This window comes from Ammospiza nelsoni, chromosome 24 (genome assembly GCF_027579445.1).
Source record: "Ammospiza nelsoni isolate bAmmNel1 chromosome 24, bAmmNel1.pri, whole genome shotgun sequence".
In the NCBI taxonomy this organism is placed as follows: Eukaryota; Metazoa; Chordata; class Aves; order Passeriformes; family Passerellidae; genus Ammospiza; species Ammospiza nelsoni.
The window spans coordinates 3,751,837-3,822,157 of NC_080656.1; the positions used below are offsets into that span (position 1 = coordinate 3,751,837).

Genomic DNA, 70,321 nt, shown 5'->3' on the forward strand with positions numbered 1-70,321 from the left:
CCAGCAGGCAAGCCCCGTTGTGTGTGGTTTTGGGGTGCAGAGTTGTGTGTTCATGCTCAGCACCAGTGTGATCCATCCTTTCCTGCAGCTCACATCATTCTGGGCTGTGGGGTGAGAAAATTCCCTGTTTGTGTTCAGCCTCTCCCTGCTGTGATCCCTGGTGTCACCCCAGAGGGTTCTTTGGGGGTTTGGGGCTCTCAAAGATGCTTCCCTCCCTGTCACAGTGCAAGGATAACATCCAGCACAGGGTTCATTCCCCCCAGGCTGCCCTGGCTGCAGAATTCCTCCTTTTGGGGTCTGGAACACTCCCACACCCACCACAGAGTGATGCTGGGGCAGCCCCAGGTCTGGAAGGGCTGGAGAAGGAGGCACAGCTCAGCTGCAAGGAGAATTCTCTTGGGGAATAAATCCCTGCCCAGCCCTGGCCAAGCACAGACCCCTCCAGCTCTGCATCCACCCATTTCCAAACTTTCAAGGCAGCATTTAATCTCGCCTCACAAGAACCATGTTTCTGAGAATAAACCCCAGCCAGAACCCAAGAATCTTCTCCAAAGTGAAGGATAAAACCCAACTCACCCATGGCTGGGCATCTCCTTGTGGGGGCAGAGCTGCAGAGCCCCTCTCACAGCAGGGTTACTGTTATTTTGCTGAAGAAATCCTTTTTTTTATATATTTTTTCACTGCTCCCCTCACTCTGGATTGTCACAGACATCTTCTATGAAAAATCCTTTCCTAGGATTTTTCCTCCTGAGAAGCTGGGAGGCCTCAGGAACAAAATGCAAACAATGGTTATCTGCTGCTGTGGAATGCAACAAGTAGATCTTTGATTAGCCCATGTCGGTTGTTTCTAATTAATGGCCAACCAAAGTGAGCTGGCTTGGACAGAGAGCCCGAGACACAAGTCTTTGTTATCATTCCTTCTTTTTCTATTCTTAGCCAGCCTTCTGATGAAATCCTTTCTTCTATTCTTTTAGTATAGTTTTAACGTAATATATATCATAAAATAATAAATATAGCCCTCTGAAACATGGAGTCAGACCCTCATCTCCTCTCTCATCCTCAGACCCCTGTGAACACGGTCACACTGGATCACTGACCAAAGATTTCCCCAGGTCCTTCACATCCATGCAACCAAAAGGATTTGTGCCACATCAGGGATGAGACATTCCCGCTGTCCCATGGAACCCATCTCCTGTCCACAGCCCCCCCTGGATGGGTTTGATCTGAGGATCCAGGTCTTTCAAAAGGAAAATTTCACAGGCATTTCCTTCCCATCCTTCTGACAAACACAACAGCGAAGGAAAGAACCCAGCTAAGACCTTGATGCAGCAGAAGGGCAAGAAAACCTACGTGCTTTTATGAGGGATTAGGGCCAACTTAGTTGTGTCTTAAGCTACTAAAGGCTTATAAAAGCCCTGAAGAATAGGCTGCGCTCCTCGGAAAAACCTCCCAGGGCTCCACTAAAAATGTCAATTTAAAGTTAGAGTGCAGCCTGCTTCAGTGCAGAGCCCTGCTCTACAAACAGCAAGCCTTGAGAGGGGAGTTTGAGGGGGGAAAAATGGGATTTGGGTGCCCTGCACGGATGGCACAGAGCTGAGGGGCAGCTGGGTCTCAGGTTTTGGTTGTTCATTGCTGCCCCGAGATGTGCAGGGTGTCTCTGCTTCGGCTCACATAACTGAAGAACGAGTCTGGACTCTTTACTTTTCGGTCTTGAGGTTGTTTATTAATTCTTATCTATAAAATTTTCTTTCTGCCCAGCCGAGATCTGCTCAGCAGGGCAGCCACAGGCACTCTGGTCCTTTTATATTACAAACTACGTATAACATATTTACACTTAATTCCCAATACCTATCACCTATGTTAGACAGTGCACTTCTGCTCTAAACCAATCCCAAAGTGCCACCATCACAGCAGAAAATGGAGAACAAGAAGAAGGAGGAGAAAGGCTGGCCATGCTCAAGTTCCTCCATCTTGTCCCCATAACCCCCATACCAAAAATCCTAAAATCTAAAATCACATTTTCACGCTGTGATCATTTTGTTATTACACCATTCAAACCTGTGTGACTTTCAGGTCCTCATACAAAGCTGGTAATTTGCTCCAGGGGTCAAAATCAAATCCCCAGGTGCTCTGGGCTGCGTGCCAGGGTCTCTGAGCCCCCTGGCGGGGTCCTCGGCAACTCTGGACACCCAGAGGGATGCACTGACAGCTGGGAATAAACAGTGTTCATCAGTATGGGTGAGAATGGTGGGTGTTATAGAACTGAGCACCAAATTCTCAGCTAGAAAAGCAGTTTTTTGGTGATTTTAGCACTGCAGCATCCTCAGGGACTCATTTCAGGCAGCACTTGCAAGACCAGGATCTGACCTAGGGATGGGCTGGGTCCTGGCAGGGAATGCTGGGGATGAAACCCACCTTGGTCAGGTTCTCCCTTTCCAGGAGCAGCCCACAGCCTTGTGCTGCTTTCCCCAGCTCTGTGCTCCTTCCTCCTCCACCCTGCCAGCTCAGCTCACCAGGAGTGGCTGCTTTTCCCAGATAAATGGCTTAATTAGCTTCCTATTGACTCAAGGAGCACATTCCTCTGGCAGGGCTGGGAAAGGAGAGCACATCCTGCATCCCAGCAGCACCACAGGCTGCCAGCATGGAAAGCTCTTTGCCCCATGGGATCACAGCTGAGAAAGGAGATCCAGCCCCAGGAGGGGTTTCTGGTCTCTGCATGAGCATCCCTGGAGCAAATTACATCCTGTGTTCCCTGGGAGAAGAGGAAAACATAAAGGGTGAAACCATGGCAGGAGGAGAAATCCAATAAATAAAATTATTTATTTATTTTTGGGGAGGTGGGGTAATTAAATTAAATGAAATTAAATTAAATTAAAAAATAAAATACACTACTATAAAAATTAAAAATAAAAATAAAAAATTAAAATTAAAATTAAAATTAAATAAAAATAAAAATAAAAATAAAAACAAAAATAAAAATAAATTAAATATTATAATAATAGTAATATAGTAATACTATATTACTATAATACTATATACAATAATAATACTACATTACTGTAAAACTATATATAATAATACTATATTGCTATAATAGTAATATAGTAATACTATAGTAATAATAGTAATGGCTATTATTAATAATAATAATAATAATAATAATAATAATAATAATCTGCAGCTGTTGGACAGTAAGTCTGGAAATCCAAGCACGAACACCAAATACGTCTGCAAGACACAGGGAAAAATTTTAATTTTGGAAACTGGCAAAAGATTTGAGATAGCTGGAGAACAATCAGCGCTTCCCTCCGTGCCTGGAGGGACTGACAAACTTTGCATAAACAATTTTCTTTCCCTCTGATGTGGAAAAGCTGCCATGGAGCAGTGGGAGAGGCTGATGCTGGTCCCCACTGACTTGGGGAAAGCCAAGCCCAGAAGGATTCCTTGGAAAATGACATTAATGGCCCAGAGCAGCAGGGTGGGGGGAATGCAATGGGAGAGGGGGAAGCAGCAGCTCTGATTTCTGACCCAGGGATCCTGTTCTGCTTCCTAATCATGAACTCTCAACCCTGACCTCATAGGAAAAGGTATTTCCCTGCTAAATTAATTGCCATCCACAGAAAACAGGGTGTGAAAGGGTAGAAACAATCCCTTTTCCAGGCAAACCCCCCAGACTGCACCATCCCAAGACGAGCACCAGCACTAGAATATTAATGTGCTGGAGGATGCTGTCCACCTCAGCCAGGCACCAGCTCCAGCACAGCACAGAGATACCAGGAGCTCAATTTGTGTTTGCCTGAGCCAAGGAGAAAATCTAATTAAACATGGCGTGGGGGCTTGGAGGAGCTGGGGATGGGGCAGGAATATAAAGCGTGGCTGCTGCCTGCAGATCAGAGGGCAATATTAATAAACCCACCGAGGGGGACTGTGGGATCAGCTGGTAATATTGATAAATGTAAAGCAAAGACAAAGCAGCCTGGGAATATTGGATGGTAAAGCTGATAAAAAGACAAGCAGGGGATGCAGGGAACGCTGTGGTCCTGCTGGAATGAGCAGTGCAGCTTGCCAGTGGGATGGCACTGAGCATCCCAACAGCCCCACAGCTGGGTGTGGGGGAATTCTGGCCTCAGGACCTGCTATACCTATTGCTGTGCCCCAAAATGTGCAGCCCCAGAGCAGCACAGCTGCCCTGCACACCCCAGAGCCAGGTCAGGGTGGGAAGAAGCTGTGGAGACACAGGGGATTCATCTGGGATTCAGCATGGGAGCTGGGGAAGCCCTGGGGATGGGGAGCAGGGACACAGCAATGGGAGAGCACAGTGGGGTGGGGTGGGCTGGGGAAGCACTGGGGATGGGGAGCACTGGGGATGGGGAAGCACTTGGGATGGGGAGCAGGGACACAGCATGGGAGAGCACAGTGGGGTGAGCTGGGGGCACAGAGCCCTGGAGGAGCTCCCAGATTGCTCCACCAGCCCCAGGGATTCATATGGATGGGGCTGAAGAGGGGGCAGAGGGCATTGCACAGCTCCTTGCAGCTCCCCATTAGCTGCAGCCTTCACCTGGAGCATGAGGTGAGAGTTTCTTTCAGAGTGACCTTGAGTGTCCCCAAAGCCCCTGGTGTGGGACTGTGCTCCCCCAGCTGAGCACTCCCCAGCCCTGCCAGCAGCACATGGAGCCAGGGCATCAAAAAGAAGCACTGAGTGCATTTTAAATAAAAGATCTCATCTTTCAGAGCTATTGGAGTGATGATTTAAACATGAAGTCAAAGGCAGTAATGGTGTTGTCAGAGCCGTGGCGGTAAATCCAATCAATAATTCACTGATAGCAGAGACTCCAGCCAGACCTACCTGTGGAGGGCACAGAGCATCCCCTGCATCCCTGCCAGCTCCTGCCAGTGCCACCCATGCTGGCAGCAGAGGTTTGGCCCCCAGTGGGGCTGGGAGAGAGCCAGGAGCCAGGTCTGGGGCTCCATAGCAGGGGAATGCTGCCTGGGAGGGGAAATAAATTTCTTACCTGGGGACAGGTGTTCAAAATGCTGTGAGCACCTCGGCTCTGATTGCAGCTCAAGGCATTTTCTCAGCCCCTGCACCCTTGGACACAGTCCAGACTGCCCTCAGGAAATGTCAGCTGTCCTTGAGAGGCTTGAAAGCACGGCCAGGGACCAGCCCCAGGCCACCAGCACGGCTGGGCTGCCCACCTGTACTTGGGGAACTGGGGATACTGGGGGTCACAGCTGCCAGGCACACCAGTGCTGTCCTCCCCCAGCCCAGGGAGCATCTCTGTGACCCACACAGCCTGGGTGAGCTCCAGCAGCATCATTCTGATGCCTTAGGATTTTAAATTTTTAATCTATTTACAACCCTGCAGTTCTTTAGTGCAGAACTCCAAACTCCACACACAGTGGGAGCTGCTGCTTCCCCATTCGGGGCAGACACAACAATTCCTCTCCAGGCCTGGCAACCAAGGACACCTCACTGCCTCAGGGCCCAGAGATGGAAACAAAAGGGAGTTGGGGGCAGCAAACTTCACTCCTGGAGTGGGGTTTAACTGGGAAGCCCCAGAGCTGGCACCCCAAAGATGCTGCAGTGCCCTGAGCTGCATCCCTGCTCACTGGGAGGGTTCAGCTGGGACCGGGTTTAACCCTGGAACCGACCCTAAGGATGCTGCAGGGGCTGAGCCCTGTCCCCAGCCTGCTGAGGGGTGTGAGGGTACCACATATTCCCCTAAAATCCTTGCAGGGACTTGGTGCAGACCCCAGCGCTGGGGGACAGCTCAAGGGCAAGCAGAAGGATGGACAGACAGACAGACAGACAGACAGCAGCATCCCCTCCATGCCAGCCCTGTGGGAGACACACGGAGCGCAGCGATGCTGGAGGTGATCGAGGCATCCTCCTCTTCCTCGGAGCGCATCGCCAGCGCCGGGAGCTGCCGAGCCGGCACTGCCACCTCGTGGCACGGCCACCAGCGAGCCTGGGGACAGCGGGGCACGGTCATCAGCGAGTCTGGGGACAGAGGGCATTGCCACCAGCGAGCCTGGGGACAGCGGAGAATGCCACCAGCGAGCCTGGGGACAGTGGGGCACTGCCATCAGCGAGCCTGGGGACAGTGTGGCACTGCCACCAATGAGCCTGGGGACAGCGGGGCACGGTCACCAGTGAGCTTGGGGACAGCAGGGCACTGCACAGTCCACCTCGTGGCCCGGTCACCAGCAAGCCTGGGGACAGCGGGGCATGGCCACCAGCGAGGCTGGGGACAGAGGGCACTGCCACCAATGAGCCTGGGGACAGCATGGCACGGTCACCAGCGAACCTGGGGACAGGTGGCACCACACAGTCCTGGACACGCTCCATGGCTGCACACAGATTTCATTATCTTGGGGCTCCTGCGGGATGAATCAGTGAAAAAGATGTGAAAAAACTCCAAAGGCAGCAGGTAAAGGGGAGGGGGATGAGAAAGAGAAGCTGTGGGAGGGGACAGTAAGGGACAGGGCTCACTGTCCATCATCACCCTGCCAGATCAGGTTAGGGCTGTCTCCCCTCCTATTCCTTGCCCAAAATCAGGACCTGAGCATCAGTGCCCATCCCAGAATCCAGCTCAGCCTGGAGCACCAGCTGGGACATGCTGCAAATCCCATGAGGACAACACAACTTGGGATGCTTAGGGCAAAGAACAGCCCAGCATCCCCCACAAACACCTGTGGGGCTGCCCACCCCCTCCCCACAGCCCCTCCGAGCAAATCAATGGCACCAACCGAGCCTTTTTATAGATTTTTTTTTTTTTAGCAAATGTTTATTTATATCAAAATACAAAACATTTCTGAAGCAGGGTAATGTTACATGAGGAGCAAGTTAATCGATTCCAAAACCCATCATTCTCCTACAGCATGGCTAGTTGTACGTAACATTGCAACACTGCCAGAATTTCTTATAGTGGGTACATTAAAAGAAGAAAAAAAAATCAACTCAAGAAGTCAATCTATGAACATGCAATGTTACCGGCGATAAATTAAATACTCAGCAGGCCTTAAAATTCCAACAGGCAGAGACCGAGGGGCCAGCCACTCCCAGTAAGGCAGGGCTTCAAACTCTCATTTCTTCCCCTTTTTTGTTGGCTTTATGAGCATTTACTCATTAAACTGACAACAGTCCAAGAGCCAAAAGGACCCAACTTTCTTGGCAGAGTGGGATTATTGCTTCGAGCTCTCAAAGCAGCCCCAGCTCCCCAGGGGAAGGGCTGGGAGAGGGCTCGCAGGGCAGAGCCAGGGGTCTGCCTTGGCTGAGCGCTGCGGAGGAGGTCGGGCTGGGCTGGAAGATGGGGAATCCCCCGGAGCAGGGGGCTCGGTGGATAAAACGCCCTGGAGGTCTCAGATCCCTGCCCAGGGCAGGATAGCACCCAGTCGGAAGGAGAGTTTGGGGTGAGGGACTTGTGCCCCTCATTGCGCGCCTGGGGAGTGATGCTGAAATTTGGCTTTCCCTCCCCGCGGGCCAGGAATTCCGGGGAATGAAGGAATGAATGACGATTCCCATCCCGGGGAATTCCAGGGATACGATTCCCATCCCGGGGAATTCCAGGGATGCCGATGGCGAGCGCGGGCCATCGGTCCCTCCTGCTGGCATTTCCTGGCCTTGGTGGAGGCCGAGAGCAACAATACAGATACAGAGAGATTATAGAGAGAGCGGAATAAGTTTCGTATAAGGCTTTGGTACAGCACCATCATGTCAGATTTATTTGTAAATCGTTTACAGAAAAAAAAAGCTTACTGAAAAAATAGTGTTTTGTTTCTATTATCTTTTTTTTTTTTTTTTTTTTTAATTATTATTATTTTCTTCTGAGGAACATACCTGAAAGTTCAAAAATTAACCCTCTAGTTGCCGTCTGGGCTCCCATCAAATGCTCGTTTTGCTGTGTGCAGTTCCAAAATGAAGCTACTTGATCCCAAATCCCACTAAATTTTGACGCAGCCCACCAAGCTCACAGCATCCACCAGTCACTAAAATCATCACCACAGAAACCCGGCAGCTGATCGCTACTCACTGTTTAGTAAAAATTAAAAAAGAATTAAAAGAAAAAAAGAAAACAAAGCCCTAACAAAACTTCCAAAAAAAGAGAAGAAAAAAAAAAAAAGTCACGACAACGAACGAACGTTATGGAACCAGCGGCACTAAAGTTTCTTTTATTGTTATTGTTATTTTAAAAAGTCAGTTCCACTGGTTACCATTGAAACAGCACCAAAGAGCACCCTAACGTGTGTTATACATTGTAATACTCGACATTCAAGAGATGGAAACGAGGTTGGAGGTCTAGTCTTTATATCCAGAGGCAAGAAATTCTTCTTAAAAGGAGGAAAAAGTTGTCCCACGCAACCAGAGATGCATTGGGTGGGTCCGGAAGAAAATCCTGCCTTAGGGGAAAACACTATGGGGTTAGGAGGGGATTAAATCAAGAGCTACCTATGGAGGTCTACGAGGGTTCAGAGAGTCTACAAACCTATTAAAAGGGGATTAAAAAGTCTGGGCTCCCCCAGAAAGCCAGGGATGCTCCCATGGGAGAGCTGGAGATGCTCCCAGGGCTGCTCCCCGAGGAGCTGCAGTGCAGCTGTGATCCCCTAATGCCCAAAGGATGAACCTTATGGCAACGTGGGCATTCCCAGGATTCCCAAAGGGCAATGCCAAGGGACCAGAGCCTGCACAGATGTGTGGAAGGTCCTGCACCCCCTGGGGCCACGGGAGCATCCCCTGCCTGCTCTGTGCCAGCCCCAGAGAAGGAAAACAAAGGGAAGTTTGGCCTTAAAGTGCATCTGGGAGGGCAAGGAGTGAGTGCCAGCATCTCCCACCGAGCCAGAACCTCCCGAGCAGAGACAGGCACTTCCCACAGCTCCCAGGTGAGTGGGAAGATCCTGGGAGGGGGCAGAAGCAAATCCCACTCTGGACAGCTTCCCACAGCTCCCAGGTGAGCAGGAAGATCCTGGGAGGGGGCAGAAGCAAATCCCACTCTGGACAGCTTCCCACAGCTCCCAGGTGAGCAGGAAGGTCCTGGGAGGAGGCAGAAGCAAACCCCCCACCCCTGGACAGCTCCCAGGTGAGCAGGAAGAGCCTGGGAAGGGGCAGAAGCAAACCCCCCACCCCTGGACAGCAAGCTCCAGGCAGGTGCACGCAGATGGAGGCAGCGGGGATGGCGTCCAAAAAAACCAAACCAAAGAAACCAAGGGAAGCAGGACGATGCTGTGGGAGCCACCAGCCCTGAGCGCAGGGAGAGGCAGCTCCTGATGTGTCTGTTTGGCATCCAGAGGGTTAACGGTACTGCGGGAAGTGTGCTTTGTAAACATTTCGAGCTTTCCTTTGCCTGTTTTTTTTCTGTAAGTGATTCCAGGGGGACATGGGGAAAGGAGAAAGCTGCCCGCCCCCCTGCCCACCCCCAGCAATACCCAAAGCCCCACCGGGGGGGGGCAAGGCAGCCCCCCAGCCCGGACACTGAATGATGAGAAATCTCATCCCTTCTCTTTCTCCTGACATCCTTTTTTTTTTTTTTTTTTTTTTTTCTCCGTTTGTTTTGTTTTTTTTAACATATAAAATACTCACTTATGTATTTACCGCTAATAAATGCAAGTTAGTTCCACCAAACATGCTTTGCTTCGAATATCAAGAATTGGTGCTGAACAAATCTCGGCTGGATATTAGAAATATCCCCCACCCCAGCCCCCCCCCCCAGACCCGACGAAGAAGAGAGAGAAATATCATGGAAAATACAGGTGACACCTACGGAGGACACGGGGCTGCTGCGAGGGGGCAGCTCCTGCGAGTGGGCACCACGCTGAGGGAGCTCTGCGGGAGTGTCAGCACTCCAGCGCTGTGCCACCATCCCCTTGGGGACATCTGAGCCCAAACAACAGCACCTGTATGCCCCCAGAGCCCAGGATTGAGGGACACAGACCAAAGGGAGCGAAGCCCCGGTCGCCACTGCCCAAAGACAATCCCCAAATCGTGCCCCAGAGAAGGCAGAGGGGTGTTTGCAGCTCCCTGGCATTGCTCAGTCCCAAACTGGCTCCTTCTCCTGCCACGGCCCAGGGGGAAGGGGACAGGGATGCGGCGGGTCCGTTCTGCCCTGCAGGAAAAGCCCCAAATATCCTCAGCACATCCCAGGGCTCGATGCCACCTCAGCCACTGGGACAGGGAGAGCCCCAGATCCCATCCAGAGGGACAGGGAGAGCCCCATATTCCATCCAGAGGGACAGGGAGAGCCCCAGATCCCATTCAGAGGGACAGGGAGAGCCCCAGATCCCATCCAGAGGGACAGGGAGAGCCCCAGATCCCATCCAGAGGGACAGGGAGAGCCCCAGATCCCATTCAGAGGGACAGGGAGAGCCTCACATCCCATCCATCCAGGCAGGGAGAGCCCCAGATCTCATCCATAGGGACAGGGAGAGCCCCCATCCCATCCAGAGAGACAGGGAGAGCTTCAAATCCCACCCATAGGGACAGGGAGAGCCCCTCAACCCATCCATCCAGGCAGGGAGAGCCCCTCACCCTATGCAGGCAGGGAGAGACCCAGATCCCACCCATCCAGGCATGGAGAGCCCCTCATCCTGCCCCAGTGCACCCCAGCAGCCCCACAGCATCAGTAAGCCCCGGGCCTCTCCTGGACAGGTCCTGACATTCCCTACAGAGCAGGTTCCCCGCTCCAGCCGGGTGCAGGGACCTGGAGAATCCCCCTGTGGCCACCTGGGTGGCTCTGAGGGGTTCAGAAGCCCTCGAGGTTTATCAGGGCAGCAGGGACAGGTGACAGGGAGGCAGCAGCGTGGGGACCCTGTCCCCACAGCGTGTCCCCACCCTGTGCCACCCCCCAGGCTGCAGCTGCCTGATGCTCCTGTGAGCTGAAATTTGTCTTTTTTTCTCTGAGAAAAAAAAGCCCAAGACAGCCCTCAGTGGAAACACCACCTCACCACAGCCCTGGGCAAGCTGGCAGCAAGCCCAGGCTTCCTCATCCCAGGATTTTGTCCCTTTTTAGTGTTTTTTCCCTATTGAAACAGCAAACAGTGGTGATGCTGGGTCTGGAGAGGGCAGATCCCCCAGAGCACTGCAAGCCCCCCAGCCTGGCCCAGCCCTCCTCTCCCTCGCCACTGTATTGCTCAAACAGCACTAGGCATGGATACAAAAATAAAACAGCTATGTGACTTAGATATATATAATTTTTATATATATATATATATATTTGTATATATATTTTTGTCTATTTATAGGTGGATGGAGAAGCAGAGAAGCTGAAGCGCAATATAATGTAAAAATACTCGCTCTGCTCCTGCTGTTGAGACTCTCCCCACCTCTGACAGCCTCTCTCATGCTGCACAGAAGTTTCTGACACCTATTACTAACGAATTATTTTAAATATTTATTCTCCCCCCCTTCTAAAATAGAGAGTAAATATATATTTGTTTAATTTTATATACAATGCGGTTTCGATACACCAATATCATTTCTTTAGATAGAGATACTGGGGCTCATTTCTCAAGTCTTTTTTTTTTGTGTGTTTTATTTTAATCTAAGTACTGGGGGGGGAGTGGGTGGAAATCTGAAGAGCTTTCAGACCCGGGAAGATGGGCACCCTCTTTTGCAGCCCTGCAACCTCAGGAGAACAAGAATAAAAGCCCTCCTGGGAGAGAAAGTGTCATTTCGATGGTAAATATAAAATCTGGGCAAAAATCTGTCCTCCATGGGGGATGCCAGCCCCTCCATCCTGCATTTCCCACCCCACTGCAACCTGTACAAAAATCCTTATCTACCTCTACAGCACATGCTTGCCTCATCCAACACCCCCGAGCGTGGACCAGCCCCTCTGCCCACCCCCTCCCCAGGTCCCTCCTCCATCCATGCACGTATCAAAAGTCAGCCAGAGCCCCAGGACTGGGGATGCTCATCCTGCTGCCACACAATGCCGAGGAAAAGAGCTCAGCCAGCTGTGCCAAAACACCTGAAATTAGGGAAAATGGGCAAACACGGCTCCCTCTCATCCCAGTCACCCAGGCAGGGGAACAGGCTCCCATCTGTCCACACTGGTCCTCCCTGCTTGGGGATGTGCCAGCGGATGGAAATTGAGTGCAGTGTTAAGTTTCTTCTTTTGCTGGCACCAGAGTTGCCAAATGTGGTCGCTGCTTGCCAGCCCTCAGTTCCTGGATCAAGCGTTCCCTGACAGATCTCTAACAGGAACAACTGCACTTCCCACCTCTCCTTCCCACAAACACAGGCAGAGAGGAGTCAAGATACTCAGAAACAGAAAAAAAAACCCAAAAAATTAAGCTGAAAGGGCAAAATGGGAGTAAATATCCTGCTTTCTGTAAGGACTACCCTGTACCCAGACAGCACAGGGATGGCTCTGGGAGAAGAGTGGGGATCCAGCCTGAATCCAGCTGCCCCCATCAGTACCAGCTCTGGCATCACTGGTGACCACATCCCCTCTCTGCCTCAGATCTTCAAAGTCCTGCTGATGAGGTTTAAAATAAAAAGACACTGTCAAGAACATCCTGTCCCTCCCGGGAGGCACTGCTGGGGCTGGCTGGCACAGCCAGTGCTGCATTCCTCAGCTCAGGGGACAAATTTAGCTGTATCCCTCTCTCATCCCTTCTGACTCACACTTCTCTGGGAAGAACAGACGCAAAGCAAAATGCTTTCACACGAGTAACCAGAGAGCAGCATCTAGAGGGACTTGAGGGAAGGGTTTTTGCGTGGTGCAGCTCTTTCTTTGAGCGATGGCACCGAGGATGAGGCAACGTGACATCCCCCTCCTGTGTCGTGTCCCATGTCATGCCCCACGTGCCTCGGACACGCAGAGCGCAGGACCTGTCCCTCCTGCTCCTCCATCTCAGGGCCCAGGGGTGAGTCACAGACAATGAACAAAGCAAAGCTAAAAACTGGGGATGAAATAATGGAACAGAGTGATCTGTTGTGTACAGCAGGGCCGCAGCGCATCGCGCGCCGGTGCCTCTCCATCCCCAAATTCCCCTCAGGCTGCAGCTGCTCCCAGCCCCTTCCCAGCTTGGCCCATCCTGATCCCCTGCCCCAGCACAGCTCTAAACTCTCCCCATGACACACACATACCCCAACATGCAAATCTACTGAATTCTGCAAACCTAGCTACCTTTGTCCTACGCTTCTCTAGCTATTTATATCTCATATGTACAGTGGGTTTTACTCCGGTTCCTTGAGAAGATTTCCTTCCAAAAAAGCCCTGACTTCAGTCTGGGGCTGCAGCAAGCCCATGTGGGACGTGTGGAAATCCCTGAAGGTCCAGCCTCATGGAAAAATACCTCCAGACAAGAGCTATAGCTGAAACCAACCCAAAACTCCAAGAACTCCCAAATCTACGTCACTGCCTGAAGCAGGAAGAGAAACCAAAATGCCAGGCGGATTTTGTCCTAATACAGACAGCAAGGTGGGAGCAGCAATGAGTCTGGAATGTGTGTCATGTCTGGATGCCACCAGACATGACTAAGCCCTGCCAGGACCGTGCCTGGGCTGCTGATCGCATACCCAGTGTCCTCAACACTCCCAGAGGTAGGTACAGCAAGCTGTTATTCCCTTTACATCTATATATCCAAACAGCATCACCTCCAGCCTTCCTCCAGTGGCACTGAGCCAGCTGACAAGGTGACAAACACCAGATGAACAGCCTGGAGTCCCCCAGTGCCCCAAAGCAGCCTCCAAGTCACAGGGGAGCAGGAATGAGAATCCCCCCAGGAAAAGCATGCCCTGCTCACACAGACAGCATGAGGGCTCATGGAGACTCAGGGGGCAGATTGCAAACCATGCTGAGGTTCAGACTAGGAAGGGGCCCGGGGACCTGGCAGCTCCCCCATCCCACAAACTCATCACTCCCTGTGCCTGTGGGTGCTGTTAGTGGCAAGCACAGAAACGGGGCCCCACAAATGAGCCCTGAACGCTCCCTCTCCCCCCCTTACACCAACTTTCATTTTCCTTCATGTCAACACCGCGGAGCCAAAACGCTGCTGGGGCTGCACAGCAAAGTCACCTTAGAAACACGTGGATGAGAGCTCAGCAAGCCCTGCTGGAAAAGCAGGCAAAGCACTTTTCCTGCCCTTTTTCCCTGCCTGCTCCAGGACTCATTGTTGGACTGCAAAGGACAGCACCCCAGGAGCACCCCTTTTCCACAGGATCCCAATGGCATCCTGTACCCACCTCTCCATGTCACCTTCCCCAGCTCAGGGTGTCCCAGTCTTGCAACCCCCAAGGCGGCATGAAACCAGTGCTGGAGCATCCCCACCATGGCCACCTTGCAGGGAGAAGCACCAGCAAGGACCCCCCCAAAACTGGGCTGGTATCCCTACACTGACACCCCAGCAGAGCCCAGGGACAATATCCTTGTGATTCAGAGGAATTTTTTCACCGTGGGCCAGGATTTGCCAAGGGACCTAATGGAACATCATGTTCACAACGTGAAAGGAGGAATTGTACAGTTACTGATACAGAAAGAGCCATCTACCTCAGACCAGCTTAGAAAATAAGAGAGTTTGGCCCAGGAAGATAAAAATCAAGATATATTTTGCAGCATGAAAGGAAAAAAAAAAAAAATAATGAAGAAGCAGCAGCAGCAGCGACAGCAGCTGTGTTTGCAAACCACCAAAGCGACACGGAGTTCAAACGGGGGTGAAATGGGGGAAGTGTTTGGCATCGTCTGACACGGCTTCGATGTTTCCAGGTCCACGGAAGGAGAGAGGAGCAACCCTGAAGGGCATGGAAACCAGAGGGCTGGGAGAAGCGAGGAGGAGGTTGCCAAAGCAAGAGGCGAGCCAGTCAGCCAAAGCACGGCCCGAGTCTATCGGAAGGTAACTCGGTCTAGCAGGGAAAGGAGTTAAGGATGGTTTTAGGGAGGAGCTGCTTCCACGAGGCGCCCGGGCGGGATTTCCCACTCCAGCAGCGTGGCAGGTACACGGCTGAAAGAGAGAGGGCTGCAGCTCCAGCCTCTAAAGGTCGAAGACCATGAAAAGCCCAGTGGCTCAAAACACCTGCAAAAGGAAAACAAATCTCAAAAGACTGACCCAGCAAGCCGGCATGCTCCGTCAACCTGCCCTGCACTCCAAGTCCTCTAGAGCTCCTTAAGATGGGATGGGGCATAGTCCTGAGGTAGAAACCTCAAGAGCCTGAAGACAGCGCCTGGCCCATCCGAACGGGTGTCGTAAATCGTTTGGAAAGCACTCAAATGGAAAAGCAACCCTCTGTTCCAGAGGCTGAGGCAATGAGAGCAAAAGGAAGAGCAAGTTGGCCATGGCACGGGCAGCACAGAGCCTCCACGCCTCCCCCAGCCCCGAGGGTCACCTGTCCATCAGGAGCAGCCTGGCTGGAGTGACCGGCGAGCTGGAGTTGGACAAGCCAGGCAGAGTTTTCCCCGCTGCCGAGCGGGAGAATGGCATTAAATCAATTCAGATCCGAGCGGGTTCTAGGGTAAAACCCTAAAAACACACCCAAAGAAAAGAAATTCGCAGTCATACTGGTTAGCAAAGTTGAGTTCTCACTCTGAGAGTTGAGGTTCTTACGTCAGGTCACTCGTCACGTCAATAAAAAGCCCTGGTGCAGGCTGGAAAGAGAGGGGCATTTCTGCCAGACCCTCCCTCCTTCCCAAGACAAACCTGGTAATGGTTTGAGAAAGTTGTTAAAGCTCAGAAATATCTGGTTATCGATATAGAGGATTCATTGTCCAGCGGTTCAAACCTTACTTAGGGCCTGGAGATTGGAAAAGACACAGTGCTCTGCTTTTGGTGGCCACAGGTTCCCGAGCATCCTGCTGGGAAAGGAAGCACAACCTCTAAAACCAGGTATATGGAGGCAGAGCAATCAACAGGCTCCGACCTAAAAGCGTGGCGTGGTCAGAGAGCCAGATCACAACCGAGAGCTCACGTCTTCCTCCAAACATCTCAGCCCTTGGAGGTTCAACCAGCAGCAAGAGCAAAAACCAAGGCAAAGCAGAATTAAAGGCGAGATTGCAGAGAATCTCTTGGCAATTCTACCTGGGAATAAACAAAAGTTTCATATGCAAATAGAGAGCCTGGGGCTAAAAACATGCCTGCAGGCTCTCCAGCTCTCCTGACACTTTTTCTACAGCCTGAATCCACTCAAAGCAAGAATATCTACATGAAACACTCGGTGTTTTATTCCCAGGCAGGCTGGAGGGTTTAGCACTTTACCGCAGAGGAAGAACTGTGCAAACCTGGATGCAGTGGTTGATTTTACCACTTCAAACATAAAAAAAAAAAGAACCAACTCTAAATATTTTAAAGGTAGGGATTGCTTGGTATTAGCACTAAGCATTTACATAGCACTTGCAGTCTGTAGGCCACCAAGTGCTTGTCCAAAGTGCTCAAATATGACTTATCCCCATTTTACAGATGGGAGAACTGAGGCACAGAGAGGTCAAGTGACTTGCCCAAGGCCACGCAGTCAGAGAGTGGAGGCAGAGCAGGAAAAGTGAGCCCAGCTGTTCCCGGGTTACACCTTGCCTGCTAAAAACAAACCAAAAAAAAGGCCTATGCAATCCAGAAAACCACCAGCCACCAAACCTACCCTATTCTGAAGAGGAAATACATTCTGGTGAAGAGTTAGAACAGCATTACTGAGGGGAACAGGGAGCAAAGGGAGGGACACAACCCTGGCAGGTGTCACAGCCGACACAACCGGGCTGGAGCAGGAAGGAAAAAGGGAAAAACGGTGAAACCAGCAGCAACATATTTTAAGCTGGCGCGAAACGCTGGGCTTAGCTTTGCACAGAGCCGTCCACGTCCATCCGCAGAGCTGGGCACTTCCAGATGCTCTCCCTGGGGCTCAGCACCTGCCGACGGAGGCTTTGCGGACCAGGCAGCCAAACCCCGCTCGCTCGCACGCCCGCGTCTCCCCCTTTGCGGTTATGGGCAGGGATTAAACATCACACAGTAAGAAATCACATCACCACGCGGCGCTGAAGAACATTTGCCTGAGATACACAGAGCAGTCGGGCAGAATTAATCAAACCCACCCTCATCAAAGCTGGCACACGCCACACCTGGAGGGGGAAACACCCTCAGATCGCGTCAGCCCCGCACCTGCGCGCTCGCTCGGCATCAAGCACACGTCACCGAGGCTCGAGTGCGTTTGCACACAGACAAATGGTGATTTCTCACATTGATTCCAAGGCTGGGGGTCTTTCTGGCTTTTCCCTTTCAGAGATAGGTAAGGAAAGATGTCACGGATGGTTTTGCTGCTGTTACCTTTACGTCAAAGGAGGCTGGGAAGGGGGAGGCAGGGAGATTTTCACAATTACATCTTTCCTGGGATTATTTGGTCATGTTTTTATCATAATCAGATTCATGGGATTACCAGTTCCCGCCTGGGTTGTTAGGCTCTTGTCACTTAATTACACCCTGTGTCATTCAACTTCTTCTGGCGATTGAGGGCCAGCTGCTCAATCCCATACTTTCCCCCTAAACGCGCGCTGCCGACGCAGATGTCAAAAGCTCCATCCATGCCTTTGAAGCCTAGAGATCTTTTCCAACACCGAGGTGCAACACCCCCCTTCCCACCCCACCCAAACTGTTTGGGGTGGGGGAGAAGTGGATTTGAGGAACACCCAGCCCAAAGCATCCTCCCCTAAGCATCCCCCGGGTCCCCCCAGCTCGTCCCCGCCGTGAGCCACCGAACCCCTCAGAGAGGTGACAGCTTAGGGGTGTCCCCTCCTCTTTCCCATCACCTCCATCCCCCCGTGGTGTGACACCAGCTCCCTCCACCGCTCCTGTTCAACCTCCTGGCACCGGCGCTAGGCTAGAGCAGGGTGGCGTGTCCACTGGTGTCATCGTGGTCCACGCTGTTGAGAATGGCTGTCTGGTCTTCAGGGAGCTGCCGGTGGCAGAGGTCGTCCTTGAGCGCTGAGAGCCGGGCGAAGGGGTCCTGACGAGGGTGTCTCTTCTTCTTGCGGAGGCAGACAGCTTCGTCAGGTGACAGTACCTGAGAGCTGGGAGGGTGCTGAACCTGGGAGGCAGAGCCATCTGGGAAGGGGGGAGAGAAGGCAGATGGGACTGGAGCCAGCAGCAGGCAGAGCAGAGCGCTTTGCTTGCTGAAAAAGGGAGGTGACACAGCAAGCCTGGCCCTCAACAGGCAGCATGGCAAGAAGGGAAAACGCTGGGCATCAGGGAAAATGAAATTAACACTCAAAATCCAAACAAATTACTAAATATGGGAGATGCATGGAAAGGACTCGGTTTGGAGGAGCAAAGGAGGGACAACCTGCAGGCAAGCAGCCAGGGGAGACATCCCTTTGGGAGGCAGGGAACAAGGGCAGCATCCAGGAACAGGCTTGGAGAACCCCAGCGCTGGAGCCGGCAGGGATCTGCCCAAGCTCTGCTCACAGCAGGACACAGGGAATGCCGTTGGGGACCATGGGGTCCTCGCACTCACTGGGTTGTTTTCTGGATTTCGAGGAGCCCTTGGATGACTTTTTGGGCTTCTTTATCCGCTGGTATTTCAGAGCTTCGAGCCTCTCAGGTGCAGCAGCGTCCCCGGGCGGAGATGGACGTTTTCTAGGAAGGAAAAGCAGACACGCGCCATCAGCGGCTCCCGGCCATGCTCGGGCCTCTGGGCGTCCCCGGTGGGGGATCGGCCGATCCCAGCTGGCTCTGCCATGGAAAAGGAAGAGGTGAGAAACCCAGGGCCGAGGGAGCAGGGCCAGCCAGGTGTGCCAGAGCACGGGATGGAGGAAGTGAGGCGTCCCCGCTGTGCCCCTATGTCTCCTCCAGGTTTTGCAGCAGCACCGCGACCTAGCCGGTGCCACATCCAACGTGGGCATCCCCAGCTCACCTGCCTGCCATGCCAACACTGCTAGACAAAACAGGACGGGGCAGATCCTATGTCCGATAAGGCATTTCTGGGAAGTGATAGGAAACCCCTTGGGATGGAAAGAGAAGAGAAAGAGATAGGCAGAAGCGGCACGGCAGCATTGAGACGGGCACCACGAGCCACCCGGGGCGGACAACACCTGCGCCACAAACAGCAGGGAGGCAGGATCCTGCTGGCCCTGCTCCCACAGCCAGAAAAACCAGGGGCCACACGACAGACAGGGACACCAAGGGCACACACCGACAGAGCTGGGAGAGGTACCTCGCTCCCAGGTCCCTGTGAGAAGCGACAACAGAAACGCAACAGCACAGGAGCATCTGCTCCTGGAACAACGAGAGGCTGGGAGCTGGAAATGGAAACACTGACAGGGTTTTATTGCAAGGACAAGGAGGATGTTTGCAAAGGGGTGCTTCCTGCAGGAGAGCCAGCAGGTGCAAGGAATAGTTTATCAGCTGTACCCCCTGGGGAACTCTTCTACAGGAACCAGCTCAAGGTGCAGTATCCTCCCCTTTGCAAAGAGATTTTTTGTTTTATTTCCTTCACTGTACCTGTTTTTCCCATCCAAGGCCTGGAAAGCATGACTGCTGTAGAGAGCAGAGCATTAGAGGAAAACCTTTTCCTTAGGAGAGCAGACAGTCCAGCTCTTATCTATTGCACATCACAGCATCCCCCCCTTCTTGCTGCTTTCCCATCTCCTTCCTCCTCTCCATTTTACTTCCACGACCCTCCAAGAGTCACCAGCTTCTAATGCCACAGAAGAAGTCTGAGGCCATCTGGGATAAACCCAAGCCACTTGCAGACAAGGTGTCCAGAGAAGACTGGAAGCTTCCAGAAAGCACCTTTCACTGTGATAAAGCCAACACTTTAAGCCAGGCTCCAGTGAAGAAAGGAGATTTAAACCAGCCTGCCGGCACCATTCAGAGGAGGAGATGATGCTCTTCTGCTCTGACAACTTGGTCACCAGGGGTCAGCAAACAAACCTTGTCACAGGAGCCACACAGAGGACAGTGCTGATGGCAGCTCCTGCATCCATCTGTGACCAGGGCAGTGATCAGCAAATCCCACAAGCCACGGGCAGCAGGAGGGCAGGAGAAGCCACCTCAGCTGGCTGCAAGAGGCAACATCAGTGCCTTCAGACTCCTGCTGGGGCACAGAATCACTGAGGAGGATGTCCCCCTGTCTGTCAGCAAAGTGGGCCCCATCCAGCATTGCAAAAACGCCGTGACTGCTGGCAGGAGCAGCAGGGAAAGGGCAAGGACATGGGCTGGAGCACAGACCCTGCACTCCCGGGTTATGGTACCAGAGTACGCCCACCCACGGAGAGTCTGGAGCTCCTCATCTCCCCTGGGGTCCAGGCAGAGCCTGGCTGGCATTGAAGACACCCCGCAGGCTTTCCCCTGTGGGTCCCCATGTGTGCAGAGCACAGTGTGACAGCAGCGCTTCCCATCCGACATCCCAAGGGCCTCCAGAGCGTTGAAATTTCAGCTGGAGTGCATAGGCAAGGAGCTCCCAGGAGCTTTTTCCCCTTGGGGAGCAGAAGGGTTTTTGGGTTTTTTTGAAGATGAGTGTGATTGCGAAGCTTCTCAGTTTTGCTGGCAGCACTGGAGAGCACCCAGGGAAGTGCAGCGTGAGGTGAAGAAGCAGCTGAGGCGCAGCAGACGCAACAGAAACCCAAACACTGGGCACAAAAAAAGCTCATTTTCATGTTTTTACTGGGCACAGAAAAGCTCCTTTTCATGTTTTCCAACGCAACAGAGACGTCAGGGTGCGGAGAGTTCCTGGAGAGCCTCTGTTCCAGCTCCCAGCAGAGCATCACATCAGCCAAAGATGAAGCAGCTCATTAGACATGCCGGGAGTCCCGCTGGCTGGATCCAAGCTTTTCCTCATCCAGAAGACAACGTTTACATTTGCAGAGCTCAAACGCCTTCCCAAGTGCAATCAGCCTCTTGTGAGAGATGCTGCCAGCAGCAGCTCTGCCCTCAGAGCTGAACCAACTGAGCTTCAACCCTGCTGGCTGAAGGCAGGACCACAGTGACCCACAGGTCACAGCATGGCATTCCCTGCAGCAATTCCTGCTTGAATGGCCTATGTCAGGCTTGTTCCACTTATAGCCAACATTCTGTGGGGTGTAGATGAGTTGCATTCCTGCAGGTACTTGGCTAACGTGACTTCAGCTGCTCCAGCTCCATCACCCAGAGAGTTCAGGTGTGCCAAGCCCTGGACAGCACCGAGCTTGGTGATCCTGCCATCAGCCTGCCCACCAGCACCTGCCTTCTACCACCTCTTCCCACCACCCAGACAGCTTTTGCCACTGTTATTAAAGCTCAGCCTGTAAAAGTCTCTTTCTCTTTTCACTCTGTTTTCTTTCTAAGAAGAAGCTGTCGTGGCATGCTGACAAAATTAAACAGATTTACATGAGGGATTATGAGGAAATTGCCTGAAGCTCATTTCCACTAGTTCTCCGTAATTGAACTCGTATTTATACACACAAACATAAACAGTGAGTGCACTGAACCCATGTGTCACCATAAATACTGTCTGACCTCTGGCAAGGAAGGGATACAGAGGACAAAATTATGCTACTCAGCAGCCAAATTTTATCTGCTCTGCCCACCCTTTATCTCTTCAAAGGGCGCCGATTCTTCCCAATTAATTTTCATTTTAAGCTCAGCCAAAAGCCTCTTCCTGCCCCCAGAGTTCACATATTGGGCAGCTGCCCACGCATGAAGGAGCTCTTGAATACCAACAGATGAGATGTTTAGGGAGGTGGGCGAACTTCTTCTGGAAACTTCAGTGCAGAGCCAAGCAAAGGAGGTTTGAGAAGCCCACGTGAACTCCTGACACCAACCTTCTGCGAGGCACCACCAACACCTGGAGCAGCAGCTTTCCTTGAGTCTTCAAAGGAAAACCCTTCTGCATGAGCACATGTCTGGACTGCATGGGAGATAATGGAGAGGCCACAAAGGTACTGAAGGACCTCCAAGAGCCCCAGGACATGAAAAGGAAGTAAAGGAGAAGGATCCAGCCCAACACACATCACAGCTGCTATTCTTCAAATGTCCTTCTGTGTACAAAGCAAAGATATAAGGGAGAAGACCCCTGAAATCATCCACTCTGAAAGGGAACCCATATAAAGGAAGGGTCCAGGAGATTCAAGGATACTATAGATATATTTACATATATTTAACCTGATGGAGGTCTCAACACATCCTCCCTGTCTCCTCCTCTCCTTGAGCCAAGACATTGACATCCAGTTTGGGCATGTTAGAGCATCCACTTGTATAGAGTATCCACTTGAAAGGAGTCCACTGTGTCCTTCAACCCTTCATCCTCCTCACATGAAGAGTTCAGTTCTCCTACACGAGGTTCCTGCAAGTCAGAATTCCCACTCTGCTCCGAGGCTGCTGCCTCCATCCCGGAACGCTTGGGATCCTTCAGCACAAGAGGTGCCAGAGAAACACAGTGGTGACAGCCCCAGGCCAGGGCTGCTGCTGCTGCCAAGGCACCGCCAGGAGGGAGGGAGGAAAGGGCTGGTCACAGTGGACCAGAGAAGGGGTGCCCTTCTACAGGTCTGCAGACACCACAACTCATCTACACAACAGACTTCACCACCATGCTGACGGAGAGGAGAGAAGGCGAGGGAAACGGGGCAGGGCTGGACAGGAAGAGGGGGATACAGTCATGGGGAAGGGGAGGGGAGAGAGGAAGATAAATGAAAAACAGGAGTGAGAAAATATATAAGGAAATTAAAGAGACTGAAAAGAAAAATAAAGTAACGATAATAATAATGATAATAATAATAATAATAATAATAATAATTAAGAAAGAAAAGAAAAAACGCACTCAGACAAGCGGACTCACAACTTCTCCAAGCGGAAGGAGGCATGGAACACATGCAGAGGATCAGCACATGGACAGTCTTTAAAGGGGAACCTGTTTTCTTTCAAGCGGGGAGCGAGGGCTGCTGCTCCTCCCGCACGCCTGGCGCCGACGTCCCTTGGTCACTCAACGCTACGCCACTGCCAAGCCCCCCAGCTCCCTGCACTGGCAGGGCTGCCCTGGCAAGGGGGGCCTGGGGAGGCCTCCCAGGGCAGGCTGCCGTGCCGAGGGGCAGGGGAGCTTGGTGCCTTGTCTGTGGTTTTTGGGTTTCCCTCTGCAGGGAGACGACAGCCCCCTTTTCCCTGTTCCAAGATGCGCACTGCATCCTAGGAGAAGAAGATGGGAGAACTCCTCGTGCTGGCTCAGTAACTGCATCATTTATCTCTGCCCATCCATAAAAAATACCTGAGCTTCACCTAGCAAAAGCCACCATGCTGCAGCAAGGAGCTCACATGCTGCCTCTCCTTCTCTCAGCTTCTAATGCTGCAATAGAGAAATCTGGTTGGTCTGGTACAAAATCCCTGTGCTCTGCATGCACTGACAATTTTATGACCCCAAATTATCAAGAAATTACTCGGCTGGGCTCTCTGCGGGATTCCTCTGCTGCAGCTCCCAGCAGCATCCTGGCGTAGGACACACGGCTGCTCCCACCCTGCTGGGCAGTGTCACCCTGCTCCTCAAAATCCATCAGCCCACACCAGCCAGCACTGGAGCCAGCCAGGACCTGGGCAAGAGCCACACCAAACTCAGACACGAGCCTGGAGTCACCTCTGCTGTGCTAAAGCCATGTCTGCTCGTGTCCCTAATGCTGCCAGAGCAAGGAAGTGCCACAGAGCAAGAACAAACAGCCACATCCTCTCTGAGGGCTTCCCCATCATCCTCTCTGAGGGCTTCCCCATTTCCCAAAAAGGCTGGCACAGCCCAGATCTCACCAAGGCTTGGTGCCAGCTTTGCTCCTCACGGGATGCCCTGCTCTGGGATCAGCAAAGAAAAATAGAAGGAGAAGGCAGCCAAGTGCTCAAGAGATTTGGAGGCTAGAACAGGATGGGTTTTGTCATGCCAAGAGGATGGCTCTTCCATGGAGCACACACGTCCAACACCCCCTCCTCGCCAATCCTGCTCTCCCCATCCCAGGACAACCCTCCAGGTCAGCTGGAGGAATTCCCCTCTCCTGGAAACATCTCCCTGATTTCTGTAGGCATCCAACCTCTCTCTCATGAGGCTCTTTCCCAGTCCAACAAGCCTCCTCAGGCTGTTGGAGAGAAGCAGCCAGGACCTTGACTCTTCCCAACCAAGGCAGCAAAGCTTAACCTTTTGTAAGACCTGTCCTAAGGAAGTTTGGGCATGGCCACGCCTTTAGAAACAGCCCCATCTACAATCCCATTTCTGCTTTCACAGCCAGCCTGGCTGATGGCCAAACAGGCCAGTGCTGCCAATCCTCTGGGTCACAAATTACTATTATCCCATCTGCATTTGGCAGTTCTAGTGATATTCTTCTGCTTCTAAGGTCTGAAAACCATCTCCAGATTACTCCATCCCAGTTCCAGAAATGCCCATGGCTATCCAGGAAACCAGCCCCATGAAGGCAGCCCAGGAGGAATTTTCTTGGAAGAGTCTTTCAAGACCTGCTTAGGGCAGTTCAATTACAGCTGGGTCAGAAGAAACCAAAGATTTCTCCAAGGAGAATTTCAGGTATGGAAGGATTTTCCCAAGACTACACCTGTGATAGGAAGGAAAAAATACCTTTCTGGCAGCCTGAGACTATGGTTCTGCTGCTGCCAAGCATACAATCCATCTTGGGAGAAAGAGTTTTCCCATTTTCTGTGATTGAGGAGACTTGGGAGAAAGAAAACAAATCCAGACACTGCTGGAAACAAAATTCTCCATGTGCTGGACTGCAGCTGGAGACTGATTTTTGGAGCCCGCTCTGAGCATGCTGTCTGCAGCTGGCAGCTCCAGAGGTGGCTGTTTTTCCTGGCTCCAGGGGATGGCTGTGGGCTCCTCCTGGTTTGGATCATCTGGGACAACCCCACCTCAACACACACCTCCCTAGCACCACACAGCCCTCGTGCACCCTGCCAGGGCCAAAAGTGCCACGTGTGTCACCAGCCCCTAAGAAAGGAAGGGTGGCCCAGAGAGACAGAAGCTCGGCTCATCCCAAACCCCAGCCCCGAAGGCAGGGGGGCAGCATGTGCTGCTGGGAGGGGAAACCCAAAAGCCACAGAGACTGTGCGTCCAGAGGTGTTTCCTGGTGTTTTCACATTCCTTATTCCCCTTTAAAGGAAGAGATGGTATTGGAAAAGCCCCTTCCGTGTCCCCTGTCATGCCCCGCTCCCGGCCACCCTCCACAGCACCCACACCATCCTTTCGGACATGGATCACCCTTACCTATTGAGCTGAGGAGAAGCTTGTCTCGACAACACTGCCCAGATAGCTGAGATTAATCAAAAACAAAGCAGTTATCAACACCCGCAAGGAGCCGAGCTCCGCAACACATCAGCACGTCAACAACTCCAAAGGAAAAAGGAGGGAAAGAAACCAAACTGAAACACAAACAAAACGAGGCTGGAGAAGAAAGGGGGAAAGAAACAGAAGAGAAAGGAAAAGAAGAAACAAAAACGATAATCAACGAAGCGAATGGATACACTGCATAAAAGCACGGACAACAGTGCTGCTCTAACACGGCTCTGTCCTGGAGCTGGCTCTCCTTGGCATGCTCTGCTAGACACATGGACCTGTGACTACATCCCTGACTGCATCGCTCCGTAGCTGGGTTTTCCAGAGGCACACAGAAGTCATTTCAGGCTCATCCAGCTGCTCTCCCTCCCCATCCTCTCTCCCCTGAGCCCTCCTTCCTTCCGTTCAGTGCCGGAGGGATTTGCTAAGGCCATAACGCTTCCAGGTACCAGAGGGCGGGAGTGAAATGCGGAGGGCACTGCGGGGTGAAACGCTGCCTCCCCCCTCCCCAGAACACAGCCTCTCCTCCGAACGCCTCCGACCGCGCCGGCTCCGCGGGGCCGGCAGCCCCGGCCCCCGACTCCTCTCCGCCACAAGCCGGAGGAGGGGGCTCGACCCCGCCAGACAAGAAGCCAGAATGAAGCGAGACGAAAGGATGGGACGAAAGCACGGCTACGGGGTCTAAGGTGCTGTGAAAGACGGAAGAAAAGAGGAGAAATAGAGAGAGAGAGAGAGAGAGAGAGAGAGAGACGCTTTTGCCTGGAGCAACCCTGGTACCTGGAAAACCAGCCGCTACTGTCTAGTGCAGCCACATCCCTCTTTAGGGCAGGATCTGAGCGTGCCGGCAGCCTCCCGATCTCCGCAGGGCTTAGTTTATTTTTATTTTTGCTCCTCTCCTGACATGCTGCTGGTGTGGCTAAGTCCTTGATCTCTCCCTGCCCGCGTCCTGGGGCTGCAGCATCCCTTTTGCAGGTGGGGCGGTGACCGTGATAGCTGTTTCTGTCATGCATTAAAGCTCTCTAGACTCCGCGGGAAGGAAGAGGAGGAGGAAGACAGAGGCGCGGCGGCGGCGGCCCTAACGTTCGAAGAAAGCCAAGAGCCAGCAGCTAGAAGAGGAAACAACCTCCAGTGACACCAGGACACTTACCTAAGCGAGCCAGGTCTTTGTACACCTGGTAGACGGCCCGTAGCCCGAGTTCACGGCGCTCCCAGATGCCCAAGGGACCGGGAAGGTCGCCTGCCTAAAACCCAGCGCTCTCGGGCGGCGGCCATGCAACCCGTGCCCGTGGCACCAGCCTCTGCCTAGCAAAGCCCGCGGGACGCCGTCTCCAAAAGGGATGCTGCAGCGTGCCCAGAGAGACCCTACCAGTTGGGATGGTGATGGCAGGGAGGGAGTCAGAGGGAGTGGGTAAGGCAGGGTGGGGGAAGCCAGGAAGGGGCCGGGGGGGAGGTCACCACGGGGCTCACGCACTTACCCTGTGGCGGCTACCGTGGTGGTGGATGTCGGCTCCGGTTGGAGAATCTCCTCGCCAGCCCTCCTTGGAGAAGGGATGTCTCCGAAAACATCCATGGTGTCCACAGGCAGGGAGGAGCCCTGGGAGTTGGAGAAGCCGGTGCCCACGGGGGTGAAGGCGGTGGTCGGTCGGAAGCTGGGGCTGTCCCCGCGGCTGCTCGGCGCCGGAGATCCCGTGGAGGACGGCGTGGATTTGCGGGAGAAGCTGACGGCCGCGGGCGGCTGCAGCGTGATCTCCGACACCTCCGCCTGCTGGATGAGCCCCGGGCGGGGCCGGGCGCGGGCAGTCAGCTCCGGGGAGCTGTTGCGGGAGCTCAGGGGACTTTGGGTCAGAGGAGAAAGCCTTGAAGGTTGTAGCACCACCTGATGTAAACTGGGCTCAGCCCTCCTGACCTGCCGAGGGCTGGGCCGAGGTCGGGGTTGGGGCTCGTACCACCTGGTGTCCAGGCTGAATGTGCTTGTGCCGCTGGGGCCGACGGGCTCGGACGGTTCGTGGTAAGGCAACACGGGTATGCCCATACCTTGGCTGGTATGTCTTAGCTGCCCTTGACATCCCATGGGTTGCATAGGTTTGTCCTGCCACTTGGTGGTAGAGGGCACGGAGGATTGACCCCTGCCCGGTGACTTGCCGGTCCAGCTCTTTGGTGCCTCCAGGGGCAGGATGCCCGAGTAGGATGCGGGGACCACCTGGAGGGAGGAGGGTGGTGGCCCCCGAGGAAGGCAGCCCGTGGGCTGGGAGCCCTCGGCCGCCTCGCAGGGCTGGAGCTGGTGGGGGAACGGCGCAGGGGCCAGCTCCAGGCTGCCGAAGGGGAACTCGGCCCTGCCCCAGGGCTCGGGGGACCGGCCCCCCGTGGGGGTCTGGGCCAGGGGCAGCGTGCTGTTGGAGGCATTCTCCCCGTTCTCCTCGGGGATGGTGGGGTGTCCGAAGGGCCCCTCGGGGGGCAGCGGTGGGGAGGACATGACTGAGCTCAGCGGGCTGACTTCTGGCATGTAGAAGGGCGGCGGGTCCACCTCCCCGGGGCTGCTGCTGCTGAGGTAACCGTAAAACTGGTGGTGGAAAGCCCGGGGGGCTGGCGGGCGGGCCTGGCCGGTGGCCTGCAGGGCGCCGGGACCCTCCAGCGCCCGGTGGAACCGGGGGCTGTATGCTGGTGGCTGAAGGTAGGACTCCTGGCTGGAGGAGAGAGGGGTGAGCTGGGCTTTCAGGGCGGTCACGGAGGTGGGGACGACGGGGTCGTCGTTCTCCTCGTCCGACTGCCTGAACTCGGGGTACATGTCCGTCTCCTCCACGAAGGGGAAGCCCTCGATCCGCCGTGTCTTCAGGGAGGGCTCCATCTCGGCCGGGTCCATGACGAAGCGTCCGTCCGGCCCGCGGCTGATGAGCTCGATAGGAGTGGTGGCCTCAGCTTCGGCCTCCGCCTTGGAGACGCTGTATTTCTTGCTGCTGATGGCTCGTTTGGTCTTCTTGTAAAGGGAGAGCTCCTTCTCCTTGGTGGGGCTCAGCATCCGCTTGGCCTGAGGGCCCTGGTCGTCAGAGGACTCCGAGGGGGGACGGAGCGTGCGGATGCTCTCGGGACTCACCTTGCCGGAAGACAACCTGGACCACAGGGGAGAAAAACCGAGAGGGGAGGGTCACCCGGGGAGGAAAGGAGCCCTTCCTGCCCAGGAGAACAACTCTGGATCCGGGAAACAAAGTGCTACCAGCTCTCAAAAGAGGAACCTCTGGGAGAAATTGGCAGGGGCTAACCAGGATGGCAGAGTCTCACCAGCGGCAGTGCACAATATCCCTGCTCCTTGGGAGGGCAGCTTGGAACACTCAGGGCTGAAAGCTCACACCAACACCTTGCAATAAGCTCCACCAACACCCCAACACCTCACAACAAGACCTTGCAACAAGCTCTACAGCCCCACAGGGAAAAAAGACACAACCAGAGTTTGCTTCCAACTCCTTCTGGGCTTTCCTATGTCCACCTGAGCTATCCATGCCCAGGAAAGGCCCTGAGAGGGACATCAGGCAAATGTTCCCTCCCACAGAACTCAGCATGTCACTTGGAGATGCTGACAGATCATTTCAAACCAACTCTTTTTCCCATTATCAACACTCAGACTTCAGGCTGAGCATCTCAAAAGGCAGAGAGCACCAGGACAGTTCCCTCATCCCTATCCAGAAAGCCTTGAACAAATAGGATTGAGAGGTAAAAGACAGCAGATCCAACAGATAGTGCAGGTTATTTGAGAGCAGGGAATGAACTGAAAACAAGTAAGATTCAGATCCACCAGCACCAGGACATTTTCCAACAGTCGAGGAGCCAAAGAATGAGGTGTCCACATCCCAGACTCTTGCACTCCCACCGGGAAGATGCTCCTGCTGATTTGCAGCTACACATGTTTTTGATGGGCTCTGCAAGGAGCTGTGGCTTCTGCAGCACCACAATCCACCTTTGGGTACATGTGGAAAGAGGCTTCAGCAGGGCTCTCTTCAGGAGAAAAGATGAATTTCCCAGGAAAAAAAGAGCCAACAGAGAATGACTCAAAAACTACACTGAGCTGGCAGGAAGGACTCCATATGTAGCAGGCTAGTCCTTGTCCTAAGGAGCCCCTTCCAACTGGTATGAAATTGAGTTCCATCAGCCAACTCCAGCTTTGCAAAACATTCACAGATCCAGCGGGGTCATCTCTTAGCTCGGCTTGTTGCATTTGTCCCTGCTGCTTCCTGCTCCAAAGCCCATTTGTCTCTTGTGAACTGCTGTGTTCCTAAAAGTTCAGGGAACACTCAAAAACAACTCATCAGGAGCAACCAAATAAGGATGAGACATTTCCATTTGAGCTTTGCAATGACTGTAGGAGGGAGGCACCTTGAAGACCCTCACAGCCTGGTGCCACAGCTAAGACAGATACTTACGGGGACTCCAAACTCTTCCTGCAGTGGGTTATCGAGAGAGGAGGGTCTGGAAGAGAATAAAAAGGGGAAAGAAGAGAGAACGCTGAGGAGGCGCAACACGACAGAGACAAGACACACTCAACATCACGACAACAAAAAACACTCAACAAGAGGCCAAGGTTTCATTGCTCCAGTGCTTTAATGGTTGCTGACAACAAACAGCTCCGGTCACAGGGTCCTGCCCACCCTGCTGCCACAGCCCCGCAGGCTGGAGGAGACGGAGCCACTTCCCTGCCCTCTCCAGCTCCCCAGCCGCCCTTTTCCCTACCAGCCACTCCTGCACGCAGGCTGCAGTCCCAGCTTTTGGGAAGCAGAGCAGCAGGGTCTCCTTTGGGGTCTTCTCTAGCCCAGCACTGCCCGCTCCATGCTGGGAGCAGCTGGAGAGCCCAGCTCCAGGGTGACCTGGAGCAGGTGAGCAGTGCTCCCCGTCTGCATCCCAGAGGACAGCCCAGCCTAAACCCCCGGCTCTAGCAGTTATCACCACGTGGGAGAGCTCCCTCGGAATTCCCAGGCTAGTTTCTCTGGCGCCTCTTCACCCACCCTGCCTCTCCCGCTCCCGACCGCGGGCGCTTTCAGGCACAGCCGAGGGAGGAAGTCAGGGCTTCACCTGAGGACGCGCACGGACCAAGAAGAGACAGACAGGGAAGAAGGTTACGACCACAACACAACCAGGGGGCTAGAAACGAGGGGGAGACAGGAAGGAGGGAGGAAGCACACAGGGAATGGGCTCACCTTTCTTGCGCTTGAGCTTGCGTTTGCGTTGCTTGTTGACGAAGCAGGCGGCGAGTGTGCTGAAGAGGATGGCAGCAGCCAGGAAGCAGATGGTGGCAACGATGCCAGCCAGCACCGGGCGGGCTAGGCCCTCGTCCGTCAGGTCAGGCTGAGGAAAAACATCTGGGGGAAAAAAACACAGTTCAGTGTTACACCCGCTGCCTTCCCCAGGGAGCTGCCACAGTGTGGAGGCAGTGATAGTCTCCAGGAATGATAATCTCGGTAAAGACCCTGCTTCCAAGCCAGCCCGCCCATGGAGAGCAATCAGCGCTGCTTCAGGGCCAAGGGTTTTGGCGATCTCACAGAATCATAAGATAGTTTGGGTTGGAAAGGGCTGTTTAAGCCTGTCTAGTTCAACTCTCCTGCAAGAAGCAGGGACATCTTCAGCTACATCAGATTGCCCAAACCAACCTGATAAACTTTTCTGTGTTACCAGGGACACTCAGGGAAGAAGCCTCCACACCAAACAAATACACATTTATGTCTAAACACACACAACTGCAGCAAACCTGCAGTCACCTCCTGGCTGAATAACCCCCTGCAGCAGCACAAGGTATTTCAACCTCTTTGTCAGTGCTTCATTTCAGCATTCCAATGAAAACTGGGCTGCAAACCCTTTGCTAAACAGGAGCACGTGTGAAGCCCCAGCAGACCTCAGCTGTGAGCACGTGCAGATGTGCACCCTGCACACCTCGGTGCTCCTGCCGTGTGCCATATCCAGCATCAGTGCATTTGCCCACGGAGCTTTCAGCCTGGCAGAGCAGCTGCCTGGGGCCGGGCACCTGCCAAACCCCATCAGAAAACCTGGGCATGAGGAGCAAGGGCAGCGAGCAGGGAATCTGCAGCAAGCTCTCTCCATCACACCGGCACCACTTGGGGGCAGAGAGAGACCGCGGCATCGCAGCACAGCCGAGCCGGCTTTTCCACGAGAGCCAGAAAATGCAGGCTCGCTGCATCACCATCCCTTCCTTTCTGCTGCCCTCCTTCCCCAGCGCCATCACAACCCTCCTCCGCCTGCCCCTGGCTCCAGGAGCATTCTCAGCGCTGCATGTGCAGAGGGAACACGCAGGAACTGCAGCACGTTGCAGCCTCCCTGCTTGCAAAGCCCTTTTCCCTGTGGACTCTGCACTGCAGTGCTACGTTTCCCTCTGTCCACCTTTCACTCCCGCTCCCCGGCTGCGCCAGTGCCCGCTCGGAGCTTTGTTCTCCAGGCTCACCGCAGAGCCGGGGCGGGCTCAGCTCGGCGATGCTCCAGGGATTTGTCCTCGCCTGCTCCCATCGGGGTCAGCTCAGCACACCCATGAGAGCCCTGCATCCCTCCCTCAGCCCAGCTCACAGCCCCACAGCCGGGGGGAGGAGAGGAGAGGAGCCAGCCCTCACCTGTGCTGGACACGCCAGCGACGTTGCTGGGTTCGCTGATGAGATCCTGCATGACCGCCAGCACGCGGAACTCGTACCAGGTGTCCTGCAAGGCCAAACACACCTGTCAGGGCCCCACACAGCCTCGTCTTACCAGAGCCTCCAACATCCCCATAAAACTTGTCAGGATCTCTAGCCTGTCAGAGTGACCCCAAGAAGAGTTCCAAAGTCTCTTTTCCCAGCCTGGCGCTTGAAAAAGGAGTCAGGGCTCTTCATTTCTCGGTCCCAAGGTTGTTTCTGGTTCTTTATCTATAAAATTCTTTCTCCTGTCCTGCTGAAGTCCACTTAGCAATCTGCCTGCCCCAGGGCAGTGTTATCTTTTTATACTAAAAACTATATGTACAATATTTACAATTACTTCCCAATACCTATCACCTATGTTAGACAGTGAGCTTCTGCTCTAAACCAATCTAAAAGTGCCACCATCACAGCAGAAGATGGAGGCCAAGAAGAAGAAGGAGAAAGGCTGGACACACCCAGATCCTGCCATCTTGCCCCCCTGAATCCCCATTCTAAAAACCCCAAAATCTACTTTTTCAACCTGTGATAAATTCACTATCATTCTACTTAATTTTTCATGGCTTGCAGATCTTCATCTAAGGTTGGTAACTTGTTTCACGGGTCATAATCAAAGCCACAGGCATCTTGGGCTCTGTGCCAGGGTCTCTCTGAGCCCCCTGGCAGGGGTCTTGGCTGCTCAGGACAGCCAGAGGGATGTCCTGGGTTCCAACAAAACCCTCTAACAACACATTTTTAATGTTAGCAAGCCACGCTTTTATCCTTGCCCAGGGGGTGTGTGGACATTTTGTGTGGCCAACCAGAATTCTGGCCTCCACCCAGACACAGATACAAAACTTTTTCATCTATTTATAGGCTTTCATCAAACAGAAATCATTGTTCATTGGTTCTAAATGACACAATTCTCTTTCATTAATTTGTATTCTATCCTCTATTGGTTATCGATTTCTCGCTTCTTATGCTAATTAGTGCATATTTTTAGTATCTTTTTCCTCCTGTAGGGACTTTCTAATGTATACTGAGACTTTGTTAGTCTCTTTAGCTTCTGCTTTCTGCAAAATGTCCTTGTGGCCCATAAATCCTACATTCCAACCTCGACAACACATCCTTCTCTCTCAGGCTTTGTTCATTGAAGACTATCAGAGTGGCTTTAGCAAAAGTTTAAGTATCAGTCATTTTCTCAAGCTGTGCTCCTACAGAAGTTGCTTATAACAACTTTATACAAATGCTGGCTAAGAGTAATTGAAGAATAACACACTATTTATCATTATAATGCATATTGATTGTGATTACTTAATACCATTAATTAAAATTATTAAAGTGTTCTATCTTGCCCAGCTCCTTGATCGAGCCACTCCAAAACTTCCCCGGAACTGCAGCAGATGGTGCAATATTATCACAGAACCATGAAGGCTGGAAAGGATCATTGAGTTGGGCACGGTGAGGGCAGCCAGCCCCTGCTCACCTGGGACAAGTCCTTGGCAAAGAACTCGCTCTCGGAGCCCGGGATGCCATCATCCAGGATCTCCCACTTCTCCGCCACGCGGAACTCCATGATGTAGCGGTCGATGGGGAAGCTGTGGTTGGCGGGAGGGAGCCACGACAGGAGGACGCCTTGCTGTGTCCGGTTGGCTGTTAGGCACCTCGGTGGGGTAACCAACACCAGAGGCTCTGGAGTTGTTACAGGGAATGCTGGGGACAGAGCAGAAGGGACAGGGACACCTCTGAGTTGGGGCAGGGCAAGCACAGCAGATCCTCTCCCACCCGTGCCCCCAGCAGCAGCAGAAGTGTGGGAATCCACAAAATCAGGGGGTTTTGGGAAAGCTGCAAAAGGCAGGCCTCAGAGACAGTAGAATTGTGATTAGAGCTAAGCAGCCTTCTGAGATAGATCAGCAGAAAAATTATTTAAAAACTAGAAAAGCAAGGACAAATAGAACAATGGTCTGTGTATTAATGCTTGTCTAGAATAACTCTCTAAGCTACAGGAAAGTTTAGCTAGCAAGATATTAGGAAGTTCTAAGCTTAATAATGGAGCTCTGTGCATTCTGTTTTAAGTCTTACAAGTAGGTATTGTATTCAAAATAAGCAAGCATTGTTTTAACCAAAGGTATGTGTGCTTATGGTGGTTGGATAGAACTACTGTCAATGTGCTTTTCCTTTGTGTGATTGGTCAAAAAACCTCTAAAGTGAGTTGTAACATTTGTAACACAGCAAGTTCTTGCTCTGCTGCCTAGGATGTGAGCTGGTGGCATCTTCCCATTGTCATAACAATGCAATGAGACTGATGCTGGAAAATAAAACAGCTCAAGCACGTTCCACAGCAGCCCCGTCCCATTTGTGATTTGTACATATACCCCCAGCCAGTGATAAGAAGGACCATTGTGGCTGTTCCCACATTCCAGGAGTTTAGGACACCTTTTGGGAGTCCGGTCTCTTATCACAGAAATAGAAAAGTGGATTTTTAAAAGGCACTGGACTAATGAGGCCGTGACTCCAGGCCTTCCTGCTTCCTCCCACTGCCACCTGAGAGCCAAAGGCTCTGAGCTGTAACAAGTGATCTCGTGCTCTATTAATACCTCCTGATCCCAGCTGAACTTAAGGAAGATCTGAAAGGTGACTGGCACAGTGCAGCTCCCCCATGCTGTCTCTCAGGATAAGCCTTCCAGAGCCTCATGCATCCAGCAAAATCTGCAAGCTTCATCCAGGACCCTCCACAAACTATCCCCCTACATGGCTGGAAACTATTGCTGACGATGTTCATCTCCATCTCCATTTCCAACAGATAGGAAACATGGAAAAGGCAAAGCCCTTCTCATCACAGATCCCTTCCCAGCCCTTGCCTGTTCCCAAGGAGGACCTACCTAGAGTGTTCACAGTGACCACCTCACTGAAGGAGCTGGTGCCCAGCTTGTTTTGAGCCAAGACACTGAACTGGTAGGCAGTCTCTGGTTCCAAGGTATCCACCAGCAGCCAGCTGGAACCAGCTGGCACGGGGAGAGACAGCCAGTCATGGGGTCCAAACTGGGCTCTCTTCATCCTGCCAAGAGAAAAGGGAGCATCCTCAGGGGGAGGTGTCATTGACAGGGAGGACAGAGAGGCAGCATTAACTTCTTATGCAAAAATGGAGCTTTCCCGAGCAATGGTTTGGTTTGACAGCAGTGATGTGGATGGACATGGGGCAGCCACTCACCACCCACGAGCTGGCAGAGGACACCACGCCCTGGTGTCCCACCAGCTCTCAGGGGCACTGCCACGAGCTCTCCCCTGTGCCCTGAGCTGGGTCAGGGATGGCAGCAGCGCCAACAGCCCCGCTCTGATGTGATCTGCACCAGATTCCCATTGGCAAAAGTGGGAGCTGGAGCATTTTGGGAGTGCTGCAAAGGGAACGGCTGACGCAGGAGACAGGCCCTGTTCCCATTTATACCTCGACATCTCCTGAGCCAGAGCCAAGTTCTCCCTCAGCTGTAGCCCTGTACATGTCATCCCACGAGAGACATTTAACTAAATCCCCATCTCTGCCACATTTGCACAAGCTGGGGGCTGCCAGCACAGCCTGGGTCACCACTCAGGGTTTGGCAGAGCAGCAGAGGCACTGGCAGGGAGTGTAGGACAGAACCTTTCTGCTGGGGTCTAACCACAACCCCAGGGTGAAAAATGCCCCCAGAGCCATTCCAGTGCCACCTCCACAAGCCATTAATCCCACCAGCATCCCACATCCCAAAGCAGCACCACTGCACGACTACCATACTGCTCGTGTTAGAAAGATGTTTTAGGGAGTCTGAGCCCTCAGCTGCAGGTTTTGGTGGTGTCCATGGAAAATTTGGGAAGGATTGGTGCAGATGGTCTGTCCTGCACACATGAGAGGGCACATCTGCAGTTACCAGCACACAGCCAGGTGAATCCACCCAGCAGGAAAAAGATGGAGAAAAGAAAAATACTGCTGCTGTTCAGGGAGCAGAAAATGAGACAGAGAAGCAGCAGCAAGCCATGGAAACGAGCAGGTCAGTGGAGAGCCATGCATGTGCTGTGTGCCTCTGCCAAACCCAGGGAAAGCCTCTGGATCAGTGCAGCTCCAGCTGGGACTGCAGATCCCAGGGTGCCCCTCCACCCTGGCAGAGGCAGGAGGGCAGCAGGGCTGCCCCTCTCCTGGGCAGTTTCCCTGCTGTGTTTAATCCCAGCGCCCTCACATCCCTCCTTCCCAGCACTGCTGCAGGCAGGGACACAGGAGAGAGGGGCTGAGGTGGGGAAAGCAGGGGGGAAATGCAGCACTGAACTGGGAGAACCCCCTTGCAGAGGGAGGATGTGGTGCAGCTGGAATGCTGTGCTGGGCCTGGCCACCCTTGGGGAGAGGGGTTTGCATTTCCAGCCTCAACAATGGCAGAGGCAGGAGGAGAGCATGAATGCAGAGAAAATGGAGCCTTGTTTTGCTTGAGCATCCCACAGCCACAGCAGGGAGGAGAGCACATGGATGGCACTCTGGATGGCACTGCAGGAGCCAGCTGTGGCCCAGATCCCCCAGATGCCCAGGGAACAGCACGTCCCCCAGGGATCACACCCCAGGGTCAGGGCAAGGCAGGTCACTATCCTGAGCCCCCACAGCTCCCTGTGAATTCCTGAATGCCAGCTTGGTGCAAACACCCTGCCCTGCTGGCTGCTCTCTCCCTGTGGAGTCTGGAGGAGCCACGAGGAGGCAGGAATCTGAGAGCAGCCTGCAGAGCAAGAGCAGCAGCAGCTGCTGATGCAGCCAGAGCAGAGAGGTTTAACCACTCCTTCCCAAGGACATTTTCATCAAAGCAAGGTCTGCACTGCTCAGCTTGCTCCCTCATTTTCCCCCTCTCAGTTCAATCCATTCCTTCTTTCCATTCCAGACAGACAGCCCAGCCCCAGGCTGGAGCAGAGCAGAAATCATTACAGGCAGCGTCTCCCTCTCTCCTCTCTATCAGCAGCCTCCATCAGGGCAAATTAAGGCAAGGAAAGAAGGAGAGAGCGAGAGGAAAGGCTGAAGAATGCCAGCCCAGGCCTGGAAAGGGAACACATCGCCCCCTCCACGTTTCCAAGGAGGATTCTTTAGAAGAAGATGACAACAGCAGAGCCCAAAGAATACCCCAGCCTTGCTGCAGCTGCATTTCTCCCTCCCCTGCCCCAGGGGAAAGGCACAGGACTGAGCCTGGCCCTGCTGCAGGAAGGTGGGATGCACCTGGGGAGCACAGGAGCTGTGGGAGCAAAGCCCCAGTGCCAGCATCTCACAGTGGCTGGTCATGAGCTCAGCTGGGATTTAACCACCCCCAGGGAGCCACAGAGCAAGGAGAGAACATTTCTGCTTAGTCACAGCTCTTCCAGGACACACTCTCTAAAGGTTGCATTTTCCATCCTCTCCCTGGCTGTAAAGCCTCATAAACAGTTTATCTTGAAATTAGATGCCAGAGGCACAGCAACACGAATGCAAAGCATCTCCTGTGTACCACAAGCAGAGTAAAACCTGCTGGGGCAGACAGAGGCAGTGGCCAGCACAGAAGGGAGAGGAAATACAGGAACTGCACCATCCCACCACCACCACCACCCATCTCTCAGAGGAACCCCGAGGGAGCTCAACCCTGTAAGGCCCACAGGCACAGGGCTGGGCACAGAGCTGGGCACACCACACCACCCTCCCCACCCTCCTCCCCCCAGCTGCTCCAAGCTCGGGTCGGCTAGGAAGGAAAAGAAGCAGAGAGCAAAGCATGCCAGGATGACTCACAGAGGGCCGTACCAAACTGAGAAAGTCTGCTCGTATCCACCGTCATAGCCGGGCTCCCAGGACACGTTGGCTGAGGTCATGGCGGCCACCACGTGCACGCTGGTCGGAGCGTGAGGGCTCGTCCCTGCACAGAGAGGGGACAGCTCAGAGGGCAGCAGCACCATGGCTGCAAGGGGGCGTCTGCCAAGCCATGCTCTGAGGGGACTCCTCTTGCACCAAGCCAGTGGCTGTCCTAAGGAAAGGATTTTTCATAAAAGATATCTGTGACAACCATTGACATCTTTTAAAATCCTTTCCTTAGGATTTTTCCTCCTGAGAAGCTCGGAGGCCTCAGGAACAAAATGTAAGCAATGGTTATCTGCTGCTGTGGAATGCAACAGGTGCATCCGGGATTGGTCTCATGTTGTTGCTTCTAATTAATGGCCAATCACAGTGAGCTAGCTCAGACTCTCTGTCCGAGACACAAGCCTTTGTTATCATTCCTTCTTTTTCTATTCTTAGCCAGCCTTCTGATGAAATCCTTTTTTCTATTCTTTTACTATAGTTTTAATATAAAATATATCATAAAATAATAAATCAAGCCTTCTGAAACATGGAGTCAGATCCTCGTCTCTTCCCTCATCCTCAGACCCCTGTGAACACGGTCACAAATGGCCAAGGCCATTTCTGCTGGAAATGGCAGCAGGACAGGTGGCCAAAGTAACAGCACAGAGAAAGGCAACTCCACCAGGAAATAACATTTAAAGGAGGCACTGCTCCTTTGAGTGGTTTGGGAGAGTGGAAGGAACTTGAAGGGACAGCTACTCAAACTCTCCTGAAATGGGCAGGGACACCTTCCAGTAGACCAGGTTGCTCCAAACCCTGTCCAATAGGACCTTGAACACTTCCAGAAGTCTTCAAGGTGAGGTGGTGAGGCTTCTGGACACTTCTGGTATTTGTGTACCAAGTGGTGAGGCTTCTGTCCCAGGGCCTCATCACCCTCAAAGGGAGGAATTTCTTCCCAATATCATAGAGTGGTTTGGGTTGGAAGGAACTTGAAGGGACAGCTACTCAAACACTCCTGACATGGGCAGGGACACCTTCCAGTAGACCAGGTTGCTCCAAGCCCTGTCCAATGGGACCCTGAACACTTTCAGAGATGGGGCAGCCACAGCTTCTATGCCAGGGCCTCACCACCCTCAAAGGGAGGGATTTCTTCCCAATATCCCATCTAAACCTCCTGTCTCCCAGTTTAAAGCCACTGCCCCTTGTCCTGTCACCTGTGAGGAGCACACCCACCTCCTGCCTTGCCCAGGGGGCTCTCCCCAGACCCCTTTTCCCCCCCTGCCCTTACCTACGACGGTCAGGTGGGTGCTGGCAGTAATGCTCGCGACAATGTTGGTGGCGACGCACTCCCACTCGCCGTGGTCGTCCTTGCCGAGGGAGCGGATCTGCAGGGTCCCGCCGGGCAGCGTGTTGTGCTTGCTCCTGCTGGGCTTCCCTACCTTGGGCAAGGAGCGGGGTGGGGGGAGCCAGGCAGAGAGAGAGAAAAGAACGGGACTCAGCAGCGGGCGGTGGGGCAGGGCGAGGCGGCGGCGGGGTCACTAAGCTACCTGCGCGGCCCAGGGGACACCGCCGGCCACCGGCAGGGGATCCGGGCTCTCCGGTCGTGGCAAGGCAGACGGTTCCCCCGTTTCCGAGAGGACCTGGGGGGCAACGCGAGAGGCATGCGTCAGGAGGCTGCTGGCAGCGCTCACACACCAGCGGGAAACCCCACGGCACTCGCACGGACAGCCAGCCCCGCGGCAGGGCTCAGCCTCCGGCATCCAAAGCTGAAACTGCTGCAAGAACGGGCACTGTGTGTCCCAGCAAACCCCCTCCCAGGATGGGGAAGGCATAGGATGCCCCAGGAGATGCCCAAACTGCCCCTCAGCCTCAGTTAGCAGCAGATGAGAGGCAGGAGCCTTTGCATCAGAGTCTGGGCAGCAAGGGCCCCGAGGGGATGTGGGAGGATGGCGTGCGTGGAGGTGCCTGGAATCTCTCAAGCCGAGCGGAAAGATGGATCTTGTAACAACTCATCTATGCCCATCAGCCGAAGCTGTGCAAATTCCACGTTGTCCTGAGTCTTCCTCAGCTGTTCTTCATGTGGGGAACTCTGCTGATCAACACCAGGACCCACAGGTTGATGCAAAGGATGAGCAGAGGAGCCCATGGACACGTTGGGTTACCAGTGCAAGGCAAGGAGTTCTTCAAGAGGCTGGTCAGCACTGGTGGGCTGATGGGGAGGGAGGAATTTGGCTTCTGCCACTGGCGAACCGAGCCCAGCCCAAGCCAGCCATAACTGAAGTTGGAGGAAATAAGTACAGAGCCAAAAAACGAGAAGGATCACCAGAAGGCACAAGTGGGATTGGAAAGAAACCTGGCTGAGACTGGTGAGGGCATCTAAAGGAAAATAAGATGGAGAAAAAGGCTAAACAGCCAACAAGCTTTAGGCAGGTCACTTGCAATTTGTACAAGTCATGGTCCTCTCGTGCTGCTAAAAGGAACCCAGAGGTGCAGCAGCTCAAGACACAAAGATTGGGGATGGCCCCACCGGGTGACAGAGGGACCCAGATCACTCTCAAGAGCCCTAAGAAGGGCATGGAAGGCTTGGAGGGAAGCTCCTGACAGCACAACAAAGAGCCCAGGAGCTCTCCTGTACAGTGAGAGCTGTATGTTCCTATGGGAGCAGTAAAGGTGGCAAGCAAGGGGAAGGCTGCAGGAGGACTGGAAAGACCTCGCTGCTCCCAGGCTGTGCCACCACACCCTGCTCTATGACAAGGAACATCTTGAAGACTTTATATCCAGTTCAGGATCAAAAAAACAGCTTCTTCCCAGGCTCTTTGAAGTCACGGGGCAGTAAAGCAGCTGCTGACTGGTCCAGAGCCCTGGATGTGCTGCGGTGACACATCCCCTCCCTCCACAGGAGGTGTGTGCTGCGACAACGGCACTGCCACCACTGCCACGTCCTGCTGGTGACACCTGGGAGCCAGGCAAGGAGGAGGGCGTCCTGTGGGCAGTGCTGGCGAGGCAGAGGAGGGGCCGGGGCGGGGGCAGTGTTTCAGCTTTGCGGATGCTGCCGTGTCGGTTTCCCGGGATTACTGGGCGGCCACAAGCCGGGCTTCCCCCACCCACCTGCGGGACAGGACGGCAGTGGCTCAGCCCAAAGCGAAGCAGCTGTACCTGCAGTTTGTTCTTACCGGGACAGAGTGTGGCTTCTCTGTCTGCAATATTCACCAAAAGCCAAAGGCACTGCAGATTTGTCTGGCAGGCCGGGTACCTTTCTCCAGGCGATGATGGGAAAGGGGTCTCCGGCAGCAGCGCAAGGAATCAACAGCTCCCTCCCTGCCTCCTGTCTGTACTCCCAGCCTGGTAGCACCGTGAAATAGGGGGGGTCCTGCAGCCAAACAAGGGAAAACAAGGAGTGTCAGCCTGCCCAAACTCCCATCACCAAAACCAAGCCTTTGCCAGACCAACACAATCCCCATTCTGGGTAAGTCTGAGGCATTGCAAGGAAAATTGTGTGGAGAACGTGTGCTAAGGAGCCTCAATGGCTTAAATTACACCTGGAGGAAGATTCTGTCCAAAGAGCCACCACACTGGAGCATAGAATCATGGAATCCCAGAATGGTTTGGGTTGGAAAGTACATTAAAGCTCATCCCATTCCACTCTCTGCCATAGCCAGGGACACATTCCACTATCACAGATTGCTCCAACCTGGCCTTGGACACTTCCATCCACAGCTTTTTTGAGCATCCTGTGCCAGGGCCTCATCACCCTCACACTCCTAATATCTAACCTAAATTTTGCCTCTTTCAGTTTGACCCCATTACCCCTTGTCCCATCTCTACAGTTCCTGACAAAGAATCCCTCTCCAGCTTCCTTGCAGGTGCCCTCAGACACAGGAAGCCTGCTTTGACACCTCCACGCAACTTCTCTTCCCCAGGCTGAGCAGCATCTTGCTTTTTACCTCCTGGAAACAGGAAGAAACCCACCCACATCACATCAGCCATCAACCTGATTTCCTCGCCCCGGCAGCCGCCCCGGCGGATGCGCGTGTCTGGTACACAAAGCGTTCTCATCTGAACCTCGCCGAGACACCATGAATCACCACGGCTCCCTCCCAGGCACAGGACTCCGTGTTCAGGGAGGGAAGAGGCATCAGCTCCCACCCCAGCTGCACCAGGAGCTGCGCTGGGAGCTCAGCGCGCCCCAGGCGCCGCACGCAGCCGGAGCACGTGGAGCTCAAATCATTCATTTATTAAAATCCTCCTGAACCCAAGCCCGGGCCAGCAGGGCTAAGTGTTTTGTTGGCAAAGGGGACGTTCCAGGGAGATGTTTCCTCAAACTACCCCAATCCAGTGTCAAAACCCACGCTGCTGCTCCAGCAGGATATTTCCAGCTACACCAGACAGGGTGCCCTGGGGGTTTGCCTGGGCTGGTGGGAAGCACATCTCCAACCACAGCACAGACACACCACCCTCACCCTGGAGCCTCTGCTCTTCCCCACACAGCCCCAGGAGCTGCTCCTGGCACAGGAGGACACTGCTCCCAGCAAACCCACGGGATTCTGGCAGAGGATTACCTTCAGTACCAGTCGGGCAGGGGGAGACTGGCCCATCGTACCCAGGGCGTTATAAGGCACACAGGTGTAAGTGCCGAGAGCATCTTCAGTGGCCTCTTCGATCCGGATCGACCCGTCTTCCAGCAGGTTCCAGCCAGAATACTGCAGCAGGGAGAAGCAGGGAGATCACTTAGCCAGCACTCACCACAGCTCCTTATTTCCCCCTCAGCCAAGCCCCCACCCATGCCCAGGGTGCTGTCACATCACCAGGAGATGCCCAATCCCACTCCCAACATCCAAAGCATTTCCTCAACAGAAATTTGGGCAACATCAGCCTGTCCAAGCACAGCCAGGCTCCTTCATGTAGCTCAAAAAGATTTAAGATCAGAATCTAACACTAAATAAGACTTGTTCTGGAGTCAGCAAGACATCACCTGGAGAGCTGAGGGCACCAAGGACCAGGAGGCCACAGCAGCAACAGCTTTAAATGGAATTAAAACTTCAAATCGTTAATATTTAAGCAAAAAAATTTAAAATATTGAGCGTTTTCTTTAAATATTTAATGGCTAATATCCTTGCTCAGACTATCAAACCATGATTAGGGGAAGATGTAGATTTGTTAAAAGGGTCTTTTAACCACCAGTTGCGACTGGAAAAATAAAGCAGGGCCATCAGGAGGTGACTTTAGGGGGAAGAAGGCATGAAGTGTGGGAGACATAGAATGTCCAGAGGCACTGTGGGCTCCATATGAGAACTGGAATTAACTCTGATAAAGAAAAGCAGAGTCATCCCATCCATGAGATTCTTCTCTCCCAACACAAAGGGATGCCTGGTGGTGCTCACTGATGTTTGCTGAGGACATGAGGGTCCGAGCCCTCTGTGCCCCCCTCTCCCCTCCTCCCTGGGGGCTCTGTTACCTTCTCGATTCGCAGGGGACGCCCGTCCTTGTTCCACTTGACCAGCGTGACCGGCGGCTCTGCCTCCACGGGGCAGCGGATGTACCCGTGGATCCCGATGGGAACGTAGATGATGGGGGGCATGTTCACCACACGGGCAGGATCTGGAGGGCAGCAGCACCATGTTAGCACAGGGAGAGAGCCCTTCTCTCCTCCCAGCCTGGCTTCACAGCATCTGCCTCACTTTTGTAATGAATTCCAAACCCAGCACCACCCTGGCTCCCACAGGTTGTTAAGCCAGGCTTGCTACACACAAATCCTCTGGAATACCTGGCATTTTTGGGAGGCTTTGCTCATGTCCAGGGTGTTCCTACCTGGGGCTCATTAAAGATTGCATTTAAGAAGAAATGAAGATATGCCTGCTCCAAATTCCACACCAACTTCCATCTTGCTGAAGACTGCAGTGCTCCATTACAGCACATGTGCCAGGTGTGATGAACACCCAGCACAGCCTGGTTTTACATATAAGCAATCAAAGCTATTTCAACTGCCAAACCTTAAAACACACACAGATAGCAAAAAGGATCTGTGTCCAGGCTGCCACAAGTCCTTTACCTCCCATATCTGCTTATACTCATGCCTCATTGAGGCTGGGTCATGTTGAACAGCAGCCACCTCACCCTTTCCAAGATGCAAAAACCTTAAAATACATATCTAACCCCCCCCTCCACACTGCATCACCCACGCAGAGAGGTGTCTCGCAATCCTCCAGTCTAGAATGTGTCATTAACAGCACTTCTAAGAGCTTTTTAATTAAGTGCGAGTGGGTTGAAGAGAATCTAGACTTTCTTTAATAAGAAGCTTTTTAAAAAAATGTTATTTTTAATAAGAAGAGTGAGTATTTCTACAATCTCGTCTAGACACCGGCAGCACGAGGTTATGGGAAAATCCTGATGGGGCTTATGTTGCATTAAGGGATAAATGTGGGAGTTTTGGGGTGCAGCATCCCTGCACTGCTGATGCAAATTGGGAGGGTAAACATTAAGGTGCTTAACAGGAAGGCATGGAAGATGTGGAAGATGGAAGATTATTGCTTTCTTGGGGCAAAACCAGCAGAGTTTGGCAGCTCTGCTCCCAGCACGTCACCCCAACCACTCCCCAAAACCGCTCGCCCCCGGCAGTGGCACCATAACCCAGATTGCCCAGCGCCACATATGGAGCAGGCTTTACCCCCCTCTGCTTAACTCCACCTCTTAGGAAATGTAATCAAGGACTCCAGCAGTGCGGGAGAGGGTAATGGGATCGAGCCTTTCACTACTAGGTCACTGGCCAGGGGCCAGCCAGCCCACTAATGACCCGGAGCTGTGTCCCCATTTGCTTTTGGAGGATGGGAAACTCCCTCCAGAGCTATCACCCCGGTGTGGACGAGGTTTGCTCAGGAGGAAAAGGGTTTGTGGCGCCAAAATCCGAGCACCCTTCCTTGTGCTGAAGCCTGGCTGAGCAGCAGATTGTCCGAGCCCGTTCTCCCTGCCATTAGAGCTATTTTTAACAGCTATCAGCCCTGACAAGCGGCCCTGGATTAGAGGCAGGGCAGATTTAATGGCCTGAGGCCACAGGCTTTCCCAAGAGCCACCCAGCTGGGAACATCCAAGCCCCAAATCACGCCTGTGCCTGGGCACAGCACTACTCACACCATCCCCCTGCCCACTCTGCCCCTTCATCCATCCCCACAGGGACCTGACAGCCTTGCTCTTGGGTTCCCCACTAACCAGCACCAGGTCTAAAGGCAGCAGCAGCTCTAAGGCAGCCTTGGAAAACCCTCGCCGAGAGCCCACTTTGCTCAGGCCTGTCTTTCATTATGAAATAAAAACGCCGAAGTCTTTGGGAGCAGAGCAATATTGCAATTGGAGCGGCGGCAATTGAGGCCATTACAGTGGAATGCCACAGGACGCCGGTGGCACACTACCCATTACCGCCCGGGGATTCCGGCAGAACAGCGAGCGTGGGAGGCGCCACTGCTGCTGCAGCCCTTTCTCCCGAGCTTGTTTAGATCGCTTACCGCCCGAGGAATGTGACACAAGAACAGCCACGCCACAGGAATAACCCCCGAAATAAACACCAAAAAATACACCTTGGCACCGAGAGCCCTCACCTCACCCCAGCACGGTGAGGACGGTGAGGCAGCAGCCATGGGATGACGCTCACCTGTTACAGACATCTTTTATGAAAAATCCTTTCTTTAGGATTTTTCCTTCTAAGAAGCTGAGAACAAAATGTAAACATTGGTTATCTGCTGCTGTAGAATGCAACAAGTGGATTTTTGATTAGCCCATGTTGATTGTTTCTAATTAATGGTCAATCACAACCCAGCTGGCTCAGACAGAGAGTCCGAGCCACAAACCTTTGTTATCATTCTTTGCTATTCTATTCTTAGCTAGCCTTCTGATAAAATCCTTTCTTCTATTATTTTAGTATAGTTTTAATGTAATATATATCATAAAATAATAAGTCAAGCCTTCCGAAACAGAGTCAGATCCTTGTCTCTTCCCTCAACCTAAGACCCCTGTGGACACTGTCACGCTCACCTAATTAAAAAACACTTGTAGCCAAGGTGGATGCTGGTCCCAGCTGAGCAGTGTCACTGAGGCTGCTCAGACCATTTGCTTTCTCGTCTCCCACGCCCACGTGGGATGCTCTTAAGCTTTTTGCTAAGGATGATTCCGTGTTCATCCAAAGGCTGCTGTCACATCAGCCTGACTCTCCCAGTGTCACACCAGGACAAGAGAGCCTCTGGGGCTGCCTGGGAGCCAGGTGTTATCAATGCCAGCCCCATCCCCGCACTCACACTGCACTGTCAGGTAGGCAGAGGCTGATGGCGAGCGGCCCAGGCTGTTGCTGGGGATACAGGTGTATTTTCCAGCATCCTCTGGTTTGACACGGAAAATAATCAGCGTCCCGTCGATCAGGATCCGCACCCTCAGCTTCAAGTCACTGCAGGAGAAGAGGAGAGGAGGATCACGAGGAGAGCCAGGGGCAAAGCCCAGCACAAACAATCCCAGCTCCCAGCACAGCCCAGGAGCAGCAGGAGGAGGAGAACACGCTGCCCCAGCAGCTATAAACTCACTTCTTGAAGTAGACGTTCTCCTCCTCCCAGTACCACAGGTAGGTGAGGTTCCCGGGGTACGCCTCGGCCTGGCAGGTGAACAGAGCATCCTGGGAGATGTTGACTGTGATGTTCTCCGGAGGTGAAACGATAAAGGGAGGTCCTGGAGGGGGTAAGAGGAAGGTGTCACTCCCACCACTACAGGTTGCTCAGGTTCAGCTCCATCACAGCATTTTAGCTGGGTCCTGCGGGAGGGCTCTTGGGCAGGGCTGGTCCCGATCCTCTGACAACCACAGTGACCCTGTCATTCCCAACCCTTCCCCTAATATCTGGGCTGACTGAGAACCAGTGACACTGTTATTCCCAGCCCTTTCCTTAATTTCTGAGCTGACTGAGAACCACAGTGACCCTGTTATTCCCAACCTCTCCCCTAATCTCTGGGCTGACTGAGAACCAGTGACACTGTTATACCCAGTCCTTTCCTAATCTCTACAGCTTTGAGGAGAGGATCCACGCCCATGGTGCTTCTCCCAGAGCACACAAGGACACACCTCCCTTCATCTCCAGCATTTCTGGAGGATAGTATCACCCACAGGAAAAATCCAGGGGGAACAGACTGCCAGGAGCCAGCAGCTCACCACTGCCACAAAAGCAGAGCAGAGGACACCCCCTGCTCCCCTCTCTGCCGGTAGCTGTTGACCTAATTAAAGATTTATTTAATAAGAGAGGGAGCAAGGAGCAGGAGGCCTGTCATGCATCATCGCTGTCTGATGAAGCTCTTCATGACAGCCTCAATCTTTTCCCCGCTTCCCAAACAAAACCAAGCTGCCATCAGGGCCTGGCTGCTCATCAGGGTCCCAATTAAGCAGATTCCTCCATCCTACAAACCGGATGCAGAGCCATGGGGCAGCCAGGCACAGAGGCCTGGAGGGTCACCCCAGGGTGACACCATGGACCTGTGGCCGGTGGAATGTCCCCATCCTGGCTTCCCAGGGGATGCTGAGGAGCTGCAGGGTCTCACCTTGGACGAGCAGGCGCGTGGTGTGCACAGCCTCGCCCTGGATGCTGTAGGCCCGGCAGGTGTAGGCACCTCTGTCCTCCCGGCTGACCGAGAGCACCGTGAGGCTCCCGTCGCTCACCTGGCAACAAGGGAACACCCTGGAGCGTGGGCAGGGACCCCCGGGGGGACGGGGGAAGACCCTCCCTGCCTCCCATGGCAGAGAGCTGCCGGCGCTCTCAGGGCCGGATGAGAGACGGGTTTCCCCGCTCTGCAAGACGTGGGATATTAATAAACCAACACACGCCTTGCTGCTCGACGCCAAAGGGAAGGGAGAAAAAAAAAAATAATGAAATAAATAAATAACCATCCCAGCACATTCATCTCCCTGAAGTGACTGGCAGGCAGCAGGCTCCAAACCGCTCCTGCCAAGCGCCCCAGCACCATTGGAGCTGCACAAGGAGCCTTGATGGAGCATTCCCTGCCCCTCCAAGGGCCTGCTCCATTGCTGGGGGATGAGGGGAGACCCCAGCCTGGCCACTGTCCTCCCTGTGGGGCCATCCCTCAGCTGGAAGAGGAGTGGATGGATTCCCCTGGGGACACAGCAAAAGGATGGACAAGGGGCTGTCACCTTTGGGGTAGCAGCACCCCCATGCACAGGGAGGCCTCCCAGCCAGGCTTCCCCCCCACCTCATTCTGCCTCATCCTTCTATTTCAATTAGTAACAAATGACTCCTAATTACTCTCATTAGTGCCTGCGCTGATTCCAATGCCTGATTTACCAATTACAGCTCAGGGGGGAATCTCTGCCTGGGAGCCTCTGGGATGCAAAAAGGGTCCTGAAGGGGAGGGGAGGAGGGGAAATCCTCTCTACTCAATCCTGCCCTGCCCCAGCCCTGCTGGGGGGACACTACCCCAGGCTGCAGCCCCCACCCCACCTCCAGGGTCTTGGCCCTTGGGCTGAGTCTGCAGGGATCAGGTCAGGTGCAGGAGCAGGGCTGTCCCCAGCACTTGGAGGGTCTCCAGCCTGCACCCAAGGGCTGGCAGCGTTACAGGCTGCTGCTCAGCAGGGATGGGGTGGGGGAAAATGGGCATCTCACCAAGGAGAAGTGCTGAGAAAGCACGGCTGGCTCCAGGCACGGCGGAGCCACCGCCACCGTGGTGCTGTCAATACTGTCCCTGCCAGCTCCCAGCCCAGGATCCCCACGGCAGCCCTCCCCCACCTACCTGGTACTTGCCATTGGCACCCAAAAGGTCTCCCTCCCGGAGCCAGGTGACGATGGGCTTGGGGTTCCCGAACGCCATGCAGGTCAGGGTGACGCTGCTGCCCTCCTTCGCCTCTACGTACTGCGGCGGGGTCTCCGTGAACGTGGGGGGAGCTGGGGGCACACGAGACCCCCCAGGTCACCCGAGGCCACTCCGGGGCTGGGGGCACACGGGGACACAGGGGAAGCTGCTGCCTGCACACACAGCAGGGCTCTGACCACGCCAAAGGCTGCACGGACAGGGTGGCCCTGGGGACACCGACCAAGAGGTGGCACATCGCACCCCAGCCCCGTCCCCTCTCCTCCCCCCACCCCGCTGCACATTAACTCGCTATTGTCAAAACATGGGAAAACACCGCAGTGCAGATCGAAAGGCTCCTTCCTGATGAAAGAGGCTGGCAGGATTACAGCCCGCCCCTAATTACCCGCGGTTGTTAAAGCCCACTTTAGAGGAAGACAGGTTGGCAATTTAATCTGCTTGGGAGAAAAAAAAGAAAAAAAAAAAAAAAAAAGGAAAAAGGAATTATATTTGGTTCCTCCCCAAATGATTTTTATTTTCCCCCTAAGAAAATTAAGCGTTGTAATGCGCTGGGGGAAAGCCACAGCCCTCACCCTGAAAGCAATTCCTCGGGCTGGGAGGATTATGGTTATTATATTGTTATTAAGCCCCTGCACGCCCCGTGCTGCATAAAGCCCCAAAACTGGCCCATTTTGCCAAGGGGAGGGACAGGGCATCTGGGGCCATTTTCCAGCCCCTCCGCCTGGCGGTTTGCAGGATCCGTGCACGTGGCAGAGGTGAGCCAGGCACCACCATCCTCCTCCTTCCTCCTCCTCCTGCCCTCCTTCCCAAGCCCTGGGAGCTCATTAGCAGGTTGGGGGAAAGCAGGAAGCAGCAGGCAGGGCAGCAGGCAGGGATGGGGCTGGTGGCCTGCACAGCCCCGCTTGCAAAGCTCCTGCTCACTAATTGGGCTCAATTAGGTGGCTCTGCTCTGTGCCACAGCACAGCCATCCCCCCAAAGGTTAAATTAATTGCACAAGGTCAAGGCAAGACCAGCGAGGAGCTGCCAGTGGCCACATCTCTCCAGCCACCCCACTGCAGCAGGAGAGGCACAGCCCTGCTGCTGGGCTAAAAATAAAGATTTGTCTCCTGATGCAGAGAATGACAATTTGTTAATTAGTTTAATATACAGCCTTAATAAAATGAAAAAGTAATTTGAGTAAATCTGAATTTCAAGAAAACAAAGATTTGATTTTCTGATCTGTTTGTTGAGAGGAGATTCATTCCCAGCCCTGGTTCTTGATGTCTCTCCTTTTAACAAGCCCTGTGTAATTAAACTGAGGAATCCCTAATAAAGCTTTGTCCCTTTTGAAGTCACACCCTGGCCGGATCAGCCAGCCTGGATGGCTTCAGGCTGGCGTGTCTGCCAGGCACAGATGCCATTGAGGCCCAGCATTCCCCAGACATCCATCATCCCCCAGAAATCCCATTTGGGCACCACAGGGATGCCACAGCCCCCATCCCGCTCACCATTGACCGTGAGGTGCACCCAGCTGCCGTTGTGGAAGGTGTCGTACTGCTGGTCCAGCATGAGCACTTTGCACTCGTACCAGCCCTGGTCCTCGGAGCGCACCTGCTCAATGCGCAGGGAGGCTTTGTCGTGCAGGCTGGCCCGGCCTGTGGGAGAGCACAGCGTTGGCACCCTGTCCCCAACACCAGAGCAGCCCCCAGAGCATCACCGCAGGGGACACCCCATCCCAAACTGAAGCAGCCCCCAGAGCATCACTGCAAGGGAAACCCCATCCCAAACTGGAGCAGTCCCTGGAGCATCACTGCAAGGGAAACCCCATCCCAAATTGGTGCAGCTCCCAGGGCATCACTGCAGGGAACACCCCATCCCAAACTGGAGCAGTCCCTGGAGCATCACTGCAAGGGAAACCCAATCCCAAACTGGTGCAGCCCACAGAGCATGGCCACCCTATCGCCACACCAATGCAGCCCCCAAAGCATCACTGCAGGGGATACCCCATCCTGACACCAGAGCAATCCCTCAGAGTTCACTGCAGGGGCCACCCCATCCCAAACTGGTGCAGTCCCCAGAGCACCATTGCAGGGAACACCCCCATCCTGGCCCCAGAGCAGCCCCCCAGGGCATCACCACAGGGGACACCCCATCCCTGTGTGGGCACTGTCCCGGTTTGAGGCTGGCTGAGCCCCATGGCGTGGTTGCAGCCGGTGGTGCCAGGGCGGTGACACACCCGCCCATCTGGGGACAGCAGAGCCAAGCTGCCAGGGCCAGGCAAGGTGCCTGCAGCAATGTCTGCCCGCAGCGACACCGGCCTTCTGCTCCCAGCCGGGGGCTGGCGGCGGCACAGCTGGCACACGGGCGTGCCCCAGAGCTTTGCCCTGCCTGGGAGACTCCCAGAAAGCAGGGCGGCCCTGAGCTGACCCTGTGCACAGCCCCAAAAACTGGGTCAGGAGCAGAGCAGCCTAAAGCTCCACCCTGGTGCGGTGGCCACCGGGCTGTGGGATCGCTCATTGCTGAGCTGAGTTTGGCAGGGCTCAGCTGGTGCATTTCTTAGAGAGCAATTTGGGCAGAGAGTCCCATAAGACCCAGGGAATATCCCCAGGACAGAGAAAGAGATACCACAATGTGTCTGTCCTGCCACACCAACTTTCTCAGGGCTGGTTTCCAGCTCTCAGATCCCACCAGAGGACACCGGCCACGTGTGACCGGCAGCACATTGGCAAGCAGCCACATGAGTTCTGCAGCTCCAACCTGTCACCTCCGCCCAGCACGTGGCCCTGGCTCCATCCCCAGTGTCCCCCCAGCACCCCTCCCTGGGCTCACAGCTGCTCTGGGACACAGCAGCAGCAGCAGCAGCCACCACCACCACGCGTCACCCTGGGCTTCTCTGCCTCGCTTGCTCCCGTCCCACGCAGCCCAGCTGGCTTCCTAACGCTGCTGCTTAATTAAAACCAACTGGGTGGAAAGCGAGCAATGAGAGGCAGAGCCCGCGTGGTTTCCAACGGAGGAACTGATGGAGCAGAGCTGCATGTCCCAGGCCGTGCTGCAGCCAGGACCTGGCACCCTCCCCTCGTCCTCCTGCACTCCAGGACTCACCGGCATACTCTGGGTCCACATGGGGAGGGTAAAACCCAAACTTGATGAAGATGGGGATGGGGACGCCGAACTTGAACCACTCCACGACATAGGGAGGGGGCTGGCCCGTCAGCGGGTGGATCACGTCGCATCCCAGGATCACGCTCTCGCCAGCGCGAGCGGTCACGAACTCGGGCTCCTCCCTCGAGCCGAGGGCACCTGCGAGGGGGCAGAGGAAGAATCTGTGGCTGATGCCACTGCTGGCACCCAGCATCGAACCAGGATGCCCAAGAGAGCAACAGCAGTAACCACATGTCTGCAGCAAGGGGAGCCCATGGGTCACCCTTGCCGCAAAACCAACAGGGGGTCCCAAGCCCTTTCACTCAGATCCAAGGCCACCCTTGGCTACCACAGGAGTCAGGACAGTGGCCATCAGCACCCTAATGCTCCAGGACAGCTTCCCAACCTCTGCACCAGGGCAAGGGTGATGCCCAGCGACCACCCCAGGGGTTTTGGGGATCCCTGCTCTCATTAGAGGGGCACAGAGTATGCCTAGCACTGCTCCCCATATAGCAGCACCATCTGGGCTGCCCTGTATCCTTGTGGCAGGGAAAAGGCTGATTTTAGCTTGTGCCCCTGCATCCACCAGCAGGCAGGACTGGGCATAGATCTGTGTGCCAGCCCTCGGTCACAGCTCTCCTGACAGTGCCAGGATGGGCTGGGCCCCGGAGCCACCATGCCCCAGCCAAGCCCACATGTCCTGGGGCATCCCCGAGAGCCCCAAGCCTGAAACCCGTCTGCGATCTGCACATCGGGTCTGTCACCCTGCTCCTCCCCGCCGGCTAATTACAGGGGACTTCGGTCTCAGCTCCGAGGCTGCTCCACCCCGGCTGTGCCGCCCTGCTCGCTGCAGCCTGGCGTCATCCCGCTCTGCCAGCAGCAGCAAAGCTGCATCCTCAGCACGGCGTTCGGAGAGGGAGAGAGAGGGAAACCCAGAGCTGGGAGGAAGCCAAACAGGGGGTCCCCAAAACTAGGTTTAGACCCACATCGCCCTCCCCATCATGGAAAGGACCCCGTTTTCCCGGCACACGCGGCCGCTGGCTGTTCCGGGGGGGATGCTCGGGGAGGGATGCTCGGGGAAGCACGTTCCCACTCCTCCGCGCTGCTCCTCGGGGCCGCCGGTGATTGGCGGCGAGTGACATCACCGCTTCCCCGCCGCGGGAGCCGAGCATCACCGAGCATCACCGGCTATTTTTGGCTCTGGCACAAGCGCGTACCGGCGAGAGGCCCGTGATGTGCCACCCCACGGGCCCACCAGCCGAGTGTCCCCGCGGGAAGGGCAGCGGGCAGCGCTGGCCGCTGCTCGCACATTGCACGCACAAGGTGTGTCCCTGCACAGGGTCACAGCTGATGGTCACCGAGCCCCCACGCCACCAGCAAAGCGGGCACGGGTGGCTCTTTAACTGGGAGGGCTGGCTGGGCGAGGCCGGGGTGCAGAGCTGTGCAGAGCCATCTGCAAGGAGCAGATGCTGCATTGCACACCCACTGCAGGCACTGGCCCCGTTCGGGGGGTCCTGCAGAGCTGGGGGGGTTCTGCAGGGCCAGGGATCATCCCGGACCCCATCGGGGCGGGGGGTGGCTGAGCACACACGTGCGGTGTGCACGCACACCCCCGCACACGCTTTGCACCGCCTCGACAACACTCTTGCACCTTTCCATCCCTCGTTAGCGCTGCATCGCCGATGAGCTCCCGTTCGCAGCCTGTCAGCAGGGACGGCACCAGCCCTCCCCTGCCACCCCGGCGCTGAGCTGTGAGAACCCGTCCTGACCCCTCCATCCGGGAGGGTGAGGGGGGCTGCGCTGCAGGGCTGGATGAGCCCCCCTCCCTGTCCATGGTCCTGCTGCGCCGATCGGGGACGGAGCCGTCACATGCTGCTCAAGAGCATCCAAGGACGCGCTTCCCGAGAGAAGAGGTCCCCAGCACCTCATCGCCTTCAAAGTGACATCCTCTCCCCACCAGCAGGAGAAGATGGAAGCTGTAGCACCCAAACCCCTTTCCCAAGCCCCCCACCTGCCCCAGCGCTCCAGCTCCTGGGCTACCAAGCTGGAATCTTGATTTCCAGCACCTCTCCACCAACTGGAGCCTGGAATGCTAATGTTTGCCCAGCTGGAGCAAGAGGCCACCCAGACACGCTGGGGATGGGCGCCAGGGAGTCACACCGCGCCAGGATCCCCTGGCAGAGCAGTGGGTGACATCCCCGGGGAGGGGACGAGCCAGCCGCTCCGCCGGACCCACGGCTGGCCAGGGCTGCCCGGGCGCAGGAAAATAGGTCATCCCCGGCAGCTCACAGCGCCGGTGTCTGATCGCGGGGCCGGTGGGGAATTGCACGCACGGCTGAGCATCACCTCCCCAGCGCACGGCCGACTGGCAGCCACGGCGGGGAAGCGGCCCCCGGCTCTGCCCAGCTGCCACCCGCCCCGCTACCGGCCCCGTGCCCTCCTGTCCCCACTTCCAGAGCGCCAGCAAGGCAATGGGGAGATGTCTCACAAACCCTCTTGGGGTCTCCTCAACTTCCCAACCCACCAACCCTGTGGGGTCCCAACCCTGACCAGGTTTTCCTTCCATGCCCAGACCATGAAGAAAGCAAGCAATGGAGACTGCAGCTCTCGATTCAAAGTGTTTTCTCACCCCCACATTTGTAGGGAAACGCTTGAAAACAACCCGCAGACGCCAGAAGAAACAGAGCACAAATAGACGGGGTATTTTTAAACCCACTTGATTTTCCCAGCCAAGTTCAGAGAGGTTCCAAGGCTGAATCTGCGGTTTGGAAACAGGGTCAACATCAGGGAATGGCAGCACCGAGGCGAACCCCAAATCCACCTCGGTGCAGGAGCTCACGTGAAGCTGGGGGATGCCTTGTAAAGAAAAACAAGCAATCAACAGGCGTCGTCATGCAAGCAGATCCAGGAAAAATAAAAGCACGCCGCGTGCCAGGAGGCAAGAATACAAGATGCGGAGGTGGAGTTGAACAGCATCCCAAAGGGAGAGGAGGGGAGGCTGCCGCCACTGAGACGCTGCCACCGCGGGGCTCCCCAGGACGGCGATGCCAACCAGGGGAGACCCTCACCTGGATCTGGGCGTGCAGCTCCTCTGATCCCCGGGGCACAGGTGGAAGGTGCCACAGGATTCGGTGAAGCTGAAGGCATCCAGCATCTCTGCTGCGCTCACCAAAGCAGGACCCTTCCTGCAGGCGCTTTCAGAGAGGTTTCCAAAGGAATTAACACCTGGGAAAGCTTCCCCTCCTGGCACAGTGGGCACCCATGCTCTGGGGCAGAGAGGGCATCCTGTCCTGACCCACCATCACCTTGCAGCCTGCTAACAGAGGCACCGCTATCCATCTCCAGTGCTGCCCCACACCCCTGGCACTTATCCCCACCCCTGTGCCCCCAAGGGGATGGCTGAGGGAGCAGGCACAAGGCCTGGAGCCTGTGGACCTCTCCTCCCTGGTGAGCTGAGACGAGATGTGCTCTGACACATCCCATTCCCATCGGTGGAGGCAGGATATGGCAGGGATCTCTGAGGACAAGGCCACCAGCGTGGCATATGGAGGCCAGCAGGGAAGGAGAGCAGGCAGCCATCGCCATGAAATGAAGACAGAGGGACACTGCAGCCCAGGGTGGGGGACAGGGACAACGTGCTGCAGGGTGTGGAGTGCTGGGAGATTGCCTGTCCCCCACCTCTGTACCCCTTAAATATCTCAGTAAGGGTTACACCCCCATTACAAACTCAGTCCCTATTTTGGGGTATCCAGAGCCCCCCAAAAGCACCCGCCTGTCCCCTGGTGGGGGAAGCCCTGGGGCTGGGAGCGCAGCCCTCACCCCCTCCCCCAGCTGGAAAGCAGCATCTGGGCTTTCAGTGCGATTCCTGCATTTTAAACCCGATTTTCCAGATGGATGGAGGGCGATGCGCAGGTCAAGTGACATGCCTCAAGGTCACACGGGGCCAGGGAGGAGAAGGATTAGCAGCTCTGAGGGGTGGCTTGGTGGCCCATTCCCAGCGAGATGGGGACTCAGAACCCCATTCCTGGGCACAAGGGGTGTCCTGTGGGACCATCACCACGCCCTCTAGGCAGGCAGGCAGCTGCCCTGGCATCCCAAGGGGAATGCATGTATGGGATGCTGCCCCACAGCAGCCCCACAGTGGGTCCTTGCTCCCTAGAATGGCACAGGTGGGAATGTGCCTGGCCGGGCAGCAGATCAGTGAGCACATGGGAGCACAGATTGGTGGTGTGAGAGGCACAGAGATGGAGCAGGAAAGAAAATTACTTCCCTGAGGTCACCTTACTCCTGCCTGGGGGTCCCTTGTGCCCCCTCCCTCCAATCACCACCAGCCCAGTGTTGAGCATCCGGTGTTGGCAGCTGCCTCGTGGGAGGCATCATCTCCCAGCAACGACCAGCAGCTACCTGTGCACTCCCCATGAGCTCCCTCCACGCACCACAGGGACAAACAAGCAGCTGTGGTGGGAGCTGGAGCACCAAACCCATCCCAGAGGAGACCTTCAGCAGCTGGAGAGCCCTGCCAGGGTGCTGTGCCCCCAGTCCAGCCCCACATCACACCAGTACCCCCATGCAGGCGGGCACCACCCTCCCCGTGGGGCAGTGGGTACCATCCCGATGCATTCACAGCCCTCCAGCAGGAAACTGGGATGCCGGCAGCGCTCCGAGCTGCCCGCCAGCAGCTCCTGAATCACGCTGTTCCTGGCTCAGGCAGCCCTCCCACCAACGCCAGCCTCTCCATGGAGGAGCGGGAGGAAGCGAGTTGTTTTTCCAAAGGCCAGCTGGTCGCTCAGGGCTCCCAGCCTGGGAGATTCCTACCGCAGGGAAAGGGAGAGGGAAGGGCTCCTCCATCGGCACAGCATGGGCTTGGACCCACTGCTGGCCCATCTGCAGGGCTTCTCGTCCACGTGAAGGCATGACCTCCAGGACAGAGGACCAAAGGTGAATGGGAGCTGTGCCACCCTGCCACAGCTCTGGAGAGGAACTTGCAGGGCTCACCCATCACCAGCAAAGCGACATCTTCCAAGTCAAAAGGCAACTGAGCCGGCAAAGCATCGCCGCAAAGACCCGCCGGCAAGCCAAGTCATCCACCGAGCCGCTCACGTCCCTCCCTGCCCCGTGTGCTCCCATCCAACAGGTCCAGAGGAGCAGAGAACCTCCAGGGAATGATGGAAATGGGAGCTCAGCCAACGCCCTTGGCTGTTCCCGGTGCCAAACCATCCCCTTGCCAGAAGACAGCGGGGCCAAAGCCACACGTGCCAAATCCAGCGGCTCCCGGTCCAGACTCCTCCACGGCCAACGAGGCAAAACCCAAGAGCTGTGCATGGCGAGGAGCAGGAGATGCAGGGCTGGCACTGCCACCTGAGCCACTCCAACCGGCCAAGGTCAGCGCCAGGAGCATCGCCCGCCACGGTGCCCAGGGAGCCGCCTCAGCAGAGCCGAATCCTCGCTCTGCAAACCCTCCTGCCTGATCCACCAGCGTCCCCACTCCCTGTGTGTGTGCTGCCACAGCGTCACGCTCGTGGGAGAGGGAGGAAAAGCCCCTCGGTGTGACGGCACTGCTGGGAATGCCAGGAGGCCGGATCCTTCCTCTGACACCCACTCCTGGCGCGGTCACGTCCTGGCTCTCCTCCCCCATGCCATAAGAGGGGATAACGCACCCTCCTTCCCTCTCTGAGCCGATTAACGCCTGGAAAGCCCTTGGAGAGCCAGGCAAGGAGGCTGCCCGGGGCCAGCACCGCTGGCAAGGAGGAAGTGGTGTGGGAGGAAGGCCATGGCTAGAGGAAAACCCCCAGCGAGGGCACCAGCACACGGTGAGCCCCAGCTCTTCTCCAAAGCCCTGTCCCCAAGCAATGCGGGGTGACAGCTCCCCATGAGGACGGGACAGTGCTGGGAGCAAAGGGCTGCAGCAGCTGGGGTGAGTGCCGTGGGCTCCCTGCCCCTGCAGGGGCCGTGCTGGCCCGCAGCACCCCCTCCCCCGGCAGCCACCCCCGCATTACTCACGGCGCGCTCATTCATCACGTACACGCTGCTCCACACGCACAGCACCCCCGTGCCGGGGCTCCCCGGCACCCACCCACCCCGGCACCACCAGCTCCGGAGCTCCATCCCCGCGGCTCCAGGGCATTTCCAAGTTCCCAGGTGCCGAACGCGCTGCTCTGCTCCTCTCCCCGGCGGAGCATCCCTGTACAAGCAGCTGCTGCAAACACTGCCTCGCCACACTGCAGCACGCAGTTCAGGCAGGCAGCAGCCGGCCACGGCTCGGTGAGAGGGGCTACGTACCCCCAAATGGGGCAGCCCCATCGTGAACCCCCCCAAAAGGACAGCCCCGTCCTGGCACACACACCCCTGCCTCCAGGAGCTGCCTGCCAGGCGAGGAGGACAAGGGACAAGATGTGACCCCCTGGGCTCAGGGAACGCTGTGAACTGGGGGGGCTGCAGCACCCTGGCAGGTGCCCCCTCCCAGCCCAGCCGTGTCCCCCGAGGCAGCGTCCCCTCACCACGGCGAGGGGAGTGGTGGTGGCTCCCAGCCAGGCATCTCTCGCTGCCGGCAGCACCGCATCCCATGGGCAGGGTGGGTGACACCCAGGGCACGGCTCTCATCCCGGGAAAGGAGCACCGGGACGCAGGGAAAACCGTGTGCCCAGCGAGGAACCAGCGGCAGAGATGGGGGACGGTGCTGCACCAGCGGCAGGGAGCTCCCCTCTACCTGCAGGGATGGCTCAGAGGGCTGGGAGGGGGCTGGCAGCTGAAGGGAAAGAAGCTCGAGCAGGAAAATCAGGGTTATTCCTTGCTGCCGTCTCCGTCCTGACCTTGGACAACCCTGTGCCTCAGTTTACCACAGCACAGCAGCCAGCCCGCAGTGGGGGGAGAAGGAGGGCAGCCTCTCCTGGGCGGGGGGGTGGGAGCAAAGTCACCCCCAAACCCGCAGCCGGGGCGCTGCAGGGGAAGGCGACGAATCCCTCCCGCATTTCTCCTTGCCCAGCCGGGCTACCCTTGCAGGGAAGGGCAAACGCTGCCCGCACTCCCCGGAGCTGCCGCAGGCGCTTCCTCAGGATGAGAGAAGAAAATCCGAATGCGGAGAAAAGCTTGCCCATCCCTGATCAACGGGGACACTCAGCCAGCCGCGCTCCCTTCCCTCCCCGCCAGGACCCGCAGCCGCTCGCCTTCTCCCAAAGGGAATTTCCAAGCCCTGGGCAGCGGCTCCGCCGCACCGGCAGCGCGGCTTCCCGAACTTGCCCAGCTGCAGCCGCTGCCCTCGGGGAGGTCACGGCCAGCCCCGCCGAGCGCCTGCGGAGGGAGGGAGGATGCGCCGGGCGCTCCCGGCTCCCCCCGGCAGCGGGGGATGAAGGAATCGCCAGCGCCCCGCCGCAGCGGGAAGCGCTCGGTCCCCGCACCGGCAGCGGGGAAGACGCGAAGCCCGCAAACCCCCTTGGCAGCCGCAGTTCCCCCTCCTACCCTCCTCCCCAGCCCCTTCCCGGTACCCTCTCCCCGGGACGTGATGCCCCCCCCGGTGCGCGCATCCCTCCCGGTCCATGCGCATCCCTCCCGCCGCATCCGGTACACCGGGAGAAGGGGGGGAGGACACGCAAAGGCGGCCCCGCCGCCGCCTCGCAAAGCCCGGCGCGGCCCTCCCGGGCTCACCCCGGCGGAGAACACCCCGCGGCCGCACTCACCTTGGACGGGCAGCCCGCGGGCGCCGAGCACACTTGCTACCAAAGCGGCCACATACCAAATCATAGTACTACCGGCCCCCGGTGCGCAGCATCTTCCGCCCGCCGGGCGGCCCGGCCGGGGCGGGGCGGGGCCGGGCCGGGCTGGCCGTGGCCGGGCAGGGCTCGGCGGGGCTGGCGGGGCCGGAGGGGCGGCTCAGGGCCGGCCGCCCGCCGCTGCGCCCATGCCCGCGCCCATCCCCGCGCCGCGCCGCACCTGCGCTCCGCCGCGCGGTGCAGCCTAGCCTGCGCCCTTTAGCGGCTCGGCACCGCCCCCGCCCGCCGCCCATTGGCCGCGCCCCGGCGGAGTGGGCGGTGATTGGCCGCCGCCGCGGCCCGGGCCGGTTCAAGGTGGGTTGGCGCGCACGGGGCCCCTGCGCCGCAGTATCATGCGCACTGCCGGGAGCGGCGCGGTCACCTCCGCCGGACGGTCACCTCCCCGCACGGACACCCGCCGGGACCTGCGCCCGCACGGGCCACCGAACCGCCTCGCTGCCACCTCCCCGTGTCCAGATGTGCCGCCGCACCGCCTCGGTGCCGCCTCTCCGTCCCCAGATGTGTCACCGAACCGGATCAGTGTCACCTGGCTGTCCCCAGATGTGCCCTGAGCCAGTGCAGTGTCGCCTTCCTGTGTCTAGGTGTGCCCCTGCACTGGTACAGTGTCACCTCACCACCCCCAGATGTGTCACTGAACCGGATCAGTGCCGCCTCACCGTCCCCAGATGTGCCCTGCACTGGTACAGTGTCACCTTCCTGTGTCTAGGTGTGCTCCTGCACTGGTGCAGTGTCACCTCGCTGTACCCAGATGTGCCCTGCACCGGTGCAATGTCACCTCCCTGTGTCTAGGAGTGCCCCTGAACCAGCTCGGTGCCACCTCCCCATGTCCAGATGTGTCACCACCGCACCTACTCAGTGTCACCTCCCTGTGCCCAGATGTGTCACCGAACCAGATCAGTGCCACCTCCTCGTCCACAGATGTGCCCCTGCACCAACTCGATGCCACCTCCTCACCCCCAAATGTGTCACTGCACTTTTTGAGTGTCACCCCCCTGTCCACAGATGTGTCACCGCACCCATTCAGTGCCACCTCCCTGTCCCCAGACGTGTCACCACACCAGATCAGTGTCACCTCCCCATCCCCAGATGGACCCCTACAGTGGTACCATGTCACCTGCCTGTGTCCAGCTGTGCCCCTGCACTGGCTCAGTGGCACCTCCCCATCCCCAGATGTGTCACTGTACTGGCTCAGTGCCACCTCCCCGCCCACAGATGTGCCCCTGCACCGACTCATTATCACCTCCTGATCCCCAAATGTCACTGCACGACTCACTGCTCCCTCCTTGTCTCCAGAAGTGTCCCTGCCGTGGTGCAACATCACCTTCCTGTCCCCAGATGTGTCCCCTGCACCAGCTTAGCATCACTTTCAGCTCAGTGTCACTCCCTGTCCCCAGGTGCATTCTCTGTGCCAGCTCAGGGTTACTTTCCTGTCCCCAGCTGTGCCCCTGCATAGCTTCAGTGTCACCTCCCTGTCGCTGGATGCGCCCCCTACAGCAGCTCAGCATCACCTCCCTGTCCCCAGATGTGCCCCCCTCCCCTGGTGCAGTGTCACCTCCCTGTCCCCAGATGTGCTCCCCTCTCCTGGTGCAGTGTCACCCCCCTGTCCCCAGATGTGCCCCCCTCTCCTGGTGCAGTGTCACCTCCCTAGCCCCAGTTGCCACCTGCCCCCTGCCCCACACCGCCTCCCTGACACACCAGTGACAGTTTGTGACTGGGCAGGGTCACCTCCCCACCACAGCCTGAGCCACCTGCCCCCTGCACCAGCTCCACATCAGCTGTGCCATCTGTCCCTGCCACCCTCCCCAGCTCAGGGTCACCTCCCTGCCAGCTGCCTGGTGCCACTGCAGCCTTGTACCACGCACCAGCTCAGGGTAACACAGCTGCCACCATCTGTGCCCTGGCAGAGGTCCAAAGCCATCTCCCCACCAGCCTGGGACAGATATGTCACCTGCCCCCTGCACCAGCTTGCTGTCACCTCTGCCAGGACCCTGCACGGCTCAGTCACCTCATTGGCACCACCACAGCTTGGTGTCACATTCACTCAGTGCCACTGTCACCTCTAGCACCAGCTGTGCCACCTCCTCCTGTCATTGCACCACCTGTGCCACCTCCCCTGCTCCTGCTCCACGCCATTTGCCTACTGTGACAGCTCCTTGTCCCCTTCTGGGTACTTGACAAGAGAGAATTTGGGTTCATTTCCATTGCAAATGGGCAGAGAACAGGAAGTGCCCCTGTGCTCCCCCATCTCAGCCCAGCCATCCTCCCTGCAAAGACCTGGCAGTGCCAGATGGGCAAACAGCCGGGCTGGCTCCCCCAGGAGCGTGCCAGCCATGGAAAACGGGCCACTGAACTCCCCTAGATGACAGCCAGCCCGGGAGGGGACAGGCTCACACGGAGAGGGGGACACATTGTTTTGTCCCCAGTGCTCACTGTGTTCCCCTTGCCCATTGGAACAGGTCTGAGCAGCTGCTCTCCCACCTCTTCCCATGCACATTCAGGAAAGAAGCAAAATAAAATAAAAAAAAAAAAAAACGAACCCAACTCTTGCAGAGGATGTGGGAGTTGGAGAAACATCCCACAGCTTCTGCCTGGAATTGCATTCCTGGAGGATCAGATGTTGGCACAGCCCCGGGCAGGAGGGAAGAGCATCCCCCAGCCCAGCTCACGCGAGCTCCCGGGCACTTTGCTTCCCCAGCAAATTCCAAGAGCTCATAAAAGCCTGACTCAGCTCCTGGTGCTGAAGTGAAAGCTTGCAGATCTTCACAGGGGGTTGGCACAGCCAGGGCTGACCCTTGTGCTGGGGCAGTTCTGCCCTCCAAGCTGCTCTCCTATTTCCTGAAAGTCTGGTTTGGAGTGGCCTGGGAGGGTAAAACCCCTTTGTCCAGCGCCCTCCCACGCCGGTCCTGCCACCTTCAAAGCACCCAAAAACTCCCAGCCATCACTCCCAGCCTGCAGAGCAGCCTGCCCCAAGGCTGGCACAGCTCCATCTGCCCTTGCCCAGCCAGACAGAGACAAAGTCTTCTGGTCTAGCTAGAGTCTGTGTCACCAGTCAGATCATCTCCATGTCTTTACCTGGCTTTTCCCACTGTTTCAAAGAGGAAAAAAAGTAAATAAGGGCATTGATGGCACCTTTGGTAACACATCCCAACCTGGGAGGCATCAGGAGCCCGTGGTGGTTGGGGGCACCCAGCCCTGATCCCAGCGTGTGCATCCACAGGGGCCCCACCAACATCCCTCAAGAAACTGGAAATATGGGCTTGGTTTGGAGCATGGCTGTCAGTTCACACCCTTGTTTCTCCAGACTAATTTGCTGGTTTCATGAAATCCATTCCCCACTGTTTTCACACTTCTCTCCCTCTCTATTTATAGCTGGGTTTATTTACATGAGCAGGGCACTCCTTGTACTTGCACGTCAGCCTGTGGCGGCAGAGCCGGGAGCGGGTGAAGGAATCAGTGGCGAGGCAAGGAGCCCCCCAGCCCCTGGCCAGGGCACATGGCAGGCAGGTGGGCAGCCCTCCATGCCAAGGGGATGGGCTTGGAGGGAACCAAATCAGCCACACAGCGCCCAGACCCACACAAATGTCCCCATCTCCATATTCCCAGCACGGCAGTTCCCATGGGATGTGGGGCACCCTGTAGCTGGCACCTTCCTGCCCCACATTCCCAACACTGCAGTTCCATGGGACACAGATCACCCTGGAGCTGGCACCTTCCTGCCCCCATTCCCAGCACTGCAGTTCCGTGGGATGCAGGGAACCCTGAGCTGGCACCTTCCTGCTCCCCATTCCCAGCACTGCAGTTCCATGGGATGTGGGGAACCTTGGAGCTGGCACCTTCCTGCCCCACACTTCTACAGTTCCCATGGGACAGAGATCACCCTGGAGCTGGCACCTTCCTGCTCCCCATTCCCAGCACTGCAGTTTGCATGGGATGCAGGGCACCCTGGAGCTGGCACCCTCCTGCCCCACATTCCCAGTACTGCAATTCCCATGGGATGCAGGGCACTCTGGAGCTGGCACCTTCCTCCCAGCATGGCAGTTCCCATGGGATGCAGATCACCTTGGAGCTGGTACCTTCCTGCATCCCATTCTCAGCATGGCAGTTCCTGCCCCCCATTCCCAGCACTGCAGTCCCAGGGGATGCAGGGCTGGAGCTGGCATCTTCCTGCCCCCCATTCCCAACACTGCAGTTCCCATGGGATGCAGGGCACCCTGGAGCTGGCACCTTCCTGCCCCCCATTCCCAGCGCTGCAGTTCCTGCCCCACACTCCCAGCACTGCAGCTCCCATGGGACAGAGATCACCCTGAAGCTGGCACCTTCCTGCTCCCCATTCCCAGCACTGCAGTTCCCATGGGATGCAGAACACCCTGGAGCTGGCACTTTCCTGCCCCACACTCCCGCAGTTCCCATGGGATGCAGGGCACCCTGGAGCTGGCACCTTCCTGCCCCCCATTCCCAGCTCTGCAATTCCCATGGGATGCAGGGCACCCTGGAGCTGGCACCTTCCTGCCCCACATTCCCAGCTCTGCAATTCCCATGGGATGCAGGGCACCCTGGAGCTGGCACCTTCCTGCCCCACATTCCCAGCGCTGCAGTTCCCGCCCCACACTCCCAGCTCTGCAGTTCCATGGGATGCAGGGCACCCTGGAGCTGGCACCCTCCTGCCCCACATTCCCAGCTGGAGCTGCTCTTGCAGCAGCGTTCTGCTGACCTGAGCTGTACCTGGGTGTTGTGCCACTGACCCAGGGACGTCCTTGTCCTCCACAGCAGAGCCCACCGCGCCCGGCTGAGTCACTGACAACTGCCCAGTGCTAATTCGACTGCTCTGTCTAACAAGAGGGTTAAAAATGTGGCTGTTTTTTAAAAGAAAACAGCTCTGACAGATGAGGCAGGAGTTCTCAGATTAGCACCAGAGACCTGGGGGATGCAGCTCTCCCCATCACACACATTTGTGTGTGATGGCTGAACCCTGCTGCCATCTCCCTGAGATTTGGCTCTCAGGATCAGGGAGAGAGTTTTTGGGTTGGGAAGTGGCACGAGAAAAGTGGGAATGAGCTACAACTCAGGCTGGAAACCCAGGGAATTCCAGCATTTGGAGCAGCAAGGATCTGGATCAGACTTCATATGGGGCAGCAAAAATACTCAACACTGGAGAGGGGCTGACTTGAAAATGGGACTTGCCAGGATATGGATTGCTGCTTCTCTCCCTCCAACACCTCACTGCTGGTGACCAGTCCAGGAAAGCAGGAATCTGGACCCAGCTGCTTCCCACCTGGCCGAGGGATGCTCCAACCCACACGGGGCTGAGTCTCCCTGCACAAGTACATGATTATTCACAGCCTCCAGCATTTGCATGGTGGAGTCACGAGTCTCACAACACCTGATCTCCCGGGAGAGCTGCCTCCTGCACTTCGGAGGGAACGGCCCACATTCCCAAAGTGGGACTTGGTGTCTCACAGCATCCCACATGGCCCAGCTGTCACCTCCTCCCCTCTCTGTGCAGGGAGCAGCAGAGACCACCCCATCCCTGCCACCTCAGCAGGGCAGGGACCTGCAGGGGCACTGAAAACCCATGAGCTGAGCTGGAAGGGCTGTGCCAAGCCTGCAGGGTCGCTGCCTGCACAGCCAGCCTGCTCTTTGGGAAGACCAAAACAAGCCCCCTCAAAAGACAGGCAGGCAGATGGGCTCGGCTCACACCCAGCTGGGGTTAGGCTCGTTCCCGCCCCGTCCCCTCTCCCCTCGCTGTGGCTCATCCCCGACGCGTGACTCCAGATGGCAAACAGGGAAGATCCTGCCATGCCTTGCTGGCTGCACGTCCAAGTCGTGGAACGCTCCACCTGTGGTATTTCAGAAAAGACGCACCAAACTTGTGCGAAGAGGGGTCAGTTGAGTCACGGTAACAACTTTCTCCTCCCGTTAGCAGGTCTCCAACAGAGCTAATTACTCATCAGCCCACTAATAGACTCACTCACACTGCACTGCCTGGATCAAGCAGCAGCGATTGTCTGTCTTGTCTTGTTAACCTCAAAGAAAGATCCGGCTGCGGTAACGCGATACCCCATCCTTATCTCATCACCTGCTCCTCCAGCCTGAGTACGTCTTTCCACTGAGCATCCCTATCCCAACACCAGCCAGGGGGAGCCTTGTTGTGCTGCTCTGTGGGATCTTTGTGGGGTCAGTGGGGGTCCCCAAACCCACAGCAGCCACCATGACCTGGTGTTTGCTCCCCCAACAGGGGCAGCAGGACATTGCTGACCTCCCCTGTGACCCATCTCACCCTTCACACAAATCAATGCGCTGCTGTAGCCCCCCACCCTACAGCCCATGGGGGGACACACCCCTCAGGGGCTGGCTGGTCCTAAAAAGAGGACAGAACGTACCCTGCAGCACGGCACCCCAGCACTGCCGCCCACCCCGTTACTCAGCGGGGCTCTCTGGCACCGGGAACACACCTCCCTGCGCGGCAGCACAGCACAGCACGTGCTTCTGGGGGCTGCGGCACTTGTCATCGGCGCTGTCATCGCCATGAGTAACCACACTTTGCCTTGGCTTCCCCGAGAACATCCCCAAAAAGCCAGGAGCGTGCTGCTCTCCCTGCTGGGGGGGGAGGCACGGAGCCATGGCAGCTGCTCAGCTCCCTGCACCAGGGGAAACTGAGGCACGGGGATCGGGCCATGCTGAGCTCCCTCCACTGGGGGAAACTGAGGCACGGGGATCCGGCCATGCTGAGCTCCCTGCACCGGGGGAAACTGAGGCACGGGGATCGGGCCATGCTGAGCTCCCTGCACCGGGGGAAACTGAGGCACGGGGATCCGGCCATGCTGAGCTCCCTCCACTGGGGGAAACTGAGGCACGGGGATCCGGCCATGCTGAGCTTCCAGAGGGAGGGTGTCACAGACATGTTTTAATAAAATCCTTTCCTTAGGGTTTTTTCTCCTGAGAAGCCAAGAAGGCTCTGCTGCTGCTGGTCTTTTTGAAAAAAAAAAAAAAAAAAAAAAAAAGAGAAAAAAGGGGGAACGATCTACTGGTTCAGTGGGTTTCTAAATAGTTATTGGTGACTTTCTTTAGCAGGTCTCTGTTTGAGGATTCTGCAGGTCTGTTTCAGCACCAGAAAGGACCACCAGGGATGTCAAAAGAGCATCTCCAGAATAGAGCTATAGAAACCTTCTCCTGAAACTCAGCTGTTTGGAGTTGAAACAATGAACTTTCTTTGCATGGGAGGGGAACAAGGCTGGGCCCTGGCAGGAGGTGACTCAGTGAAGGTGGGGTGGCCAGGCTGGCTCAGCACTGTGGGCACACGCCATGTCCCTGTGCTCCAGCCCCTCACCCTGGTATCCTGCCCAGCCCCTGCACATGCAGCGTGTCATCATCAGCTGTGACACTCTGCTGACGTCCCCGGATCATGTGGCATCAACCTCGCCCGTAATTACCGGCGCAGGAGCTCTTCTCCTCCTCCTCCCTCTGATCTCTGCTGCCCTGCCGGGCTCCCCGATGTCCCAGTCCCACCCGAACTGGGGGGGCTGAGCATCACCCCAGGCTCCTCCAGGATGCCAGGCAGGGTCCCCTGGATGTGGGACCGTCTGCAATCCAAGCCTTGCCCCCCAAAATCCCACCTCAACCTGCTGGCCCTGCTGCAGGAGGGGACAAACCTGTCGGGGTCCCCTCCACAGCCGGACCCCACAGCACCCCAGGGAGGGCGCAGGCAGGCAGGTGCCAGGCTGGGCTGGCCAAGGACAGGGAAGAGCATTGCAGCCTCCCGAGGAGGGGGGCCGGGCTTAGAAAAGGCTTTTGCTGCCGGAGAGAAGGGATCTCTTGTGCAGAGCCAGAGGCAGGGGAGCCTCAGAGCCGCCTTTGTTCAAAGGAGAGATGATGATGATGATGGCTGCAGGGCCTGCAGCCTCGCACCTCCCTGCCCAAACTGAACCAGTTACTGCTTTTCTCCTCCCTCAAAGGGATCATCTTGGGTGGGGGGCCAACAGCCAGAGCCCATCCCTTGCTGGATGGCTTTTCCCATAGCCATACCCCAAAATGGGATACATCATGGATGGGGGAAGCAGAGTCCAACCTCTCAGGGAACCCCTCCATGTGCCTCCAGCCCCAGGCCCCACCTGCTGCTCCCTGCCCCGCAGCAGGTGGGCAAATCCTCAACTCCCTCCAACAACAGCCTGACAACCTGTAACAGGATTGCCCGAGGCCACAGCCCTCCAAGCTGTCTGCCCTGCTCAGGAGGACAGGCACAGCAAAAAGAGGCTCTGGTCCTTCTCTGTGTCCCCTCCAGGCACAGCCCAGGTGCCGCAACAAAAGGCTGAAGGAGACAGTGTGCCCAGGACAGGTGATTTGGAGGCTCCCAGCTCAGCACTCTGTGCCCCCAAGCTCAGGGCATCACCACAATGTCCCCAAACCCTTCCTGGACCAGGAAAGGCTTGGGGGTGAGGGTGCAACGAGCAGGTGATGCTGCAGCCAGCCATGGGGAGGAAATCCCCATGCAGAAGTCACACGGTGGCACCAGCCTGTGGGTCCAGGGGCCCCCAGGTCACCTTTTCCTGCCACAGCACCCCCAGGGGACACAGGGAGAGGTGACAGCCCCCCAGTGCGACCGTGTTCACAGGGGTCTCAGGTTGGGGGAAGAGATGAGGATCTGACTCCATGTTTCAGAAGGCTTGATTTATTATTTTATTATATATATTATATTAAAACTATACTAAAAGAATAGAAGAAAGGATTTCATCAGAAGGCTGGCTAAGAATAGAATAAGAAGGAATGATACCAAAGGTTTGTAGCTTGGACTCTCTGTTCGAACCAGCTGGGCTTTGATTGGCCATTAATTAGAAACAACCACATGAGACCAATCACAGATGCACCTGTTGCATTCCACAGCAGCAGATAATCAATGTTTACATTTTGTTCCTGAGGCCTTTCAGCTTCTCAGGAGGAAAAATCCCAAAGAAAGGATTTTTCATAAAAGATGTCTGTGACACCCCAGAGCTCTCTTGGGGACACGGAGTTCCTGTCCCAGTGGAACACAGAGCTCCCCAAACCATCCCCTCCATGGAGAGGGGCACAGAGCAGTGAGAGGAGCTGAGCACAGCCCTCTCAGGGAGAGGTGACAGCCCCCTAGAGCTCTCTTGGGGACATGGGGGTCCTGCCCCCTTGGGACACACAGCTCCCCAAACCATCCCTTCCCCAGAGCATCGAGAGGAGCCGGGCACAGCCCGGAGAGCCCAGCCCGGCCCAGCAGCGCTGTCGGCAGCGCTTCCCGCAGCTGGGCTTGGCTCCCAGTCAGCTTCCCCCGCGCCAGGCTCCCTCCCTGCCAGGCAGCAATCAGCCCGGCATTCACGGGGCTGCGGGAAGATGACTCGGCAGCGAGTCAGACCACTCTGGGGACAAATGTGCAATCAGTCCCCAGGAGCACGCCTGGCTCCCCTGGGAGGCGGGCAGAGCTCCAGGGAATGCCCTGGGGAGCCTGTGGGCATGGGTAGCACTGCACCCTCCTTTGCTGATGCTCCCCCATCCCAAAAAACCCCTCCAGCGTGCTCACCCACTCATGCAACACCCTCCTGACACAGCTCGGGCAGGAGGACCAGGAAAAGCTCTCCCTCATTTTTCTGCCTTCACTGAAGATGGTCCTGGGAGTGGAGCAGCTGGAAAGCCTCACAGCCCCAGCCTGTTCTCCCTGTCAGACAGCAGCAGAACAACTTTCCAAGTGCTGAGAGCCTGGGAGAATTGTGACTGATGCGTGCCCCAATCCCTCCTGGCTGCATCAGCACTCCCAAAAACAACCTGGGCAGCACAGCAGCCACGCTTTGACCCACCAGATTCAGGGAGAGCCCCCTCCCCTGTCATTCCATGGATGTGAGCCCCCAGACACCAAAATTTCCCTCCCCATCTCGGGTGCTGGTGTGTCGCTGCTGCCTCACACTGACATTTCTCTCCCCGGATGCCACTTATTTATAGCATGCCTGACCTTTCCCCAAGTTTACATCCTCCTCTCCCTTCCCTTCCACCCACCCAACTCTGGGAACCACCCCTGGGGTGCTCCCGAGCCCAGCTGTGTGCACACATCCCCCAGGGCCCCCTTGGGAGGGGGTTCCCCAGCACAGCCATGGCCAGCACGGGAGGACAAAGCTGGGGGTGTCTGTCAGGCAGAGCCCCCTCCTTCCCCACTGCGAGGAACAGCTTCCAATTAAAGCAGCTGCCTTTGGAATCCAGATGGCCCATCACTCTTGCTGGGGAAGAGGAGAGAGTCTGTTCCACCGCAGCCCCCTGCGAAGGCAGGGCTGGGGAAAGCAGCAGGCTTCAGCCGTGTGGGTGGGATTTGCCAGCGAGCTGCAGGCTGCAAGGCCAAGGCAGAGCAGGAAAATTTGCATTGCAGCCCGGCTCGGGGCTCTGGTGCCGTTCCTCTGGGCTGCAGGGGAATTTCTCCCATTTTTACCCAACTATAACAAGACCCAGCTCCCACCAGGATCCCCCATCGCTCTCTCCTTAGGCAGTACAGTGGGTTCCCTCCCTTTGCAGGCACCTCCCAGCACCCAACCTCTGCCCAATTTGGGAAAAAATTGCTCTCTAGGATGGAGGGGCTGCTCCAGAGGAGAGGGAAAGCACGTTTGGAAAACACCCAGCTTCAGCATCCTTCCCTTTGCAGAGCAGGAAATTTGCATTGCAGCCTGGCTCGGGGCTCTGGTGCCGTTCCCTTGGACTGCAGGGGAATTTCTCCCTTTTTTTTTTGCCCATTTTTGCCCAGCTGTACCAAGACCCAGCTCCCACCAGGATCCCCCATCACTCTCTCCTTAGGCAGTACAGTGGGTTCCCTCCCTTTGCAGGCACCCAATCTCTGCCTAGTTTGGGAAAAATTCTCTCTGGGACTGGAGGGAAAGCACCTTTGGAAAACACCCAGCTTCAGCATCCATCCCCTTGCAGAGCAAACCCCCCTGTTCCTGCCAGCCTGGGGTGGGG

The 70,321-nt window shown here is 55.9% G+C and overlaps 1 protein-coding gene across 1 annotated transcript; it reads right to left on the bottom strand.

The window, feature by feature from the left end:
* Positions 1-17,768: 17,768 nt before the first annotated feature.
* IGSF9B (immunoglobulin superfamily member 9B) lies at positions 17,769-59,417 on the bottom strand. The gene is made up of 20 exons (XM_059488351.1): positions 59,276-59,417; positions 51,564-51,761; positions 49,970-50,116; positions 48,404-48,555; positions 47,201-47,318; positions 46,201-46,342; positions 45,922-46,067; positions 43,098-43,240; positions 42,202-42,342; positions 40,896-41,012; positions 38,931-39,081; positions 37,610-37,721; positions 34,722-34,897; positions 33,326-33,552; positions 31,804-31,888; positions 30,385-30,546; positions 29,614-29,659; positions 26,677-28,308; positions 18,428-18,549; positions 17,769-18,018 (listed from the first exon to the last, which is right to left on the bottom strand). The coding sequence occupies exons 1-20, from the start codon at positions 59,337-59,339 to the stop codon at positions 17,795-17,797; spliced, it is 4,305 nt and encodes a 1,434-aa protein (XP_059344334.1). The 5' UTR covers positions 59,340-59,417; the 3' UTR covers positions 17,769-17,794.
* Positions 59,418-70,321: the final 10,904 nt, after the last annotated feature.

Bases quoted from the DNA above. Each gene is read 5' to 3' on its own strand.
- IGSF9B (XM_059488351.1), bottom strand. From the start codon at position 59,339: ATGATTTGGTATGTGGCCGCTTTGGTAGCAAGTGTGCTCGGCGCCCGC. The intron at 46,068-46,200 runs GTGAGTTTATAG...CTTCTCCTGCAG, and splicing joins GAGAACGTCTACTTCAAGAA to TGACTTGAAGCTGAGGGTGC. The intron at 31,889-33,325 runs GTGAGCAGGGGC...TTGGCCTTGCAG, and splicing joins TTGCCAAGGACTTGTCCCAG to GACACCTGGTACGAGTTCCG.